At 38.0% G+C, this 72,089-nt stretch overlaps 1 protein-coding gene across 2 annotated transcripts; it reads left to right on the top strand.

The window, feature by feature from the left end:
- The first annotated feature begins 14,052 nt into the window (after positions 1-14,052).
- Positions 14,053-67,250, top strand: LOC129245613 (uncharacterized). Of its 2 annotated transcripts, none has more exons than XM_054883886.1 (5): positions 14,053-14,155; positions 65,330-65,537; positions 65,675-65,861; positions 65,949-66,065; positions 66,133-67,250. In XM_054883886.1, exons 2-5 carry the CDS (start codon positions 65,411-65,413, stop codon positions 67,070-67,072), a joined length of 1,371 nt encoding a protein of 456 aa, XP_054739861.1. In that variant the 5' UTR covers positions 14,053-14,155; positions 65,330-65,410; the 3' UTR covers positions 67,073-67,250. The 2 variants fall into 2 exon arrangements, with proteins under 2 accessions (XP_054739861.1, XP_054739860.1); XM_054883885.1 differs by lacking the exon at positions 14,053-14,155 and adding an exon at positions 60,540-60,708.
- Positions 67,251-72,089: the final 4,839 nt, after the last annotated feature.

Raw genomic sequence — 72,089 nt, 5'->3', positions numbered from 1 at the left:
CTTTTCTGCACTATAATTACCACCGACTGACTAATATTTAAAGCCTTTGCAATTTTTCGAGACGAAAAACTTTGTTTTGTTAGGCACTTGATATTATTCTCAACTTCAAAAGGAATTTTTTTCATTTTTGTTGAATTTTACGAACACTTCAAATATTAATGCAATTGATTGCACTGATCTCACCGAAAGACTAAAATAAAATAAATTACATATTTCTTTCTTTTTGGGATGATTTTGCTGCTTGATAACTGTAAATCAAGATGCATTCGGCGATAACATAGCTAAAAATAGAAATGTGCAAAACTGAGTACATGCGAGTTGTTTTTGTTTTTCATTTTCTTTTTCATCATTCTTTTGCTTTTTTATTTCTCTTTTACTTAGAGGTATGGTTCCTTCGGCAAAGTTTCTTATTTTGATCCCTAGAATATGATTTTCACAGAGCAATGAGCGATTTTTAAATCGACCCGCCCTAATATGCGTATATACTTTCACCTTACAGAATTTTTTCAAGGCTGTCGGCCGTCACTATACACTGCCACATCGGATTCATCCACATTTATGGGTCTATAAACTCTCATACGTTCACAAAATAGCATAGGATTATAAAAGTTTTCACCTTTAAAGAAAAAAAAAGAAAAAACGTTTTTTTTTTTAAAATCAGTGTTTGCGAAAATATATGACCATTTCGGGTTTCAGCTAACGCCGGTTCTTGCGGTTCTTTGAGCGGTTCTCCGAGCGGTTCTTCGAGCGTACAACAATTACTATATATGTATATATATATTATATATGTATGTATGTATATAGATATAATACTTAACAGTTCTTAACAGTTAACAGCCACAGTTAAAGAAAAAAGAGGTTGCCTGCAAAGTCGGTTTACTGACGATAGTTAAATAGATAGAAAAAAAAGATTTTTCTATAATAAATTTTTTTTAAATAATAAGAAAGCTAAAGCGAATTTATCACAATAAAGGAATAACCTAATGTATAGTAATTTAAAGCACAAAAATCTAGCAACAACCATATAGCGAGTAGGCCTTCTACGCGTCGTTGGACTGCTATATCGACACCAATATGTAAGTGCAATTGCTAATTCTTTATTTTATGTTAATATTCACTCTCCCTTTCATTTAAACTCATGTAGACATACCTATGTATGGAAGTATAGTATGTAGCAATTTGCAATGACAGTTTTTTTTTGTTTAAGAGAACCTATTTATGCAGAATAATGTACATCCATACGTACGTATGTTTATATTTTGAGCTTTTCGGTAATTCTATTTCTTTCCTTTTGTCTCCTTATGTACATACATTGAATATTATTTCATATATTTTTTTTCGGGTTAATGACCACATATATATTATAGAAAATATTGAGGTAGGGCAGTTTTAGTTAATTAATGTGTATCGTATGGACTACTACTTCCGTTTTGGTCAATTTTCACCGCTGAAGCAGCAGCAGCTCTCTACGCCATGCAGTATTCGTCTAAATCCAAGGGGAAATACATACATCATATGCACAGACAGCGTGTCCTGTTTTCAGGCCATAAAGAACTGTAATAACTCCAATCACATTATTGGAACCATAAGAAATATCCCGATTTCTCATCCTCATAAAATCAGAATCATGTGGGTACCAGGGCATTCTTGCATCAACGGCAATACAATCGCTGATAATACTGCCAAGGATATGAGCATTACTCCTACTATCACATCAAATCTTATATGTAAAAATGATGTTTATCGACTTATAAAGCAGCATAGGCAAACCAAACTAGTAGCTAACTGGTTTTACTATAGCCATTATTACTCTAGGATTAATCCTAATCGTACTAAACCAACTTATCTATCATCCCTCCCATCTAACTATACTACGCCATATACTCACCTACGCATTGGTCACAGTGTAATCACTAATGCATATCTACTGCAAGGGAGGCAACCAAACCTGTGCCCATTTTGTAATACTCCAGTCAGTATCCTGCACTTGTTAGCCTTTTGCCCTGGACTAGATAGACAAAGACAGCAGAATTTTGACGGTAATGATGCACTATCGCTACTAATTAACCCTTCTGATTAAAACATTTCCAAAATCTATAAATTTCTGAAGGACTCTGATCTTCTACGACGTACATATATAAACCAGCAATTCTTCACCAGCCAACTGAAAGCTTCCGTTGCTAGCGCTGTGTTATCTTTTCGTTTATTTATTTATTTTATTTATTAACAATAGAATGTTATTTAAGCTTTTAAAAATAAATAAAAAATTAAATAAAAATATTTTCTCATTTTACAATGGGCACAATACAAGTACTAGTCGCTCTCGAAGTAGTGTGACTTTTTCCATCAGATACCTGTTTACCAACCAGAATGTCTACTGAGTAGCTCAGGGTTACTAAATATAATGTATGAATATGTGTATGTGTGTGTGTATAAATATTCACACAATTTGTATGCAACAACTGCAAGCGCATCTGCTTGGAAATAACTCATCCATGTGTGTAATCACTTTGAGCTGCTGACGCTGCTCCTCCTGCCTTTTCTGGCTTGCAAAACAAAAGGATTATATTATTTTACATTTCGTGCTCCAAGTTTTTTATTTTCCTCTTGTTTGTTTTTGCTGTCAGTTACGCGCTTTTGTTTGTTTACTGCAAAATGTGCACAAATTACATATCACAGCATGAGCATATGTTGTTGTTATCTGTTGTTACTCCTATTGTTACAGTTATTGTTTTTCAATTTAATCAAAATGTTGTGAGGCGATTGAACAACAAGCGGGCAAAGCGAAAATAACTCAAATACATAACAAAATAATAACAATTCAATTGGCAGTTGGTGCATAAAGCAGCTTGGCTAAGTTGCATCCCGGTCAAACCTACTAGTTTTGAACTACCTTGAATCTTTGCATTGAAGGAGTTCATCTGCTAAATTTTTCAATCCTAGTATCGGTTATTTTTAACAGGGCGGCGCCCTACGAGGTGCCAATTATCAATCGATACATCAGTATGACACCAGTTAAAGAACTACTCAGCTTGTAGTCCATAACAGAGAAAAAGAGCAGCTGGTAGAGCTCATCAACATATATAGTACATGCATATGTATGTATAATTCCCTAGTCTTCATTGTGTGGATCCCTAACGTTTGATCCATTCTTATTCATAGTAGTAAAAGAGTTTTGTATTTGCACTTTTTACTGGTACAACTCTAGTCACTTTCAAACTACATAGTATGGTTTCCTCATATACTAGCTTAAGAGCAGTGTTGTCATTTTTGTGATTTTGGAGCTAGATTTAGCTCTTTTTTTTAAATTGTTCCAAAAATTTGAATTTAGCTCTAGCTCTTTTTTTAGCTCTTTTCAAGAAGAAGTTCTCTTTAGCTATAAATATTTATGTACAAATATTTTAAATATTCAAGCAAATTAATTTACTACTCTTTGTACTTCCATTAATTCGACGTGTTTCGAACTTTTTTTTGTTGTCGTGTGGTAACTCATGTAGCCATGAACGAGTTCTATGTTCTATATCCGATTAGTTTCAAAAATTTCATACCTAATTTTATTGGCGCATTTTCATTTTAAAAACGCACAATGGAGAGGTAACCCGTTTTATTTTTCTTATTAAAAATACTTTAAGAGCACTTTTTATTTATGTGGATTTCTAAAAAAAGATTGCCGACTGCCGCAAATCCGGATGAAAAACGGATTAACGAATTAAAATTATTGTAAGGAATTTTTTATATATGAATACTTAACAAAGCAAATAAAGTAAAACTTTTGATATTTTGTTTAATATAAAAATAACCTCTTGAATGCTTATAGGAAGTACGAGCAAAAACCGCGATCTACATGGCTTCAAGGCAAAAGATTCGGCAAGTGGCTGATCGAGAACGGAAAAGGTTTGCAATGTACATACATAAGTACTGCCACTGCAGCTTGAAATCCAAATTACACGGTCTTATTCGTCATGCTGCCACAAGCAAGCACATAAATGCAGCTTCGCCATTTACATACATATGCACTCAGCCGACAGTTTCATTTGTAAAGAAGCAACAAATGGAAGTGCACAGAGCGGAATTGGTCAATGCGTTATTTATTGCAGCACACACTTCAGTTAGAGTGGTTGAACATCTAACAATTTTGCAAAGCGTGATAGTTTCGGATAGCAAAACTGCACCCAATTTGAAGCTACGACGATCAAAGTGTAGCACTGTATTCATACGCCACGCGCAGCTGAACCGCATATTTCCGATATTGGTGTTATGTTCGGCATTAGTAACAGTTACCCACAGTTTCGCCATTGAAAGCACGTATTTATTTCTTGTTTTTCGTTATTTGTGTATTTATTTTGTTGATTTCATTATTCAAACTCCTTGCATTTGCTGGCGGGCAGCGCTTTACATTGGCGCTAATGAGCTTATGCTGTGTTTTTAATTAGTTAAATTGTATGAATTAGTTGAATATTGAGCGGTAATTAAAAACAAACATTTAATTATTTTTCTTTACTGATTCTATTGTGCTTTTCCATGCTCCCTTTAGGGTCTTTAAAAGGATGCGTCTAGAAGTTGTTTTAAAATAAAGCATGTACAAATTTAGATTCTTTCTGTTGTATGTGAAAAATGTTGTAATTTAAATGCCCAACATGAGCACATCTACAGTCGATTCATGAATATCTAAGTTGAGAACGTCGAAGGTTGCTCTCCACTTTGGGCTACAGCAGCAATATTTTCAAAATGACGTCCAGTTTTTGGCCAGACAGTCTTTTTTCTTTCCTTGATAGAACCAGTTTTCACCAACCTTTGAATTGCCGACTCATTAGGATATTATTTCAACCAAAAAAATTATGAATTTTACGATATTTTGTTCTTAAATATCGGCCGTTTTAATAACAAGTTTCAATAGTTTTAAAGCGTTGTCTATCGCGTAAAATTGTACATCGTTTACTTAACAAATGCCAAAGATGACATTCAAAATTTACCACCTAAGAATTATTCTCTACTGATATCTAAGCGTCACTTTTGAAATACCCCTTATTTATGCTAAAAGTTTTGAAAATTGGTCTCTTTCGGTGTGATAAATTAAACAACAACCTATTTGTTTATTTATTCAAATATTTATACCTTATATATATGTATATGTATTTATTAATTGGAAAATATTTAATTCATAGGTCATACTTATTTGAATTATATTTGAAAAACAAGTTTTTCAGCTTCGTTGAGAAAGAACTTTTGCGGTGTTTTGCTTTTTAGATATGTACATCTTATATATATGAGGTGTGTTCAAAAAGTATCGCGATTTTTGAATTTTCGCAGGTTAAGTATATTCGAATTTCGATTTTTTTGTGGCGATATGTTGGTACTCATGTTTCTCACTCATGCCGACGAGTTCAGGCATTTTGAGTGTTCAGTTATTGTTGTTGACACGTGTTTCGGCTCGTCTTCGATTTTTACCTATTCAAAAAGATGGATAAGAGAACCTGTATCAAATTTTGTGTGAAAAACGAAAATAAGAGCGCGGATGCATTCCAAATGTTGACTGTGTCATACGGAGAAGCTACTTTGGACCAAAGCAACATTTATCGGTGGTACAAAATGTTCTCAGAAGGCCGAGAAGATTTGAACGACGAAAAGCGTGCCGGATGCCCGAGCATTTCAACAACAGACGAAAAATTGATGAAGTGAAGAAAATGGTATTGGCCAATCGTCGAATCACCGTTAGAGAAGTTGCTGAGGACCTAGACATATCGATCGGTTCGTGCTATTCGATTTTTTTCAATGATTTGGGCATGAGACGGGTTGCCGCCAAAATAGTACCAAAACTGCTCAATTTCGACTAAAAGCAGCATCGCATGAACATTGCTAATGAGATGTTGGACTCTGTCTGCGACGATCCAAATTTGCTCCAGAGGGTCATAACTGATGATGAATCGTGGGTTTATGCTTATGACGTGGAAACCAAAGCTCAATCATTGGCTCTTGCATCACGATAACGCCCCTGCTCACACATCGTTGCTTGTTCGCGACTTTTCGCCCAAAAATAACACACTAATGCTACCACAGCCGCCGTATTCCCCAGATCTGGCCCCCTGTGACTTTTTCCTGTTCCCGAAACTGAAGAAGCCCATGAAAGGACGACGCTACGCTACGATTGACGAGATAAAGATGGCATCGAAGGAGGAGCTGAACAAGATAAAAAAAAATATTTTTTGAAGCACCTCGAAGATTGGAAAAAACGTTGGCACAAGTGCATAATATCTCATGGGGATTACTTTGAAGGGGACAAAATATATATTAGTGAGTAAATAAATAATTTTTGAAAAAACACAAAATTTGCAATACTTTTTGAACACACGTCGTATATATAGTTGGCAAGTACACCCTTTTTGAGTGTTTAGCCGAGCTCCTCTTCCTATTTGTGGACTTACAGTTTTAAGCCGTCTCCGAACGGCAAATTGTCTTTTATGAGGAGCTTTCTTTTGGCAGAAATACACTCGGAGATTTGCCATTGCCTGCCGATGGGCGACCGCTATTACATAGAAAAAACTTTTTCCTCATTTTGGTCTTTTCCCATTCGGCTACGGCGGCCGAATTACTTATATAAATTAAATGAAAGGATATTTTATCTTCTATTTAATCAATTTTTTTTTTGTATGGGGTTCATTGCTCTTTTTTTGTTTAGAAAATCTGTTTTTATATAATAAAACAAATTTTAGCTTTTAGTTATTTTTTTTATCTGTGGATATATGTAAATTAAAAAAATGTTCATATGTATATATTTTTAACTGATAAAAATTTCATAAAAGTCGATCCAATAATTTACGAAATTTAGTTTTTTATTTGGCATAAGATAAAGATATTTAGATACCTTTAAAATCTCGAAGGAGGGGTGGCCTACTTTATACTTTTCCATAACTTATCTATATGACAGGTGGCGCTAAAGTAATCCTCCTATCAGAAAATGCTATAAATTTTGCGATTGGCCCCTAATGTCAGTTCTGTTTTGACATTTGTGTAGTAAACACATGCAAAATACACGTTAATAAACAATGTTACGCTACACTGCTCCAGAACGCGGAATATTGCTGACTATTTATTTGACCCATAATCGGTCGGTGACTTTGGCACAACGTGAATTTCGTCGCAGATTTCCTCGCCGTCCAACGCCTACTGGTGAAACACTGCGACGTTTAGCCGCTCGCCTCGAAGAGACTGGCACAACACGAGATGCTGCCAGACGTGGCAGACCCCGGAGTAGCCGTTCTGCAGAGAATATTGCTGCTGTAGCCGAGGATGTCATGGAAGTGCCGTCGACATCGACCAGACGACGTGCCACGCAAATGGGTATCAGTGGACGGTCTTTACAGCGAATTTTGGTACAAGATTTGAAGATGTTTCCGTACTCCAGGCGGTGCATCAGCTGTTAGCTGCTGACCGCCAATCGCGTCTAACATACGCTCAAGCCATCCTTAATCACCACCAAGAGGAAGATGATTTTTCATCAAAAATAATCATGAGTGATGAGTCCCATTTCCATCTTAGCGGGTACGTAAATAAGCAAAATTTACACTTCTGGGGCACTGAAAATCCGCGTGTAACCCACGAAGAGCCATTACACCCACTCAAAGTTACTGTATGGTGTGCTGTTTTCGCTGGAGGAGTCATCGGACCTTTTTTATTGAAGACGTCGCGGGCCAAACGGTTACTGTGAATAGTGAGCGCTACAGGAAAACATGTGGTTCCAACAGGACGGTGCAACGGCACACACTGCACGTGCCACAACCGATATGCTGAAGGATGCATTTCCCGGGCGCCTAATCTCCCGTTTTGGCGATTTGCACTGGTCAGCAAGATCGCCTGATTTGACCACTCCAGACTTATTTTTGAGGGGCTTTTTGAAGTCGCGGGTTTATGTCAACAAGTCTCAGACTCTTGCAGCTCTTAAAGACAATATCCGTCAAGGACCTATCGCCGGAAGTTTTGGCTAAAGTGATGGGAAATGCCATAAAAAGAGCTCAAATGGCAATCAACTGTGGCGGCGGTAAAAAAATTAAAAGACCAAATAAAAATAATCCACAAGAAGAATCAAAGTTTTTCATTTTTTTTTTAAATTACAGCCAAAAAACATCGCAAGGTTACTTTTGCGCCTCCTGTTATATATCTATATATACATGTAGCTTTAAATAGGTGGCAACTTTATTCAAAAAGGTTTCTCTACTTAAGCTTTCTTCAACATAGTTCTTGTAATATATAAATTAAATATGATTAATTAATTTTAATTTTAAGTGCCATTCTAATTTAATTAATTTTAATTCAAAATTTTAGATTAAATAACATTTATTTGATGGACATTGTGCTATTTTATATAATTTACAGAAAATGAATTCATTTCGGTATTTAAAGGACAGGGTTTCCCATATTCGACGGGCCCATCTGGCAACCCTGTATCTTTTGACAGAGACGTCAGATCGCTTAATGACATACCGCGTTGGAAGCGTCAGTCCAAGCAGATTTTTACCATGGAAGAGTACACGCCACACGAGCGCTCCCAAATCATTGAATTTTACATTCAACAAAAGAAGTCAAAAAAGGAGAGCAAAATCATCATGCCCGATGAGGCTCATTTCTTATTGAATGGGACGGTAAACAAGCAAAATTGCCGTACTTAAGCCACTGAAAATCCTCCCGAAATTCAAGAGGTATCTCTTTACGACGAAAAAGTCACTGTTTGGTGCGGCGTTAGTGCGAAAACGATTATTGGGCCGTTTTTCTTCGAAAATGAAGATGGTCAAGCTGTTACCGTCAATCAGGAGCGTTATCGCGATATGATAACCACTTTTGTGATGCCAATTATTCGTCCAAAGCGTATGAGGCAGTTCTGGTTTCAACAAGACGGCGCTCCACCACATACAGCTTGCACCACAATCGATTTTTTTAAGAAATTGTTTCCTTGTCGTTTGATGTCGAAAAATGGCGATTTTGACTGGCCACCGCGTTCGCCCGATTTAACGCCAACTGACTTCTTCTTGAGGGGATATTTAAAATCAAAGGTTTATATTAATAAGCCAAAGACCATAGAAGAGCTCAAGAGCAACATCCGGGAGGAAATAGCCGCTATTCCAGCCGAAATGTTAGCTAATACTAAGGAAAATGCTGCAAAACGGGCACAATACGCCGCACACTGAGGATTTTTGTACAGAGATGCCGAAAAAAGTATACATCCCAAAAAATATTTACATTTTTACTACTAACGAAGTTGTATATAATAGGACTATGAATAAGTTCGTGCGGTTTTACAACAGATGGCGTAACTTGATTATTATTCCATCGATCCACATTTCCAAACATTCATTGGAGAGCTACTGTCGTAAGGCACAAACGTCAGTATAAGTTTTTTATTTGAAGCGTAAACAACAATATTTTTACCACACTTGAAAATGTCGAATTTCGTGCCAAATAATGTGTTTTTGCGGGGAATTCTTCTTCATTATTTTAATATAAAGAAAAAAGCAGCCGAAAGTCATCGTATCTTGGTGGAAGTTTATGGTGAGCATGCTCTAGCTGAGCGAACGTGCCAGAAGTGGTTTGCACGCTTTAAAAGTGGTGATTTTGGCTTGGAAGACGAAGAACGCGAGGGTGCGCCGCCAAAGTTCATGGATACCGAATTGGAGGAATTGCTCGATCAAGATCCGGCTCAAACGCAAGAAGAGGTTGCAAAAACTTTGGGAGTTGATCAATCAACCATTTCCAAACGTTTAAAAGCCATGGGAATGATCCGAAAGGTAGGCCATTGGGTGCCGTATGAATTGAAGCCAAGAGACGTTGAACGCCGTTTTATGGCATGCGAACAACTGCTTCAACGGCACAAAAGAAAGGGTTTTTTGCATCGAATTGTGACTGGCGATGAAAAGTGGGTCCATTACGACAATCCAAAACGTCGGGCAACGTATGGATACCCTGGCCATGCTTCAACATCGACGTCGGCGCAGAATATTCATGGCCTGAAGGTTATGCTGTGTATCTGGTGGGACCAGCTGGGTGTTGTGTATTATGAGCTACTGAAACGATTACTGGGGATGTCTACCGACGACAATTGATGCGTTTGAGCCGAGCACTGCGAGAAAAACGGCCGCAATACGCCGATAGACACGACAAAGTTATTTTGCAACATGACAATGCTCGGCCACATGTTGCACAAGTGGTCAAAACATACTTAGAAACGCTCAAATGGGATGTCCTACCCCGCCCGCCGTATAGTCCAGACCTTGCGCCATCCGATTACTATCTCTTCCGATCGATGCAACATGGCCTGGCTGACCAGCACTTCCGTAATTACGATGAAGTCAAAAAATGGATCGATTCGTGGATTGCGGCAAAACCGACCGAATTTTTCACAAAGGGAATCCGTGAATTGCCAGAAAGATGGGAAAAAGTAGTAGCAAGCGATGGACAATACTTTGAATATTAAATTTGTAACCATTTTACGTCAATAAAGTTTCAAATTTCGAAAAAAACCGCACGAACTTATTCATAGTCCTATTATTTGTGTATGAAAAGAACATGTTTAAAAACTATTTTTTAAAAAAATTTTAAAAAACAATTTTTTTTAAAGTTCATAAATTTTATTTTTAAAAATATATGGAAAGAAGATGATTTAAAACAATATTTAAAAACTGTTTTAAAAAAAATGTTGAAAATCAATTTTTTTCCATATAGAAATATATACTACTGCGTTACTTGTAAAAATATGAAAATTTTTATATGGAAAGCGTTTAGTTATTATCATTGCCAAAAAATAATCAGTGGCGCCTGGTGGCACCTGGTGGCACCTGCAATTGATTAAAACTGAAAGAGACGCTATTAAGCAACACGTTGATACTAGTTTCTGACCGTAGGTAAATGTAGCTCAACTTGCAGATCCAAGAATATGAAGGAATATTGTTTTTTTTTTTTTTCGTAAAATTAATTAGAAATAGATAATCAAATGCTTCACAGCCTTTGTTCTTCCGGCTAAAATATATAAAAATATCGTACCCTAAATGAAAAATAAAAAATTGGAAGTCGGCTCAAGCAAAAGGAAAAAAAACCATATTGGGCTTTGAAGTTTTTTCTTAGTTAGTTCAATACTATAAAAAAATTATACTTTTGACATATCTATAAAAAAAACTGTAAGTCGGAGTTTAGTAATTCTTTTTGATTTTGTTGTTGGTTCTATTCTGGAATTTAGAAATACCATTAAACATTGCGTAGGTGGTATGTTGCAAATTTGACTTTCTTCCGCTAAATCCCCAGTGTGCGCCGTACAGGCTCAAGGCGGCCATTTGAGAGTTATCATATTCAAAAAGTAATGTCAACAAATCTACTTGATAAAAAAATTACTTCTATGATTTATTTAAGCATACTTTTGAAATTGCATAGATATTATATTTCCGGACCTAGGGTAAGAAAATAATAGGTACAGTTTCATAGTCACTGTTTTTTGGCGGAAACACGTTAAAACTGCATTGCAATATATTCTAAATTCCCACATGTTAGTTTTCTGTCAACAGCATGAAACATCATGCGAGTTATAAAGGGTGTTTTTTTAACAGCTTGAGAACTTAAAATGATTACACAAAACAGCAATATTGTTGGAAGGAATATTTTTTATTATAATTTAGTATGGTATCCGTCATAAGTCCGCCGCATCTACGAGCTACATGTTCCATTTGATCATTCCAATTTTCGGCTACTTTTCCTAATAAATCGCAATAATAAATCTTATGAGCCCAATCAGCAAAAATGCGACTCAAACGATGGTCATTTGGCTTCAACTTTTGTATGAGCAGTATGCCACATCCGCGTTATCAGTCACAATTTTTTATTGTTTAATAAACCAAAGCCAAAAACCAACAAATACAAATAGTTCATTTATCTATAATTAACATTATTCAACAGTGTTTTTAAGTTATTTTAATAAAAATTATAATTTTTCTAAGTTTATTTTGTGAATGATTTCGAAATGTACTGCTTGACAACACTGTGTGGTGAGAGAGCAATAAGCTGAAAGGGGATTACGGGATTTTTAAAAATCGTGAAATAAAATCTACGGTACTACGATACGGAAGAAAGGAATTTTTCATTTACATGGGGTTCTCATTAGTTTGATCCGAACAGCTGACAGGGGATTGCGTTTACGGTCTTCATTGTTTTCAGCATTAGAAAGGACGTACGGTAGGGTTCCTTGTCAATACAGTTTGCCATTCTCAGCTCCCAAACCATAGTTATAGATATCGATAACTTTCATGCAGCTAAAAAGCACCCGATACGAAATTTCACGCAGGAGTATACAATAGCAATACACGCAGCTCGATTGCATTTGTATGAATTTTACACTTGTCAACGCTTGTTACCAACAATCAATGCAAATATGTGTATGGAATTTGCAGCAAACAAACAATTAGCGCTCCTAGGCTGTCCGTTTACAATCGTCAGCAGAGATTGGAGAGTTTGCAAAATGGCAATTTTATAGTATTTGCGACTGCAAAGTATACTAAAATATATGTATGTAATTTATATAAACTAAGTATTTGCACACCAGAGTTTATTATTATGTACCACTTCACTGAATGGCACCAATTTAGAAAAATAAATACAGTTGGGAAATATACAAATATATTTATAAATCTTTAATTTATTTAAAATAAAGAATTTACTAGAGGTTTAACTGTCAGAAATTTGTGAAAGTTTTTATTTATTTATTTATTTATTTTAAAAATTGACTTAAAGAGTAAATCTTATAAGCTAATTGTAAATAAAGTGATAGCGTCGAGGCTTTACGCGTAAACTGTGTATATGGAGATCTTTTGTATTGTGTCTTAAATTCTATGGTATAGGTTGGTTATTTTAAGAAATTTGGTTATTAAAGATATTGAATCGGAGGTTGGGGAAGATAGATGCGTCATTGGGTTTGAGTTACTGAAGATTTGTCTTCTGCGGGCGGTGTATAGTGGGCAATGAAGGAGGATATGGGTACATATTACGTCCGGGTTGTACGTGCACGTAGTTGGGTTGGTGTTAGTCATGAAGTGTCCATGTGTAGTCTTTGTATGCCCTAGCCGAAGACGCCCGAACTTTATGACGTCTAGTCGGGCCACCCCCTATTTTTATTATATTTGATAAAGTCCGTTATGTGGGTTTTTGTAAGGTTTTCCTGTTGTCACCAGTCATTGGTTGAGGTCCATGTATGGTGCTATTTGTTATCAAAATGTTTTTTTATATGTTTTTTAATGTCGGTTAAGTTGAAGTTATCTGTCATTAGTGTTGGTGTTTGATGTGTTTGTTTGGCGGTGTAGACAGCGATTTCATTTCCGGTTATGTTGGCGTGTCCCAGCTGTGAAATTTGTTAATCTCACTAAACCGTTTTTGTTTGTTATCCAAAATACTTAAAGCAATCGCTAAATTAAGTGCAATTTCAGCATTTAAAACAGAACGCCTGTTCTGTGCGACTATAAAATAAATACCTCGCAAATAAACTATGACATGGCGTAGAGCTGCAAATATAATTTTAAGTTTAGAGCACCTATAACATTTTTTAAATGACAACACCTTGCATTCTGTTGACGCTTAGACGATAAAGTTACGCAGCTTTTAATGAATCCGTAAACGATTAACAGGCTGTGGAGTACCTGACACAATGCCACTCACTGAAGCTACCAACATAACAAACGAAACGGCACATATTGTATATGTATATGCACTATATATGCATACACATGCAAATTGCTTGAGGCACACATATAAATGTGTCTGTGTGTGTGTATGCGTTTAAGCAATCTCAACTTAGAGTTGAGAATGTCGAGTACGCTTCATTAAATTAACACACAAGCAAATAAAAAGTAACGACGATCGTTGAAATGGCCTGACAGTCTGCTACATCAACTTGCTGACATTCAGTCGGATGCGGAGCGGGAAGGCAGTGGCTGCTCAACATTTCTCAGGTGGCAAGCATTGACAATGGCATTGCTGTCAGTTGCTTGTTGGCAGCTAACAGCGGTGGGCATATGCCTGCTGCAAGCTGTGCTGAAGTTTACATTTCAAATGGGTTTAAGGGAAAGCAGTGAGAAAATACAATAATCAGCGTAAATACTTATGTGTGCGCGTGAGTGTATGAAGTATGTAGGTAAAGTTTGTGTCATAAAAGTAGTGTAAAAAACAAACACGAAGGTGCACACACGCACATTCAAGTATGAAATATGCAATACAGAGCAAGGAACCCTACCGTACGTCCTTTCTAAGTTAGAATTCATACATACTTATACATATGTACAATTAACATGTACATATGTATATACGCACAAATATGCCTGCAGAAATACACAAACACTTAGCGTTGAAACGCAAAATGGCAAACGCTGAATAAAATGTTGAATAAACAAAATTACCAACAGATGGAGTAAGAAAAGTAGCTGGTGTTGGATAATGCAACGCTGATTGCAAGTGAATGAATGGCTGCGTAAATGTATGAAAATAAATGAAAAGGGTGTTCAAGTGTTGGTTGTTGGTTCGACATTAGAAGGTCATGCATAGAAATAATTGAAAGCAGTAGTGAAATGTTACCTAGATTGAGTTGTGCAAATATTGCATATCGGCTTTACACCGTATGTAGAAATAAATTGTGCCACCAGAACGAAATGTGTGAGACCCGCTCACCTTATATTTATGTATGTGCATTGGAATGCAATACTCTCCACACAAAAAAATCGGAACTGTTTTTCCATCGAAATTATAAAAGGACTTCCTGGATATAAGACTTCTTGGAAAATATTTCAGGAAATATTTGAACTTGATCGATTTGAATATGCATGCAAAAATGAAGATTTGTATAAATAGAACTATTTTTTTTAAATATTAAAAAAAAAAAATCACCTCAGATGGTAGAAGAGTTTAAGATTAAAAGGGCTGAATACAAATATTTAAAAATTGTATCAACGACATTTTTGACTTTGTTTGAAAGAGGTTGAAGGTTTGGAAAACTTCAATAACTTAGTCAAATCTCGACCCAGGCATTATCATCTTAACATCATCATCATCTACATACAACACTGTCTTGATCTTGTGTCCCCAATGCAGCCAACCTACAGGACGTCTGACCTTAAAATAACGTTAGTTTTTACTCATATTGCGGTTACTAAAAATGGCGGTTGCCCGGGTTCGAAAACTCGCGTATAAAACACCAAATGATAGGAAGAGTTTTTTCTAATAGGTAGTGATAATTTGTGATCTCATTACCAGGAAAACTTGCGTCGACCTGTCTTTAGACCACACACCAGTCATAATCGTATTGAATGCGCAGCCATGGTTGGTTGGTTAGAGTGGTGATTCAACCAGAATCCAACTAGCGCTTCCGCACCATTTTGTTGCCACATCCTCGTTACCAAATTGTTTAACAGTTATTTGCAGCAGGACTATATCCAGTCTGTGCGGTTTAGGAACCTTATTAGGTTGTTGACGTCTAAGCCAGACAGTTGCTCGAGACTCTCGAACAGCGGTTTGCCCAGGGTTAACATTCTGTCCCTCCATAGGGCAGGGCATTCACAGAGGAAATGGAAGATTGTTTCTTTTTTCTCCGGTTGTTTACAACTGTGACAGTATGTGTTGTGAGGGATGCCCATTTTGGCGGCTTGTTCTCCGATAGACCAGAAGCCAGTTATGACTGCCGTAAGTCTACAGGTGTCCCGTCGTTTCATGTTTATTAATGTCGACGATTGCTTGAGGTTGTAGGAGGGCCATAACGTTCTGCTGATTTTGCATTTCGTCTGGTCTCTCCATCTACAATCTGCAATTCGAAGGTATTTTAGGGAAATTGCGTTCTTGACCGCACCTAGTGGAGTGAATACTGGCACTGCAAGAGTGCTATTCATGGCAGGTCCCCCTCTTGCCAGTTCATCAGCTTTTTCGTTACCTTCTATGTTCCGGTGTCCCGGGACCCAAATTAAGGTTACTCTATGGTTTTCATTCAAGTTGGTGAGGTTATTCCTACTTTGCTCCACCACTTTAGAGGTTGTTATAGTCGCGTCCAGCGCCTGGATTGCAGCTTGGCTATCCGAAAGAATAGCGATATTGCCCTTAAAAGAGAAATCTGCGATTAGTAACCTACAGGCTACCCCAATTGCTAGTACTTCCGCTTGGAAGACGCTGCTGGTATTAGGGAGACGCACAGATTTTTCAATTCCAAGTCTATGAGAATATATACCAGCTCCAACACCAAAATCCATTTTACTACCATCTGTATAGACTGTGGTATCGAAGTTGTTTAGAGAGAATCCCGTATTCCATTCTTTTTTAGATGGAAAGAGTGTGGCAAAATTCCTTTTGAACGTTACCATCGGGACGATGTAGTCAGTCCTCACCGAGGTTAACTGAGTTTGTCGCGATAATAGACTAGCGTGACCATGAGTTTTTCCTTTCCAGCGACCCGCTTCATTTAACCTAAATGCACTCATGGTTGCCGTCTTCTTTATATGTAGGTCTATTGGAATAACGTGTGTCAGTGCATTTAGAGCCTCTCTAGGACATGATCTGATTGCACCGACCGTTATTGCACAGGCTGATCTTTGTATTCTGCCGAGTAATTTGGTATTGTACTCTCTCCCTAGAGCTTTCCACCAAACTACCAAGCATACGCTTGCAGGCATATAAAGCAATTTCTGCTTTCCTTACCCGTTCTTCGACGTTTAACTTCCAGCTAAGTTTGGAGTCCAAAATTACCCCTAAGTACTTTGCGCTGGTTGATAAAGGCAGAGTTTGTCCGTTGATATTTGGTAGGGTAAAAGTTGGTACCTTATATCTGGTGGTAAAAAGCATAAGTTCTGCTTTACGCGGGTTTAAACTTAGCCCACATCCTTTGGCCCAAGAGTTAAGCTCGCCTAACGCCCTTTGGATGATCCCACTGATCGTATTTGGACACAGTCCTGACACCATTAACACCACATCATCAGCGTACGCCACCACTTTTACCCCACCTCCGTCAAGTTTTATTAAGATTTTGCTAATCACACATAGCCAAAGAAGTGGAGATAATACTCCCCCTTGTAGAGTGCCCCCGTGGACCTTCTTGGTTATGTTGATATTACCCATATTAGCTTTGATGACCCTGGTTTCTAGCATGGAGATGATCCAGTTACTGAAGCAACTGTCCACCTCCAGGTCTATCAACGCCCGTTGGATGGCATCTGTGCTAACATTGTTAAAGGCGCCTTCGATATCCAAGAATGCCGCCATGGTATAATGTTTACTTTCTAGAGAGCCCTCTATTGTTCCGATTACCTCGTGAAGCGCTGTCTCCGTAGATTTGCCTTTAAGGTCTCCAAAGAGCTTCTGAGGTGCGTATCCAAAAGTCTTTCAAAAGTTTTTAACAGGAAAGACGAAAGACTGATTGGCCTGAAGTCCTTCGCTGATTCATGTCCTCTTCTACCTACTTTTGGTATGAAGACGACCTTGACTAGTTTCTAGCTATCTGGAATATGGCCTAAGTTTAAACACGCTTTAAAAATTTTCTCTAGCCATGGTAGGATACAGTCCAAGGTTTCCTGTAACATCTTTGGAATGATCCCATCTGGCCCCGGAGATTTAAAGGGTGAGAAAGATTTGATTGCCCATGCAACTTTTTCTTTGGTAATAATTTCATTTGCAAGATGCTGTGGATTATATTGGCTCCGCCTAATGTTTCCCCTCTCACTTTCGTAAGCGCTGCATCCCGGAAAATGCGTGTTTAGCAGAAGCTCTAGCGATTCTTCTGCTGTAGCAGTCCAAGTTCCATCAGGTTTCTTGACCCAAGAAGCCATTGAGTGGTCTTTGGAAAGAACACGGCTGAGCCTAGCAGAATCCCTGGTGGATTCGATTGACGAACAAAATTCCCTCCAGCTCTCTTTTTTGCGCAGCCATAATTAATTAATAAATTTGCTTCCTTATCATAAAATAAAACAAATTGGTTGAAGTACAAGGGTCTTTTAAAAGTGCCGCCTTATGAAGTAGACAAACAATCGTCTGAATGAGACGACATTTAAATTATGCAATTTTTCACATATAATTGTTAAGAGCCGTGGCTTGAATAAAAATGGTGAAATCTAAAAGATTGTATTTTTTTATGTATTTTATTTTAAAACAACTTCCAGAAGCGTCTTTTGAATTAACCTTCATTAATATTCTAAATAGTCTGCTCATATCAATTGCCGTAAAAGCAACACCAAAAAAAAAACCTAGTGAGACTTTAACAAATTTTTCACTTCCTATTAAAACAAACATTACAATAGCTTGTGCTGATGAACTACCATATATCCCTACAAGGCAGCTAACTATAATATAAGTGCTCTTATTATCATTATCACTCATATTACAAAAGTGCTCCGTAAACTACTAATTTTTGTTATAGCCGTGGGAATCAACTGATCAATTTCCCCTTGTCGAGATATTCTATCTCTCTTTTACGTATAGCAATTTCATATAAGTGAAAAATATATCTACTGTACTCTGAAAGGCAAGGCAGCTTTTCATTTTTATGCTTATAATGTAATTACCGCTGATAGCTAAACTGCAATCAAACTACTCATAGTTGTCATCACAAACTGCTCAGTACTAAAAATCAAACTACTCATAGTTGTCATTACAAATTGCTCAGTACTAATAATCAAACTACTCGTTGTTGTCAGCCCAAACTCCTCAACACTCCTCAAAACTACTTTATTTTGTTCTCATAAAGTTCTGAGCACTAATAAACAAACTACTCATTTAGTAAAACAACTGTTAGCTCCAAAAAAATCACTGATCGCATAACTCCAAAGATATTATATTAATTGAATTACCGAGAACTGCAACCTTTCTAACCGCAATTATTTTCATAGCTATACCTAAATTTGGATATTTTCCTACAGTATAGGAAAGATCGGGGATCATTAAGATAGTCAAAGAGGAAAAGATGCAATGCTTTCATCATCGTATAGACCAATCAGCTTACTGCCTTCATAAAAAAAGTGATCTTGCGATCTGATAATCACGGATATAGGTCAATAAACTGATGAAACTTTGCAGTGGCAATCAAACGGTCGACCAGATATTCACAAGGCAGTACGCTTTAAACCGGACGAACTATTGTCTATATGCCGATATGTCTGAATTAGCCATCCATAGCTGTGCCAGATAATATTGAGGAGTACCAGTAGCTGTCGCAGAATTGGGAAGAGTCACTCTGAGCCGTTTGATATCAAAAAAAGTTTCAGACGGGGTAATTCCGTTTTAACCTTCTACTGCATGGAAATGTTTAAAATAATTAAAATAAATAAAACACCGCAAATTTATGTTGATTGAGGGTAATTTATTGCGTATTTAACAAAAATTAAACAATTCACTTGGCGGTTTGGAAGAAAAAAAATGAAGCCATATATGGCCTTATGTGCGCTTAGGGTTATTTTTGGGGAAAAAATTTATTGGGTGTGGAAACTTGTAAAACAATTCCTTTCATTGTTGTAGCACAAGAACACGTTGCACTTTTCGCAAAAGGTGTATGAGCGAAAAGAGTAATCATTTTGACAAAGATGTTGGTTTTTCATCCATTTCGGGAAATGGCCTATTCCGTCCGTCCGCACATAACTCAAGGGGAAATCCTGTCGCTTTCTTCTTTTACTGCTGGTAGGTATATTTTCTCTACTTGCCGATGGAGAGTTTGAGGGTGTGGATATAGGTCGTCCTCGTTTTTTCAATTTACCAACTTTGCAAAGATGTTGAGCTATTGCAAGCTTGAAGTCAAACAATGGCATATATTCCATCGACTTTCGACGCCACAAAATCCAAGCATTGACAACGCACATATCAATCATATGAAAAAAATCTTTTTATACCTCTTTTTTGTCCTCAGTTGTATTCTATAAAGGCCTAGTAAAGAATCCAGTAAATCAACGCCACCCATATAATAATTATATACATCAACTGCCCTAGGAGAATTGATTCCAATATACTTCTCTCTTTTACAGCACCGTTTTTTCGTTGACATAGGGTGACATCCGACATAGGTTGAAAGAATATTTATCACTTTGTTGTCAAACCAAGTGACGAGACCAAGTTCAACTCCATCAATATCTGCTACTTTTTCAACCATACTTCCACGGCCTAACTTTTTCATTTCTTTTTCGGTTGGAATCTTACAATTTGTTACACGATTTAACTTTACTGTGCCTAAAGGTAATATATTGTACCATTTTTCATTAGATACACCTGAAGCTTCGGACTGTTAAACCAATTATCAAAAAATAGTTGATAGTTTTTTCTTTTTGGTATTGTAGCTGCTAGTCTCGTTACAACATTTCCACTTACTTCTATATTTGGTGCTCCTTCCGGGAATCTATCGCTTTGAGCTCCGGCAAATATATCAAAATCGTAACTAAAACCTGAAACTCCGCTCAAGACAAAATTTTTGAATCCCCATCTGTGGGGTTTAGCTGGACTGTACTGTTTGAGGTGATGGCGGCACTTTGTGGGAATTATTTGTTCATTAACCACTAAATGTTCTTCTTTGGGTACAAGCAACAATCGAGCACGAATTTTGTCTAACAATGGTCGACAAAGAGCTTATCAAACCCGAGTTCACCTGGTGATCTTATATTTTCATTATTATTGAAGTGTAAAAATCGTTTGATGTTTTCCCATCTGTTACATGTCATTTTGTTACGTACAAATTCTTGGCCAATGAATGTGTTCCAATAATGTCTGGATGATGGTAGTTTTATCAAAGACATGTATATTGTTATGCCTGAAATAATTTTTATAAGCAATTTTTTTAACTTTTTTACTTGAACTCACCTATAAACTGATCAATCTCGTTCCGAGTAATAATGCATTTGTAATGCAATTAAATTCGATTGTTCTACAATAAAGTTCATCAAATCGTCATTGAAAATAAAATTAAACATATCTGCTGGTGTCTCCAGTTCCTCAATAAAGTCAGGAAGGTTTGAATCTCCAAGGCAAACAAATTTCTTTCCAAATTGGAGGTCTAGGCTTTTTAGCAGATTTTTCATTTGATGTAGAAGGCTTGTTATAGTCAACTGAGTCATCGGTATCATCAGTCTCTGGTACATAAACATGCTCCTGTTCTGGCGGTTTACTTATAAAGTCTTCTTCGTCGGTATCAGATATGTATCTAGTCATCATCACTTTGTTCACCTCTATTAACTTCATAAACATACTTAGTGCACATAAATCACTTCAAAATTTGCTTTTGTTCTCACACTTGAAGCGCTCAAAAAGAGATAACGGAAAAGGTAGCTAAAACACTTGTTGACAATATTTAGTTTTGCGTATGAGAAGAAAACAAAGCATAGAATGTGATAATTATTATTTTCTTTTGATTAAGTCCCGTTTTTATAAAAATACAACACAATCAAAGGTAAAAGCCATATTTGGCGTTATATGCGGAGGTGATCTGGAGGTGATCGAAAACAAAACGAAGTGTCTTCCGTTATCAAACAAATAATCAGCACAGTCGGATATCGACACTGCTCACGGTCATAATAATCTCCCTTGCCAACAAGTGTTATTTAGAACTAAGTTGGCAGCCTTAAAAGTGAAGCTTCCTTCCTCTTAGACAAATGGAAACCACTCTCCATAAGTAACTTGCAAATATCGTAACTCGCTCAAAAAATCTCGTTCAAAAACTAATTTGAAACAATAGATTGAATGAAGATTTTATATACACTCTTATATGAAACATTTTTAGTCAAATATGGGCACATTAAAGCTATTTTACAATCAAAACATATGTAAGGAAATGGAGGTAAAGAAGAAAGGTCACAGAAGATCGATAGGTGGAAAAGTCAAGAAATTTCATATCTTGAATTATCTTAATTTACAGAATACGCTCTTTGCCTATAGACTCTTCAATTTCAGTTGAGCATGCATTTTCTTAAGTAAATAAAATAGGGGCAGTTGAGAAAACTCATTTGCATTTAATAACTCTGCTTTTTGCGTAAAATTAGTTCGCAGGAAATATGTGATTTTAAGAATGCACACCAAACTCGAATGGCTTTTGAAATTTTCTTATCACTTTCTTTTACATCTGGTTCTCAAGTTCATTACATTGAAGTTGGTCACATTAGGCAAGAGTGATTATTCGATAAGTATATCAATTTGTATTCCAGTGTTGAAAACAAGAGTAGCAATACGGTAGAATGTTTGATAAATGCATTAAGGCATACCCCATTATAATTGGGATCACTTTAGTGTATGAACGTTCTTAATAGGATAACTATTTGGAATATTTGTAAGAGCTATGCTTACATGTAAAAGGACAAAAACCTACTTTTTTATAATTATAAAATAAGTTGCATTTCCTAACTTTTCTTTTATAAACATTTAAAAACAGCATAGAAAATATTATAAAAACCACATTGTAACTTATAAACTACTTATATGAGATCTAAGTACATCCTTTGTGCTTCTTCTTTACTCATACAAGGTAGGTACATATGTATGCAAGTATGTCAAATGCGGAAGCCACTAGGTGAATACAAATAGAATTTTAGATGTTAAATAAGCAACATAAAAGCGTAAATTAACATGAATTTTTTTAAACATAAAAGTATATACCGTTTTATGTACATAAATACTTGCACAAACTCTGAAATATAAAGGCTTGTTAATGAGATATGCAACTGTGCATTCAAATGTACGCACAAGTGGTTGCCGTAATAAGAGCGGTAATGGATAACAAACGAAATCAGGAAGGAGTGAATGTACACAAGATATATGTAATGCAGCACACATTTATACCCAGCAGGAACAATGATGACTAAGAATTGGAATGAAGAAGATCAAACTTTAACAAACATGCCAGTTATTTGAACTATGCCTTACGCTCGCTGTATGCTAATTTGACTTTAGGTCATAGATTAGAAATTAGAAAAATCATTTAGAAAGAGCTTGAGAACTTAAAATTTGAATATATTATGTCTTCTTCTTTTTAATTTTTTTTACTGTCGAATACAGCTTTGAAATCGACGAAAAGATGGTGTGTGGCGATTCTCCTTTTATGGGTCTTTTCCAAGATTTGGCGTATTGTGAATATTTGGTCGAGGGTAGACTTTCCAGGTCTAAAGCAACACTGATAAGGTCCAATCAGTTGGTTGACGGTGGGCTTCAGCCTTTCACACAATACGCTCGCTAGAACCCTATAGGCGATATTTAGAAGACTAATCCCGCGATAATTGCCACAGATTACAGGATCTCTTTTCTTATGGATTGCGCACAGCACATTTAAATTCCTATCGGCAGGCAAGCTTTTATCCGACCATATTTTGCATAGAAGCTGATGCATGCACCTTACCAGTTCCTCACCGCCATGTTTAAATAGCTCACCCTGCAGTGCGTCGGCGCCCGCGGTTTTGTTGTGCTTTAGCCGCGTTATCGCTATTCTCACCTCGTCATGGTCGGGTAGCGGAACGACAATTCCGTCGTCAACGATTGGGGTATCGGGATCTTCACATTCTCTGTGAAATGCTCAGCTATCACTTTTTAACAGGTTCGAGAAGTGTTCCCTCCATAATATAATGAACTTAATGATCTGGATGTCGGTCCCCAGATCTCCATCTTTGTTCTTACAGGAAAACGCCCCGGTCTTGAAACCTTCTGTAAGCCGCCGAACTTTCTGGTAGAATTTTCGGGCGTTGTTCCTATTGGCCAGCATCTCAAGCTCCTCGCACTCACATATTTCGGCTTCTCGTTTTTTCCATCGGATGATACGTCTCTCTTCCTTTCTTAGCTCTTGGTAGCGATCCCACATGGCTCGCGTTGCGCCCGATCGCAGCGTGGCTCTATAGGAAGCATCTTTCCTTTCTGCGGCAGCATGAAATTCCTCGTCGTACCAATTGTTTTTTCGGGCTCGCCGAAATCCGATTTCTTCTTTGGCGGCGGTACGTAGAGAACGAGAAATGTTACTCCATTGCTCGTGTACGCCGGTTTGTTGGGCAGTGCTCTCTGAGAGCAGGAGTGAGAGTCGAGTGGCGAGGGCAGCGCTCATAGGAACGTTCCAAGCGCTCATAAAAGAAATCTTTGGTCGCATCGTCTTTCTCTTTCGTCGGGACGTGGACGCAAATGAGCGAGATGTTAAAAATTCGGGTTTTGATGCGGATTATTGCGAGACGCTCGTCCACCGGTGTTAACGATAGTACTTGGCGACGAAGTCTCTTTCCCACAACAAATACGACACCGAATTTGCGCTCCTTTACATGGCAGCTGTAGTAGACGTCACAAAGTCCGATGGTTTTCTTGCCTTGCCCCGTCCATCACATCTCTTGGATGGCAGTGATGTCACCCTTTACTCTCATGAGGACATCAACCAGCCGGGTAGAGGCACCTTCCCCATTAAGAGACCGGACATTCCAGGTGCATATATGCTTTAAGTGGCGGGTCCCAAATCCAGCGCACAACCAGCTATCCTGGAATGTTTCGCCTTCTCACGTTAGCTTACTCCCGAACGGGTGTTCGGAAGCTACCCAGAGGATATTTGAATCGTCCTGGCCACTCCCAAGTGAATGGCGATCAGTAACTTTCCCCACTTGCGTGGACTTCTACATATGGAACCATCCTCAAATTATATATTATGTATATGCCATATAATTGGCGCTTACATTTTTTTTGGGTGTTCGTCTGAGCTACACAAATCTGATGTTGTTCCACAAATCGAGGGACCTAGAGTTTTAAGTCGTTTTGACAAGTAAAGTTTTCCACGACGTACAAATGCCAACAATTTGAGGACGACGATGGAACGACTCCGAAAGTCCTCTTCAACACTTCGCTCTATAAACTTCGAATCGAATCGCATTAAGTTTTCCTCTAACAGAGTGTCAAATTGTGAATTTTGTTAACATAACCGAATCGTTTAAATTTATAACTCTTGTAAATGACGTCTTACCTAAGTCATATTTGACTTAACACTTGTGAACTAAATAACTGCAGTATGCAAACCGAGAAACAATGGAGCGCGTAAAGGTCAAAATAAAGATTTTCATCACTCCGAATTATTTGTTTTATTTATTACAAATTATGTTCAAAGACAAAATTGGATGAAAATGCGCCGCGAAATATGCAAATGTACATTCTTCAAATCGACAACTTCCGCATAGAGGTTATTCACCTATAGCTGCAGTGCCAAATCAGATGATGGAACATCAACTTTTTTTTGTGGTAAGATACCGAATTTTCAAACGAAAGCTGATCTCAACGATCTGGTAATCGACTTAAAGCATTATAAGCTATTAGAAACTATTTGCAAGAATGGACTTGGGCTTATCTTAAAAATACTTCTCATTACAAGAAAATTTAGTGTATCGCAATAATATTACTTCGGTCATGAACATGCCAGATATAAATATATTAACTTTTATTCCGTACCAATTTCAGGTTTTATGTAATTTAAAGAAAAGTCTCTTAAAGTTAGTGCTGCTAAATTAAAAAAAGGAATTCTGGTCGGACTTCCTATCACGAAATAGTGCAAAGATAAAATTATTCGATTGAGATCCCATAAACGTTAGCAACGAAAATCATAACTTTTAGTTTTAAAAAGCATATTTTCAAGGTGAAGTTAAAACAAAGTTACAGATTTGCCAAATTTTGTCTAGCTGTGTTTTCCACCTTAGAGTGCCAAACTAAAGTAAAAAATACCAAAAAAGTGCATTTGATGAATTAAACGTTCAGTTTTGCCGATCAGGATAGTTGATTTAAAACAGTAATATGTTTATTCCTGAACTTATTCCGCACATCGTAGTCGCGCCTTGGTAACCCGAAATTGTTTTCTGATTTTGATTTATATATGCTGCTATTGCTATACTCCTGGTATTCCTTCATGAATTTCCTAGAGAAAACCTAGATGAACAGCACAAGCCGAAGAAAAAGCGCGTCTGATTATCTTCTCAATATTTTTAAAATATTTTCCCACTCCGCCTCAAGCAGTTACTATTGCTATTATGTTTATTTAAAAAGACACAAGGACAATTCTGCATTAATTCCCTGTGTCACATTCGTTCCGGGCCATAGGCACAGTGGGCTGAGAGATGTGGTAAAGTGTGAGCTTTGCATACCTTTTTGTTACGCTCGTGTACATAAAATAAAAAAGTCATAATTACAACGATGCATTCACACACCCACATATTTGCAGCACATAATAAAAATTACATGTAGGTATGTGAGTTATGTATGTATATTTAATATGTGTATAAGAACAGGGTGGCCCAAAAACTGGTGTTTTTTTTAGTATTTAATCACCCAAAATCTCGACTGTCAGTATATGAAGTGTGGCTATTAAATAACGAGTCTGACGATTTTAGTAAAGTTGTTGAGAACTTTCACATCAAATTTTTGAAATTTATTCTTTAGTGAAAGAAGTGTGTGACAATGGATGTTTATCATGTGAAAACGTATTTGAGTTAATATATTTAAAGATTTTCAGGATGCTCGACAAGATGTTGAATGTTATTCCCGACCAGATTGCTCTTACATATCGAAAATATATTCCTATTCCATATATCAGGGTGTTGAAGATTAAATTGCGGATAGCAAACTTTCTATTTGAATTAAAGGAATGAACTAAAAATTATTTTGGCTTTATACAAAGAGTTTTGCAAACAAATAAAAATTAGACTTTTAACTTAAAAAATAAGTTTTATGAAAACGAAATTTTTAATTAAAAATATGGCTTTGTTGCAAAGTATTACCAACCGATAACCAAATTGTATTTCTCAAGCAGACTTGCAGGACATGAAAGATTCTGAGAGTTAGGCTTTTTTTTGATATGTTACAAAGCATTTTTCTTGAGAACAAAACTACCTGATGTACCATGAAATTATAATGTGTAATGAATTGTTCCTTTTCCACCATGCCTATACTGGCCTTACCATTATATATATATACAGGGTTGCCCATATTCGACGGACCCATCTGGCAACCCTGTATCTTTTGACAGCGACGTCAGATCGCTTAATGACATACCGCGTTGGAAGCGTCAGTCCAAGCAGATTTTTACCATGGAACAGTACACGCCACGCGAGCGCTCCCAAATTGTTCAAATTTACATTCAACCAAAGAAGTTAAAAGAAGAAGAAGAAGAACAAAATCATCATGTCCGATGAGGCTCATTTCTTATTGAATGGGACGGGAAACAAGCAAAATTGCCGTATTTACGCCACTGAAAATCCTCACGAAATTCAAGAGGTACCTCTTTACGACGAAAAAGTTACTGTCAAAAAGTCAATACGCCGTACAGGCTCAAGGCGGCCATTTGAGAGATATCATATTCAAAAAGTGATGTCAAAAAATCTACTTGATCCAAATAAAATAATTATTATTGTCAACATCAAAAAAATTGTGTTTTTCTTTGATTTAAAAATAAAACACATGGATCCATCGAATATGGGCAGCCCCGTATATATAATTGGCACGCACACCCTTTTTGGGTGTTTGGCCGAGCTCCTCCTCCTATTTGCGGTGTGAGTCTTGATGTTGTTCCACAAATGGAGGGACCTACAGTTTCAAGCCGACTCCGAACGGCAGACTCCATCTCGGTTAGGTGGAACAAGTGCAACGGGTGGAGCCACCTTAACACCTGTTCAGGCATTAAGTCTCATAGGGAGTGGTCCATACGGTATGTGGCCACGTCCTCCAGCAGGCGTCTGTTGCCTCAACGGCTGATGATAGGCCGGCACATTTAATCGCCACTACAACCCATTCCTCCACGGAATGGAGCCTATCGGAGCTACACAACTCCCCCAACAAAACCGATCCTCTTCCCTCCAGCTCCAACTCCAGTGCGGGGCAAACCAGCAGCTCTTGGGCCCCCGTACAGTCTGCTTCGTGTATCAGACCAAAATACCTCGGAACCTGGCATCAGTCAAATGCAATTTTTGCAATGGCTGGTGTCACTTTCGGAGATGTTCTGGCCTGCACACCACCCGTGAGTGGACAACTGACTACGTTGCCCCCCTGCTGCAGAGCTCTGCACCCGCTACCGCCCCCCGTGACCTACCACCATCAGGCCGCAACAACAACAGCGGAATGCAAAGCAGGCCCAGCCTAGGCAACTACACGCGTCCCTCACACCCCGTGTTACAACAGCCTTACCTAGAAGCTTTAAGCTTCTACAATACAACTGCAACGGACTCACGAGTAAGGTCGACGAGATAGTTGACGTTATGAGCCGACCCAGTATCCCAATAGCCGTGGTCCAAGAAACCAAGCTGCACGCTAGGTCCTCCCTGAACACCAGGAATGGCTATAACGTGCACAGATATGATTGCGAGCGAGACAATGGTGATGGCCTCGCGTTCATAGTCCACCACACGGTGCAGTATCGTCTTATTGTCAAAGGAATCGACCGCAGGGGCAGCACCTTAGAATGTCAAGGTATAGCTGTCCGGTCAGGCTATACCGAGCTCGAAACATATAATATTTACATACCCCCTGTCACCTGCTGCCCGGCAGGATATCACCCTGACATAGGTGTGCATTCAAGCCTGTCACACGATGGTAGGGGACAACTACTGGCAAAGCACATAGACAATTCGACATTCAGCACCAGGGTAGTGGGCAATTGCAGAAGCTCGCGTGACACAGGTCCTCAAATCGCTTGCCGGCAGCTCTTGGGGCAAAGACAAAGAATTGTTGCTATCGACATTTAAGCAATTGGCCGACCGGTTCTAAACTATGCTGCACGTGTCTGGTCGCCTGGAACCAGTGGCACGCCGTGGATAAAACTCCAGATATGCCAAAACACTGCCATTCGGACAGCGATGGCTGCCTCCTGATGTTCCTGATGACCTTCGTAACGAGGCCAATATGCTACCTGTTAAGGAGCATAACAAACTGCTCAGCAAACAGTTTCTGTTAGGGTGCTACCGTAGGTTTCATCCTTGCAGATACCTGCTTGAGCCAGAGCCGCCTCCCAGGAACGCCAGGAGATACCTACTACACTACGCCAACGAGATCCAGGACAAAACAAACAGACACCTACTGGACTAGACAGTGTTTAGACAGACATTAAACGACATTCACCAGGAGACTGTTACCACCTTCATAAGATCCCGTCCAGTGAATGCCGTAATCAGAGTCCAAACACCACCCATTGCAGATGAAGAGCTCCAGCTTCCTCGTTAGATCCGCGTAACACTGGCATAATTACGTTCTGGATCTTCTAGCAGGTTAAACTCCTACCAATCCAGAATTGACCCCGAAATACCAAACATATGTCCGGTATATGAAGGCACCCCGCACGACATAACCACCTTTCCACATGCCCTTTAAAACCCACTCATCTAACACCCCTCTATCTCTGGACCAAAGGTTGGGTTTCCTGGGCCTACCCTTAAATGAGCCTGACGAAGATGACCGGTGATATACTCTACACTGACGGGCTTCTATTACTGCTACAACAACAACAATAACAACATTAAAGCTATTACATTTACTCATTTCTTAATTTCAAAATCCTTCGTATGTACAAAGTAATTTTGCAGATTTTGAGTAATAGAAGTCTTAAGTAAAAACCGTGGAACTATGTTAAAATGTTTTTGAAATGTTTCCGAATTTTTTCTAATTTTAAAATAGGAATTATATGGGTTTGCTAGATAATGAATTATAATGTTATTCACAAATAATGAACATTCCTTCTTCTTCCTCATTAGTGTGATAACCGCTTAAGCGATTTTGGCCGTGTTGCACAAAGGGTGCCAGTCGTTTCTTTCTCGTGGTAATCAATTCCAGTTGGGCACACCAAGTGAAGCCAAATCCTTCTCCACCTGATCTTTCCAATGCAGAGAAGGTCTTCCTGTTTCTCTGCTACCACCAGCTGGTACCGCATCGAATACTTTCAAAGCCGGAGCGTTTGTATCCATTCGGACGACATGACCCAGCCAACGAAGCCGCTGGATCTTTATTCGCTGCGCTATGTCTATGTCGTCGTAAAGCTCATACAGCTCTTCGTTCCATCGTCTACGATATTCGCCGTTGCCAACGTGCAAAGGTCCAAAAATCTTACGCAGAATCTTTCTCTCGAACACTCCAAGCGTCGCTTCATCGGATGTTGTCATCGTCCAAGCTTCTGCGCCATATGTTAGGACGGGCATGATGAGAATCTTGTAGAGTGTTAGTTTTGTTCGTCGAGAGAGGACTTTACTGCTCAATTGCCTACTTAGTCCAAAGTAGCACTTGTTGGCAAGAGAGATTCTACGTTAGATTTCAAGGTTGACTTTGTTATCGGTGTTAATCCTAGGTCCTAGATAAACGAAATCTCTTACAACCTCGAGATCATAACTGTCAACAGTGACGTCGGTGCTGATACGCGAGTGCGCCGACTGTTTATTTGATGATAGGAGGCACTTCGTTTTTTCCTCGTTCACCACTACTACTTTTTTTTTTTTTGTAGCAGCTTACTAAACCCTGTCAGTGCGATGTAGTGCCAGTCGTCTTCGTCTAACTCATTTAACGGTAGGCCCAGGAAACGTGCTGTTGCGACAAGTTGGGAGGGGGGTGTTAGGTTTGATGGGCATGTGAAAAGGTGGTTGATGATAAGTGGTTCACTAGACAGGGCTGGTTTACTGGGGCGGCAGCCCTTGGTCGGGAAAAACCTGAGTCATTCCGGTAACGTAGAACCGGCTGCCATGGGAATGTTCACCACCACTATTATTCGCTTTGCTTCTTTATCCCACAAGATCTATGAATATTGAGTTGCACTCAGTTTTGTTCACCTTATTTCTTTTAGCATGGAAAATTGTTTTTGAACCACCTGGTATATGTGTGAGTGTGCAGTTAAACACTCATTTGCCGATTGCAGGAGAACTACATACACATATATATTACATAAGTGCATACGACTATATAACGAAATTTCTATATCCGCTCTGTTGTTTGCTTACTACCAGTTGTGCTCTTGACAGACGCATAATCTGCACGCCCGAATGCATCAAGGATACAGTTTTAAATGCCCACCAACGCAAATACTTAGATACGGGCGGGGGAGTGAAAGCAGTTAGTTGCAGTTTCAATTAAATTTACTGGCAATGGAATTATTATTTTCATGTGGCATTACACAAAAAAAAAGGCAAACTGAACTAAAGTTGAAAGGGCAAAGTTACGTATGAGCATATGTGTGTGTAACGTGAGGGAATCGAAAGGGAGGCCAAGACAGCAGTTGAACATGGAGTTTGCTAAACAGGGTAGGGTTATTGGAGGCCTACACAAAGTTAAGTAAGTGTAAATAAAGCACCTGCATTTCAAGTGGTTTGCTGCAAAACAACTTTGGCGGATTTCATATGCATACAAATACAAACGTATTATGTTTTAACATACCTACTAATCTAGTTTTAATAAATTTGTATTTGTGTGCCTCTGTGCATGACAGGAAACTTGTGGAAATGCATTGACATGCTCGGAAATAATTTTCTCATTTTAATTTTTTTGCTGGAACAAAAAAAAAACGTAATAAGGGATCTCTTCTTCTAACTTTTGAAAGAGTGTGGACATTTCAATTGAAAGGGTAGGCATTTTAATTAATTTCCAATGAAATATTTTATTTCCTACGTCACATGTCGCCTTCAGGACTTTCTGTATATTGAAATGATTTCCAGGTTTATCTCGTTAAATATATAATATTTAAACTTACTTTAGAATCGAAAATAATTTTACACATACATACATACACTTTCATTTTACACATCTTTTACGTTCAGGCGCATTCATTTTTCTTCCAAAGTAAAATTCCTGTTATTTTCAGCATTTATTAACATTCATTGCATGCAACATAGTAATAGTTTCTGCTGGTGATAATGGATGTTTACCATTAGGGGATAAGCGTCACTGTTATGGCCTAAGCTACTTACAGACTCGTTGATACATATTTTTCGTTTTATTTCTCTCTGGCTCATTGTTCTTTTCCTCATATAGGTGTGATGCTGTTGGCATAACTAATTTGAGAAGATTTTAGCTATGTAATACAAATAAAAACGAGCGCAAAAAGTAAGACACAAATATTCGAAGACTATATAGTAGATACATATATTGTTCATCCAGTAAGCAGAAAAAAAGTTCTTATCGTAATTCAAATTTGGCAAAACCCTATACTACGTAAAAGGTGATTTTTGTTGAAAACCAGTAACACAGATCTACATGGCTTGTTTTTATGAGACTGATTTTCCATTTATTTGTAATGCGTAAAAGTATTCGTCGTTTTGTGGGTTTGAGGAAATTTCTCTTTGTTTTTGAGTGGGAGATATTTCTACATACTCAGAAAATAATTAAGCCCACGGTACTAAACTTGGATCTTCGAAGAAATCTGAGTAGATCTTGTGGTGCCAAGGAGCCAAGATGGCCGCTTCTTAACATATCAGTGCCAAAGACCTCTAACCTGATTCGAGCGAAGGTGGGGCACACGCACAGGAAGTGGTCACAAGCTGGGCAGAGTACACTGTCTGAGATGCCCAACCTTTCCATGTGCTTCGTCCATAGAAAGTGGCCCGTCATCAGTCCAACCAGCTGTCTGCACTCCCTTCTGCTTAATGACAAAAAGGTTTGCGACAGTCGATCGGACATAACAGGTAACATCAGTTTAGTCCAACTGCAGCCTCTCTCAGCCTGCCAAGCTCGCTTGTGGGTTGTAGTTACCCATTTGCTAACCGTGGCTTTGATGGCCGCTGAAGGGAGTGGAAAAATGGGCTCTGGGCCAAAGAAGTTGGGAGTAAGTTGAAGGGGTCAGAGGTTTCTTTACCCACGATACCTACGTGTCCCGGGACCCACGTTAGCATCAGGCTGTTATGTCTGCCGACATAGTTCAGCCTGGATTTACAGGACTCGACCACCCCTGATGTGGTTGGGGGGCTGTCTAGGGCCATAAGCGCAGTTTGGCTGTCGCTACAGACACATATAGATTTGCCTCTCCATTGGTTTCCCACAACAAAGTTCTTCGCTTCTTGAACCGCATACACCTCCGCTTGAAACACAGATGCATGCATTCCAAGAGCAAAGTGCAGTGTTGTCCTGCTGGATTCCACGTAGACCCCAGAGCCGGAGCCATGCTCGGTCCTGGAGCCATCCGTGAAAATGCGAAAACAGTGTTTGCTGGGCTCATTTTCTGAGTTTGACCCCAACTGAGCCTCTGGCAGCTCATTGTATCTCTCTTCAAGTACGACTCTTGATGTCATTGAATCAAGGGGCATGGAGAGAATCGCTGGATCGAAGTCCATGACTTCTCTGTTTTCCAATGCCGCACAGATGCGCCCCCTATATGTCTAAAAATATGCCCATAACGTAATTCCTCCTGTCGATGGCCCGCTCTACCCTAGCAACAAGGTTTTGCAGTGCCGACTCGCACGATTTTCCACTTTGATAGGCTTGCTGAAATGGAGACAGAGGGTAAGCGTTCAGCAACTTCTGACGTATGCGCAATTCCACCAGTCGTTCGAGACTTTTCAGCATGAAAGAAGTCAGAAGCTTTTGGGGCTGGTGCAGTCGTCTCTTCCAACCTTTTGGAATGAAGGCGATTCTCACCATCCTCCTCCCACGACAGTCGGTTCTACATAACCGGAACGACTCGGATTTATATCTAGCCAAGGACTGTCACTTCAGCAGCATTCCTCGTATATGCACGGATAATGTTTATGTGAACAATTGCCAGGCATGCAGAGAAGATTTTCTTCAAGGCTGCTGTCACGGACTCTGCGCCTTCCTTCAGCATGGCAGGATATATGCCACCTGTCCGGGCGACTTGTAGCCGCCAAAAGATTTGATAGCAAATCGAATGGCGGCCTCATTCAACACAGATCTGGCAACGTACCAGTCATACCGAGAAGGTGATGCAGCTCTGACAACCGTCTCTATCAATAAGGCCTGTTGCCGGCTGATGCTTATCTGATTACCAGGAAAGTGAGATTCCATCAGCAAGCTGAATGTCTCGCCTTGCTTCTCCATGAAGGAGCCATCCGATTTTCTAAGTGACCTCAGCTTTGCAGTTTTGTCCCTTTTCAGGATCCTAACCAATTTCGCCGTGTCACTCAGAGATTCAATATCGCCTCAGAATTCCCTATATGAGGCTCTTTTCGATTCCCGAATAAGCCTCTTATAGTTCTTCTGAACATCACGGTATCGCTCCCAATCCTCAGCAAGGTTAGTCTTGAGGGCCCGGTTTACAAGCTTTCTCGACTCACGCCTCAACATCTGGAGCTCTCGATTCCACCAAGGAACGTGAGTCCGGTTAGGGAGAGGTCGAATTGGACAGGCTGACTCAAAACATCTCAACAGCCGCCTCAATGGCCTGTCCTTTTCGAAGTCTTGGTGGCGTCACGTCAAGGTCCCGCAACGCCCCCCTAAACTTCTGCCAGTCTGTTTTTCTGGGGTTTCTAGAGGGCAATGGCATTTGTGCCTCCTCGCCACTCGTCTGAGCACGAAACTTCGGCAAGGACTCTCCAGTTCTTGATTGACCACCCAAGTTTTGAGTTTGTTAGGGTGAGATCAATCACCTCCTGCCTTCTAGCTGTTACAAACCTAGGCTGTGTGCCCTTGTTATGTATGTCTAGGCAAGAGGACGCGATAAATTCGAATAGTCAAGAGCCACGCCCATTGCACTTGCTGATGGGGCAGCATTAGCAACATAGGAAAAGGCCCAGACTGCGCCGCTCACAGAACCTCACGAGACTAGTGGCCTTCACAGGTGGTGGTCTTTCCAAAGCATCATAAGGAAAATAAGCAGATCCAATCACAAACTTCGACCTTCCGCGTCTACCTCTGTAACACACCTTTCTACGTATACTCAACTTAAAGTACGACTCTGTCGTATATGTAAGTCCAAAAGCAAAAAAATAAAACGGGAAATCGAGATAACCTTTAACCTCCAGTGATTACGACCGAATTGTAAGTTGTCGATTTACATTGAGCTAATCTCATAAAAATGACTTCTCGTGAGTTTATGGGCATTTCATTACAAATCAGCTTGTCAAAATTTAAAGTGACTGTGTAGACCTGTGTAATTTAAAATAGCATAAGTTGATAACAAGTAATTGACTTTCAGAACTAGGAATCGACTCAGCAAGTGTGAAAATGCGATTTTCGGCTATATTATAAGTTATGTAACACCATGAGATATTTTTTGAAGGTTGTAGCTATTTTTACATCTAAACTAATCTTTGAATTTACAGTGTTTAGTTGAGTTTTTCCGTGGTTTTTTTATACGAATTTCACACTGTAAATTGAAAGCCGCCGTAGCCGAATGGGTTGGTGCGTGATTACCATTCGGAATTCACAGAGAGATCGTTGGTTCGAATCTCGGTGAAAGCAAAATTAATAAAAACATTTTTCTAATAGCGGTCGCCCCTCGGCAGGCAATGGCAAACCTCCGAGTGTATTTCTGCCATGAAAAAGCTCCTCATAAAAAATAGCTGCCGTTCGGAGTCGGAGTCGGTGAAACTGTAGGTCCCTCCATTTGTGGAACAACATCAAGACGTACACCACAAATAGGAGGAGGAGCTCGGCCAACCACCTAACAGAAGTGTACGCGCCAATTATTTATTATTTATTTTATAAATACTTAGTTGGGTGACTCAGATAAGTTTAGAATGTAGCAATTAATTGCAATTATTGTGAACTCAATTGCACTAAAACTTACCTTCACCAGCTAAGTTTTTATAGATGATTTGACAGTTCTGTATTGTATTGGATCAAAAAGTTTACAGAGAGGTGGACAAAATCGCACTATTGCCATTCTTGCAGACATAACCTCTGAAGTTGGAATTGTGGACGGCCGGCAATATTGCCTAGCCTATTCTCTTAAAAATGTACCATCTACCGGACATTTTCTCTGTTATTTATTATCCCCATTCCTTAAATAAGATGTACACAGTGGATCGTCAATGATTCTTAGATCCGTAATTAATTCAAGCACTGTTTTTCCGGCCGCGGCATCACCTCTGATACGAGTATAACGTGAGATTTACCACCAGCGCAAATGTGAGGAGAGTCTTGTTTTTTATGGATAATTAATATATAAATATTATCCGTTATAGCTTATTTCAGGATTGAGGATTAGGTAATAAGATTACTTCGATAAGAAAAACTGTCCAGTTCATAATAGATGGATGCCTATGATGTCACTTATAAATAATTGTTGGTAATGCAACCACTTACGTATCACTTAGGTCTCATATCTACTTATTGGTATTTGGTAGTACAATGATTACAATAGGGACAAAACCAATGAGTAGCTTAGAGAGTTTTTATATGAGTTATATTACATAAAGTGTACCATCTGAGTCAATTTCTTTTATGCCACGTGTACTATTACTTTTTGTGAGATAATGTGACGCTTCCTCCGTATAATAAAAAAGAAGGGTAGAAAAGAATTTCCAATTTAAAAAAATATTAAAATTAAGTAAATATGTTTTTTTCCACATATTGTATATATTTTTGGTTTACTTGGCGTTCCCTAAGAATAATAAACAATTTTATGGGTCATATAAGCAACATATGGCCTATGAAGCGGTCATAATTCATTGACATTAACAAGGATAACTGTTGACATACGTAACATACACAATACATCCACACATTGTACATAAGAGTATAAGTATAAATAACGCGGTGAGCTCAAACCCAAGTGCTAATACCGTTAAGACAGCTAATACGGTTAAGACGCAGCTGCGTTGATAAGTTGGGTAATAATGGCAGCTTCTCGTCATTTGCTGAGCGAATACAAAATAATGAATGAATGTTAGAAGCCTGCATATAAATATATATGTATATACATATATGTATTGGAACGTACACATACACACACAAACAAGCACACCTACATATTCTTTACTACTATGCATGTACTTATGTAAGCAAGTTTTTCCTCTCTGAATGTGTGCATGATGTGGTAATCATAGTGGATTTGCTGATAATCTCTGATTTATCTTTACGCTGGCTTCCGATGTAATGTAATACATACACGTAACGGTGAAGAAATAACGAAATGGCAGCAAAAAAGACTTAAGAAAGAGTGAGTCAACGGCGAACAAGGGAAAAAATGTTGTGCAAATATGTGAACAAATCAATTTGTTTTTCCGCAGAGCTTGCAGCGGGGAATGGTGTGTGGTAATATTGGCATTTATGTAGTTGTATACGGATATAAATGGATATGCAAAAGGCAGCATGTACACAAAATTATTGGCGGCTTCGAAATGCTCAGCACTTTCCCAAACTTACAAATTTTGTATTGATTATTTGTTTGTGTATTTTTTTTGATTTTTTTCTTTTTTATATATAATATTTATGTTTGGTGTATTCATTTTGCTAGCAATAGCCGGTAATAAAATAGTTAATGAGGGATGAAATAAATAGCAAAGCGTCATATTAATGTTAACAAATTATTGGCAATAAATTTGTAAGTATGTGTTGATAATTGACTGCGTTATCGCGAAAGCCGTATTTGATGAAATAACTCAGGCTTGAGGGATATTGTGTTGTTCTATGCGTAACAAAAGCTTGGCGCAAAATACATGGGGGGATACTTCTCCCCTCCTCCTTCTTTTCCTTTATGGAGTATTTCACTTTCTGATCGATACAGTTTTCATTTGGCCGACGCTTTTAAAGAGCTTCTGTTTTATTTTTTGGAAAATATAGACGCTCTATAGTTAAATTCGTGATTTTTGGGTGGATACTTATTTAAAAAAATCATAATTCCGGTTCTATTGTACGGGGAAATTTTGTTTTAATTTAATTTAAAATCTAATAGAAAATAAACATAAAAAATTATTAACATATAATTGTCATATACAATAAATCGATTTTGAATAATTGCTTCCATCTCTAATCGAGCTTTTGGCATAACGATCGTATTCATCTGTAGATTTTGTATTAATAACATATTTTCGATTAATAGAGAAATTGTTATTATCTCTGTGGGCAAAAAGTAAGGTGAATTTGGTTGTAAAAAGAAAAATCTTTATTTATTCTTGTAAATCAATTTCATCCCCTTCAAAATAATCCTCTCTCTATGAAATACACTTATGCAAACGATTTTTCCAATCCCCGAAACATGCCAAATAGTCCATTTCCGGTATAGCCATCAGCACCTTCTTCGATTCAGCTTTTATCTCCTCAATCGACTCGAAACGCGTTCCCCGGAGTGGTCTCTTGAGTTTTGGGAATAGCCAGAAGTCACACGGAGCCAAATCAGGCGAATACGGTGGTTGCGGAACGATATGCGTGGATTTTTTGGCGAAATGGTCACGAAGAACGAGTGCAGTGTGAGACGGTGCATTATCGTGATGCAAAAACCAAGAGTTGTTGGCCCATAATTCTGGTATTTTTAGATGAATTTCTTCACGTAAACGATGCATAACGCTCAAATAATATTCCTTATTAACAGTTTGGCCAGGTGGAAGGAATTCATAGTGCACCACACCACGAAAATCGAAAAAAACTGTTATCATGACCTTTATTTTTGAACGACTTTGACGTGCTCTTTTCGGACTGGCCTCGCCTTTAGCACGATATTCGCTTGATTGGTCGGTTGTTTCAGGGTCGTAAGCATAAATCCAAGTCTCATCTCCCGTAACGATACATTTGAGATGGTCCTGATAGTCTGAAAGCATTGTTTCACACACATCAACGCGACGACTTTTTTCCAAGAGATTGAGAGTTTTCGGTACCAAACGAGATTTGACTTTTCGTAGGCCCAAATGGTCTTTCAAAATGGTTTTCACAGATCCTTCTGATATTCCGATCATATCAGTAAGGTCTTTAACAGTCAACCGACGATTTTTGAGCACTAACTCCTTCACTTTATTGACGTGTTGGTTATCTGTTGACGTCGATGGTCGTCCGGAGCGCTCCAAGTCATCAACACGTTCTCGACCCTCTTTGAAGTCTTTGTACCACTTATAAACATTTTTCTGCGGCATGGTCGAATCACCAAATGTCTTCTGCAACATGCTAAACGTTTCCGCAGCCGAAATTTCATTCCGCAAACAAAATTTGATGGCACTTCTCTGCTCAATCAAATCAGACATTCTAAAAATCGAAAAATGCACTCTTGGTCGTTTGGTAAACACAAGCGTAAATATATTACTGATAATGACATTCACATGAAAGTTGGCCCAGATGTTATTAACAGTGCTGCCAACTCATGAAAAAAATAACTAGAGAGAAATTTTAATCCCGCGAAGTTTGACAAATAAATTCCCCCTACATTTTGCCCACAGTAATACCATGTGGAAAAATTCAGAAAGTAGTTTTTATTACTACTCGAAGAAATAAATTTCTAGAAAGTAGTTTTTATTACTACTCGAAGAAATAAACTTCTAGAAAGTAGCTCGTACTATCTAAAATAACTCTTTATTGTAAATTAGTGGTTATCCGAATATTTAGTGCTAAATAACTCAAATACTTCACTCGGACACAACGCAATCCAAATGAAAGACTCCATGCTTTAATTTAAAAGGGATTTCCTCTAAATACCTTAGATTTACCAATTCCAAAACTTACATTAAGAACCTTCAAAGTGAAAAATTTTAAATCAACATCTTCGAATTGCTCTCAGTAGTGTTGATTCGATAAAACCTTGGTATCAGTACCTTTACTTGTTTCTGGTATCGGAACAAAGTTTTCGAGTATTCCATAAGTATCGAGTAAAAAATTGGAGTTATGAAAATCAGAATCTTTTTTTATTATAAATATTATTATACATATTATATTATACTATCATATTTATAATTTATATAACAAATAATACGAAATACTGGGCTAAGAATGATGCAGCTCTAGCTTAAGGCATGATGACTTACTGCTCGGAGATTATGCATTCGAGAGTGTAGAAGAATTTACCTATCTGGGTATCAAAATATCAGACGATGAGGATACATCACTGACAATAAATGAGAGAGTTTTAGCAGAAAATAAGTCTGTTTTTTCTAATTTGAAGCTGCTAAAGTTCAAATTATTACCTCGGGAGGAAAAGTTAAGGATATAAAAAACCTTGATCCGCCCCGGTGCCAATGGTTGAGAACTATGGACGCTAAAGCTTACTGACATTAATCAGCTAATGGTATTGGAAAGAAAAATATATGGATCTGTAAAACTGCAAGACGGTATCTATTGAATTAGATATAATCATGAGCTGGAACTATTAGCAAAAAATGAAACTGTGATAAAATTTATAAAATCTCAGAGGGTAAGATGGCTCGGACACCTGTTTAGAAGTCGAAGAAGAGGACGTCCCAGAAAGAGATGGCTCGAAGGAAGGAGGTAGCCTGAGATAGAGACAGATGGCAAGGATGTGAATGAAGCAATGGTTCACCAATGACTGTGATGCTAAAAAGAAGTAGAAAAAACATTACACGGAAATTCATTTTTCCATGCTTTGTTTGAGTTTTACAAAGAAAAAAATGTAAAAATTAAAACTTTTACATTTAGCAAAACAAATTGAGCAAAAAGTGAGCACGACTAACTGAGGTTCAAAAAAGCAATATTTGCTTGAGAGGCCATATCTTTTCCTTTTAATTATATATCCGGCTTTTGAAAGAAGTCAAGAAATAAAATTCTTCACCAGCGGTGGAAAAAAGGCCAGTTTAACAGCGACAGCACTAAAAGAACCTCTATTGCTGTGCTTGGAAAGCAATCCTTTTTATTTCATTTTGTGGCTTTGCTTTGCTGCGAATATGTCTATAGTTTACTGGTAGCACACCTGAAATTTTGGTTGTTGTCTTGTTGCGTTGACTGCGTAATTTCAAACAGTTCAGCCACAGCACAGTTCCAAATAATATATAATATTTGCTGCACTTCGTATGTGCTAACTGCCGAAGCTATGTAAGCATAGCACAGTACAGTTTTATATCGTTACTGCTGTTGCTTTGATCGTGTTCGTATCCTTTGGAAAGTACATATTTTGCACGCGGCTATTTTATTGGAGTTAACTTTTTCGAAGTTTTTCCGAGCAGAAGATAGTAAAAAAAGTCAGCTTTACATTGCCTACTTTGACGTGTTGGAGTGAATTTATGCTAAATCATAGTTACAGTATTACCATATAGCAAACACTGCAAAAAAGTATCGATGCCAAGGGGTTCCTAAAAAACGAATCGAGTTCGACCCAAATTGGGGGACATCAGAATTTGTTTTAGAGATATGGTTCCTTCGGCAAAGTTTCTTATTTTGATCCCTAGAATACGATTTTCACAGAGCAATGAGCGATTTTTAAATCGAACCGCCCTAGTATGTATATATGTATATTTGAGTGCAATTGGTTAAGAGTATATGGTGTGCATATCGCTCATTTACTTCAATAGTGTTATAATCAAAAGTTTCATTTGCCTTGCTATGCCCCGCTAATTAAAAGTAAGAACATATTTCCATGTAATTAGATATTGTTAATACCGTCGGCATAAAATGAGAGCAAGGGCGCCAGCGTAGTCGAATGAGTTGGTGAGTGGGTACCATTCGGAAGCCCGTAGGTTTGAATGATAAAACAAGTATTTTCTAAAAGCGGTCGCCCCTACGCAGGCTATGGCAAACCTCCGAGTGTTTCTGCCATGGGTGTTTGGCAGAGGAGGAGGAGCGTTGCCAAACACCCAAATAAGGTATTAGCGCCAATTCCAATTATGTCTATATAAATTAATTATATTTATGTTGAGAGGCAAACTGTGCCTCTTATTGCTGGCCTCTGACTCAGACAAAAGAAACAAATTATTTTACGGCTAAGTGCCGGAGTGGATATTTATTTCAGCGACTTGTCTGAAGAGCGCTGTATACCAAACTGATTTCTTAATACCTAGAATATTTTACTTAAGCTAAGCCAAAACTCGCATCACGCCACAATGTCATGGTCGGCAAGCCGACTCAGCAGAATCTTTGGCGATAACGAAAACTCTTGCAGCAAAACAAAAGTGTCCGGTTACCGTCGCTGACCATTGCAGCTATAGCGCGCTGATACAACTTATGTTATGTCGCAATTGCGAGGGCTGTTTCTTAACTTATGAAACTTATAAATGTCTCTTACAAGTAAAATATCCTATACTAAGTGTTATTTGTTAACTACTCCCCCTTCAAGTATAAGGCCGTCCTCGGCCGACCCAATCCCGGCGACGACTTCTCGTAACTGCTTTGCAGACTTTTTTGCACCGATGATTCGACAAAGAGTGAGGCCAATGCAGATTAAAGCACAGCATATGGCTCCAATGATGAATGCCACACGATAAGCTTGATCAGTTCCGGCGTTTTTCTTGAATTGCTGTATCACCTCCAGATTACGTTCATTCAAACGATGAAGGTAAGGGAGGCTGAGGACATCTTGGGTGGCAGTGATGTTCAGCAAGGGAGAATTGGCAACACCCGGGACTCTATTGCGTACGTTGTTGTGATTGTAAAAAAGAGTCCCGTTAATTGCGACTCGGTCTCCGAACGTGATGAGATGCGTGCCTTGTACCTGGATCTCAGTGCCGTTGTCCACCTGAATCCTTGCGGACCCTTCGTTGAGGATGATGATTCCGCCATCTACATGGGTGATTATTTCCAGGTTGCTCGGCTGGACCTCGCAGTGTGCCGTGCCACCTGCATGGAGCTCTTTGGCACATGAACTTTCCAAAGCCAGACAAAATGTGGCTCCAGGTGAAGCGGCGCAACTCTGCAGTGTGTGGGTTTCTCCATCGCATTTGGCTATGACGTTGTCAAGCAATCGCACTATAAAGTTCTTGGGGACGACAGGATAAATCGTGATCTTTCTGCAAGCTCTTTTAATCTTGGGGAATTTAATTATAAAGTGTATGGTGTTAATGGATTGAAGAACTTTTACGGACGCAACGGTCAGCGTCAATTCTAATTCTTCCATTACTAAGTTTTTGTTTTTTCCCCTTTTTTTTTTCTTGCATGCGCTCAGTGTTTCAAATTGTTGGCTTATCACCTACGTTTTTACAAAATCGATTAATCAATAGCAAATAGTTATAATAGCAAGTTTAGTAATATAGATTCTAATTAAAATTAATGAACATAAGATCTCCTATGGGAGTGTTGGTGGGTTCCTCTAGCCAAATTGATTTCAAATCTGAGTGGTCCAAAATGTTTGGGCTAACAATGTTAGCCTTTGCAAGAGTAATAGCAAGCATTATATTTTGCAACTCCATCATTAGCATTCTGTTTCTAGACAGTAGTGTTTCAAATAAATGGCTAGTGTCAGCTTGTGAGTTTTTGGCTATCTTGAGAATTTTGTTGACAGTGATTGTTAACTGGTTAAGCTGGTCCTGAACTCTAGTGTTTATTTCTATTTGTCTATTATTGTCTTTTTTAGCAATTTTTTTGTTTTTCTTTTTAAGGCCCACCACCAAGAAAGTTTTATAAAAACTATGCCAAGTGGCTAAAAGTAAGTTGAACAACTATATCTAACTTATACGAATTTGCCTAGTGGCTTAATCAAATACGGTACTGCAAAAATAATAAGACTACTATCATTATTAATAATCTGTAAAAAAAACAAGGGAGTCACCTTAGGTTGTCCTTGTGGACCACCCTCCCTCTAATGAGGACCTCGGTCCCCAGGTCTGCTTCCACGGCCTTCTCATCACATAAGGTGTGAGTTTGTTTCCGAGTCGTCGGTTGGACTTGACCAAAACTTTGTTACCAACGTCGAAGACCCTATTCTGCCGATTTGCGTTCTCTCTAGCTCTGAGCATCGTCTGAGCGTTTCTGATCTTTTCTTGTATTTTTTCTTGTGGCTCATCTGGGTGCGCCTGAACCACATCAACTGGTCTCTGGTCGATGACCGAATGGATCGACTTATTGTACTCAGTTGTAGCCAGTAAAATGACTTCTACGGTGTCATTTATGCCGTGAGCCGAAGCATCGGTCGTTAGATCGAATGGCTTCTTAAAACCGGGGTACCTGAGCATTACATTCTCAGATGACAAAATGTCGTGAGCCGAAGCATCGGTCGTTAGATCGGATGGCTTCTTAAAATCGGGGTACCTGAGCATTACATTCTCAGATGACAAAATGTCGTGAGCCGAAGCATCGGTCGTTAGATCGAATGCTTACTGACTGTTCCATTTTCACCCTTGAAAATATTGGAGATGGGTCTTGCTATTCCGGCGAAGTCCCTAATGAAACATCTGTAGTAACTTGCGAGGCCTAGAAATGATCTGACCTCGAACAGTGTTTAAGGTTCTGGATACTCCTGTATTGCCTTAACCTTTTCAGGATCCGTCGTGGCGCCAGTGCTGGTGACTATGAAACCAAGAAAGTTCACGCTTTTCTTAAAAAATCGTGACTTTTCGACGGAGACCCTCATGTTTGCTTCGTGTAAGCTTTTTAGGACCCAATCCACGTGTTTAATGTGGGAGTCCTCATCTTCTGAAAAGATGATTATGTCATCGACTGGTGATAACCAGACTTGAGGTCTAATGTTGAGAAGAATTTGGCTCTCCTCAAATTCCCCAATATCATTGATATATTTGGCATAGGGTATTTGTCAGGCACGGTTCTTTCGTTAAGTTTACGAAAGTCCATTACCAACCTCATTTTCCTATTGCCCGCTTCATCAGTGCCCTTCTTGTCTACTACCCACATTGGGTTATTGTAGGGAGAGACTGGCTTTTGAATTATATCATTTTTTAGCAGATCTTTGATTTCTTTATTAACGAAATCAGCTGCTCCCATTAGATATGGGTAAAGCTTGGCATAGATCGGTTGTAAGTTTAGTATTATTTTATCTTCGATAGTTTCTTTATTAGTTAGATTAATATTTTTTTATTTTCTTACAAATAAAAAAATATATTATATTAGTTTAAATTTTCGGGCAGTTTTCGTTTGAATGTATTTATATTTAGAATATGTTTAATATTTGCTAGTTTCTTATTATATTTAAATCTGGTTTATATGGCTTTCCTCACTACCGTGAATTTTTTTTCGATTTTCGCTCATTAGTGAATAAACTCAAGGTATACATTTGACGGCATCTAGCGGCTCGTCACAGCGAATGTCGTTTCTAATTCCTATAGCAGCATATGCTACTACTTGTGGGGCGGCAACGTTTGCTGCTGCTATTTGTTGAGCCAACTCATTAATTCTTTGAGTCAATGCTCGCTCCCTCTGCTCGTTTGTAGCCGACCTTATTATTTCCCTAAGCTGATCTGGATCCATTTTACCTAATGGTGGGGGGCCTGCAGGGAGAAGTCTTGTAGCCGGGACTCAGTCGGAATCTGAGTCGCTAGACTGCTTGCGAGGTTTTCTATATTGGCTGAACTGTGACATGCGCAGGCCAGTGGCCGCGAAAAGTAAAACGGGCCATCAAAAGATGGATCGAATTACGTCATAGCTCTGAGCCGCGAGAACTGTATGTATTGTTATAGCACAATTTTAGACACACAGAAAGTAACACAAAGTAATTTTATTAACGATCTGGATGATAAATTGTTTCAACTAAAATTCTCAAAGCAGTCACTCTCACGTGTTTCAGAAACCTGGTTCTGATTATTGCTATTAATTATGATCTGTTGCAATATAAAATACTCACAAGTACTAACTAATTTTAATAAAAAATTAAAACTTTTGTATTTGAAGAAAAATTTTGGCTAGAGTATCCACTTACATGATTCAACTAACACAAAAAAAAAATCATCCGCAGCTCCCGCGCTGCTGTCTTAATTGCTGTTTGTTGTTGCAGCTCCTGTGCTGCTGTTTTAGTTGTTATTGGTTGTGGAGTTCGTCCACTAGTTGGGCGCCAATTAATTATATTAATGTTGAGAGGCAAACTGTGCCTCTTATTGCTGGCCTCTGGCTCAGACAAAAGAAACAAATTATTTTACGGCTAAGTGCCGGAGTGGATATTTATTTCAGCGACTTGTCTGAAGAGCGCTGTATACCAAACTGATTTCTTAATACCTAGAATATTTTACTTAAGCTAAGCCAAAACTCGCATCACGCCACAATGTCATGGTCGGCAAGCCGACTCAGCAGAATCTTTGGCGATAACGAAAACTCTTGCAGCAAAACAAAAGTGTCCGGTTACCGTCGCTGACCATTGCAGCTATAGCGCGCTGATACAACTTATGTTATGTCGCAATTGCGAGGGCTGTTTCTTAACTTATGAAACTTATAAATGTCTCTTACAAGTAAAATATCCTATACTAAGTGTTATTTGTTAACTTATACATATAACAGCTTGTGATTATTTCTTACCTATCTTAATATTTTGTTTTTGGAAGATGGTAGAGATGCATGATCGTGGTTGCGAAACACTGATGTAACCTTACTGACTAACTGATTATTGGACACGATTGGGGGAGAATGTAATTATTGATGTCATAGGATCCGGCGAAATCGATTACTGTGGCTGCAAATGGAGGGGTTAGAGTTGCTCTCTCAGCTGGAAGTGCCGCCATTATTTGCGTGTGTTGTGTCCGCTTATACAATAAATAAGTACAAGCTTTCCAACAGTGGAGCATTGATTTGATGAATATCTTTAATTTTGGTATCCAAAACTCTGTTCGCAAGAGTCGCAAAACTAATTAATTTTCGCTGTGTTATTGAGTGGCTAAATCAGGTCTGTATCTTTGCCATTTGGCTGCTATAGAATAATAAAATCAGATGTCGCTTGTTATATGATAGTGTGGCGGAATTGATCAATCGACCATCAAATCGCATTCTGTTTGTGTTCATTAATGGAAACTTTTCTTGGGTATCTGGGTATTTTGGGTCAAAGCAACATCTTTTAATCTAAAAATAATAGACATTATTTGTATAATTTGAAATTCGCTTCGAGTTATTTCTTGGCTTGAATATTCCATTTCACTTGAGGCACTTGAATTAAAAAAATTCAATTAATACACAATTCACGAATGACTTTGGGTAGTGAGGATAATTATCCTAGGATATCCTCTTGCTAGTGAAAGGCGTCACATAACTCTAATCTCTTCAACAATAGGCTTTTAATGGGAGTAATTTCCGTCTTTGAGGCTAAACGGGTGGTCCATAACTACAGTTTCTATAGTGACGTGATATAAAAAGTTGCGGCATCGAATCATCCATAGAGCTCGATGGTTGCTGGTGGTGAGTTATTTAATGTTTCATGTTTTTTTACGAAACTGAGCCATCGATGAAGGGTGAGTGGTTTAAGACTCTCCACTTTCATTGCAGTCAGATTTTTAAGGTTGTTCTGCTAATATTTCTCGCAGGTCCTGGGGACATACATTCCTTTGCTAATAATTTTTGATCCTGAAGAGTGCGAGTCTTTCACATCATCGGCTAGCTTCAACAGGGTTCGAATCGCTAAATATGGTGCGCAATTCATACTGAACGTAACTGTTTAGAGCTCAAAATCTTTTATTTGGCTCTTGGTAGATTTTCTGAAAAGTATTTTTTGGAACAAGGTATGTTTAGAATCGAAAAATATCTGTAGAATGACCATTCGTTTCTGAGGTATTGAGTAAGAACTATGTTTCCTGATTCTTCGATTTCGATATTTTCGGAGTTACTACTTCACATCTATTTCGGTTTCGAAAGTAGTTCTTTGACTCGAATCAGTACATTATTCGGAGTCATTTTATTGCAAAAGGAGGCTAAAAAAAATAAATAAAACAAAAAAAAAAACTCAAATCAAGTTACGAAAATGGTAATCTGGCCATACAGGTGCTAAAACCACGTAACTCATTGTCAAATTCGCTGAGAGCAAAACAACGGTAGCATGATAGGCGCCATCTCATTATTCTTTCCATCATGGGTTTAAGCCGTTGACGTGAATTGACTAAGTGACTATAAAAACTACTTAGTGTAACTTTATTAAACTTATTAAACTACCTAAAACTAAGCGATTTTATGTCTATATCTACACACTATTTTCTTAAATCCAAATCTGTTGAAGTGAATTATAAATAAATGACTTAAAATATAAAAAGAATGTTTAACCCTCCGTTGTACACCCGGTTCTGGCTAGACCTATTTTGACTTTGTACGTGAATTTCACATAATTCTTTTATAGCTTATGACTTGTGCCTCTTGTAACTTCCTAAAATTTAATTTTCTATCGATGTATGAGTACAACTATTATTTCAACAGGATCCTCGAACAGGACGAAAAAAAGGATATAAAAAGTTGCACCTTTGGTTGTACGCCTCGGGTCTGGCTGGACTCCTATACAAAATGTATGGAAACATGGATTTACCTGTTTTTTTTCTTCGTCATGGTAAATCTATATTAAGATTATCTTTTACGACCATTTAGCTCATATGTATAGATGTGTTCACACGCACACATGTGTGCGTTCATATATAAACCGGTTTTTGTCTCGTTTCTTTGTTCTTTCTACGCATATACTGAATAATGAACGTTGAACGCATAGCAAAATAGCGCGAAAATAATGAACAAAAACACAAATACAGTGAAACTGAACCCTATGTGATTGTGTGTATTGGTTATATATGTATTCTTCGTCGTTTCTTTTTATCATTCTGTTCATCAGTTGCCCAGTTATCATTTCGGAAACAGATCGATATGCTAGAGAGCCCATTCAAATATGGAATGAAGCACATCCTGATTCAAAACAAAGAGTTTGGATTGATTTGACTAGCACTGAGCTTGATGCATTTATTGGTATTCTTTTGACCATGGGTGTAACACACAATAATATATAGAAAGCGGTAGTTTTGTGGCGTTCGGATTCATTGCCCATTTTTCGTTCAGCTATGTCTTATCATCGATTCAGAATTTTTACACGATATATTCGTTTTGATAACAGTCGAACCCGTGAATTTCGCCAAAGAGCCGTTAAAGCTGCGCCCATTCGTGATATATGGAATATCTTGAGTGAAATCCTCAAAGATAATTATGACCCGCATGGAAATATTACTACCGAAGAGCAAATATTTCCATATCGAGGCCGAACAAAATTCACGCAACATATTCCATCAAAACCGGCGAAATTTCGCATAACAATCTGGTGGGCATGTGACTCCAAAACAAAATATCCGTTGCAAGGAAAGTTGTATTGTGGACAAACAGAAGGAGACGAGCGTGAAGTTGATCAAAGGGAAAATGTGATGCTACAATTATCCAACTGATATGTAAATAGCGGCCGTACAATAATAGCCGATAATTTTTTCGTCACATTGAATAGATCTAAGCGTCTCGCTGCTATAGGACTCGCATTAGTGGGCACCATACGATCCAACGAACGTTGTCTTCCACCAGATATGAAAAAGAACAATTCTCGACCAGTGCTTTCGTCATTATTTGGTTTTCATGAAAACCTTCTTTCAATCAGCAGCTATGTGCCAAAGAAGAATAAAGCGGTCAATTTACTTTCCACTGTTCCGTATATAAGAGGACAGTCCATAAGTTCGGTCGTATTTTATCCATAATTTCACTTTTGTACGATTTTTGCATACAAAAAATTATTCGCGGAATATAACGGAACTATTTATATTTTCTTTGATATATTGTGCATTCAAAAAGTGGTTTTAATCACAGATAGAAGCACGTGTTGTTAAAAAAAAAATGGAATCTTCGAACGCGTACAAGAGGCATATTATGTATTTCTTTTATAAAAGTGGTAAAAATGCAACAACTGCTGCTGCAGAAATAAACACTGTTCACGGAGAGGATACCGTGAGTGTAAGGACTGCGCAAAAGTGGTTTTAAAAATTCCGAAGTGGTAACTGCGACGTGGAGGATGCCCCGCGCGCTGGTCGTCCTGAAGTCTTTAACTCCGACGCCTTGCTCGAACTCGTGGAAGCTGAGCCAAATTTGACAGTCGATATGATAGCTCAGAGGTTAAATTCGTCGCATGGAACAGTTCACAGACACCTGGTTCAGTTGGGAAAGGTTTCAAAGCTGGGAAGATGGGTTCCGCATAGACTTTCCGTTGCCAACTTTCAGCAGAGAGTGAATGTGTGTTCTCAGCTGCTGAAATGGTTTGAAAATGAAAGTTTTTGAACCGTGTCGTTAATGAATGAAAAATGGGTCCTTTACAATAATCCTGTTCGCAAACGCCAATGGTTAGATAAAGATGAAACATCAGAACCAACTCCTAGAGATGGCCTTCCCCCCAAGAAGATTCCCTTGTCTATTTGGTGCGATATGGCCGGTATTGTTTATTATGAACTTCTGGAACCAAACCAGACGATAACTGCTGATTATTATTCCCATCAGCTATCAAACCTGAATGAGATACTTAAAAAAAATCGCCCGTCTTTAGAGAATAGACGCAAAGTTTTGTTTCACCACGACAACGCAAGAACTCATACCGCAAGGTAAACATGAGGCAAGCTGAACGAGCCCGGATGGGAGTTAATGCCACATCCACCATACTCTTCGGATATTGCACCTTGCGTTTATCACCTTTACTGTGGACTTCAATTCCATATGAGTAACAAGAACTACTCCTCAAAAGAAGCTATAAAAAGGGATATCGAAGCGTATTTTGGCTCCAAGGACAAAAAATTTTTTGAGCAGGGGACTAAAAACTTGCCTAAACGTTGGGAAGACATTGTAAATAATGCAGGAAAATAAGTATATTATTGATTAATAAATACTTTAAACATATTTTTTGTTAATTTTAAAACCATGGCGAGGCAAAAAAACCATCGGCCATTTTATATTATAATGCACATAAAGCTGGCGGCGATTGTATGGATCAAATGGTCACACATTTCACATCAAAACGGCCAACAAATCGATGGACCTTTGCTTTCTTTTGCAACTTGTTGGATGTCATGGCATTGGCAGCGTTTTGTATTTGCAAGGAAGTTGATAGGCTTAGAAAAAGTGATGCTAGGCGCAATTTTTTGACGACTTTATCGAATACATTGGCCGTTGCAAACATCGAAAATCGTATGAATAATCACTGCATTATTTCTCAATTTACTACTCGTTTGGCTATGGAATCATTTTTCAACAAAAAAAGAAATATCCCTGTGAATTTGTAGTTAATCAACCAACCGGTGCCGATACACTTGCAGCGAAAAGAGATTGTCGTCTTTGTTTATAATGGGGCGATAGAGTTCGTCGAAAAAAACTATTTTTTATTGTACTGCATGCATGAATCCAGTATGTCAGCAGCACTCAAAAGTCTCATATACATGTTTCGCTTGCCTTCCCCCGAACCTATAATAAAGATCATTTCATATTGCATTATAAATTTTATTGCTATCGCGTTTTGTTTCTTCAAACTTTTTCGAATTGAGTCAAAATAAAGAACAAAAACAAAAAGGAACAAAAAATGTTTTTCTTTACAAACTGAAATATTTTCAGTGAATATTTTTTTTCTGTCTTTCGCAATACATGCTTATAAATGATCGCGCATTTGCCGTATATTCCCATACAAATGCTTGTAAATGCATAGCTAGACCCGAGGTGTACAACCGAAGGTTTAAAAAGTGGTGTACAACGGAGGGTTAACTTATATCTACATATGTATGTGCAAATACATATGTATGTAATCTTTGCTTTAAAAGCATAGCTCATTCATTGAACTGAATTTGAGCTGTGGTCTCTTTATTTTGAGATCTTTTACAAACATACTTTTGTTAAGTATTTTCTAGCCATAAAGTTTAAATAATAAAGCAAATTTTATATGGCCCACCCTATACCACCAGCTGGTACCGCATCGAATACTTTCAGAGCCGGAGCGTTTGTATCCATTCGGACGACATGACCCAGCCAACGTAGCCGCTCGTTCTTATTCGCTGCGCTATGTCTATGTCGTCGTAAGGCTCATACAGCTCATCGGTCCATCGCCTGCGATATTCGCCGTTGCCAACGAGCAAAGGTTCAAAAATCTTACGCAGAATCTTTCTCTCAAACACTCCAAGCGTCGCTTCATCGGATGTTGTCATCGTCCAAGCTTCTGCGCCATATGTTAGGTCGGGCATAATGAGAGTCGAGTAGAGTGTTAGTTTTGTTCGTCGAGAGTGGACTTTACTACTCAATTGCCTACTTAGTCTCAAGTAGCACTTGTTGGCAAGAGAGATTCTACGTTCGAAATCATAACTGTCAACAGTGACGTGGGTGCCGATACGCGAGTGCGCCGACTGTTTGTGTGATGACAGGAGGTACTTCGTTTTGTTCTCGTTCACCACCAGACCCATTCGCTTTGCCTCTTTATTCAGTTTGGAGAAGGCAGAACTAACAGCGCGATTGTTAAGGTCGATGATGTCGATATCATCGACATACGCCAACAATTGTACGCTCTTATAAAAAATTGTGCCTGAGCGTTTAAGTTCTGCGGCTCGTACGATCCTCTCCAACATCAGGTTAAAGAAGTCAAACGACAGCGAGTCACCCTGTCTGAAACCTCATTTGGTAACAAACGGCTCGGAGAGGTCCTTCCCAATTCTGACGGCGCTGCTGGTGTTGAGCAACGTCGTCTTTGATAGCCGTATTAGTTTTGTGGGGATACCAAATTCAGACATCGTGGCATACATGAAACTCTTTTTCGTACTGTCGAATGCAGCTTTGAAATCGACGAAAAGATGGTGTGTGTCGATTCTCCTTTCGTAGGTTTTTTCCAGGATTTGGCGTATTGTGAATATTTGGTCGATGGTAGACTTTCCAGGTCTAAAGCCACACTGATAAGGTCCAATCAGTTGGTTGACGGTGGGCTTCAGCCTTTCACACAATACGCTCGCTAGAACCTTATAGGCGATATTTAGAAGACTAATCTCGCGGTAACAGGGCTCGCCGAATCCGATTTCTTCTTTGGTGGCGGTACGTAGAGAACGAGAAATGTTGCTCCATTGCTCGTGCATGCCGGTTTGTTGGGGAGTACCCTCTGAGAGCACGAGTGAGAGGCGAGTGGCGAATCTTCTGGCTGTTTGTTGTGATTGCAGCTTTTCGATGTCGAACATTCTTTGTGTAGTTAGATGTACGCTTTTCGCTGCACAGAGGCGTGTGCGTAATTTGGCTGCAACAAGGTAATGATCCGAGTCGATGTTGGATCCTCAGATCGTACGTACATCTAAAACACTAGAAGCGTGTCTTCCATCTATCACAACATGATCGATCTGGTTTCGCGTTTTCCGATCAGGAGATAGCCACGTTGCCTGGTGTATTTTTTTATGCTGGAATCTGGTGCTGCACAGTACCATGTTCCGGGCCCCGGCGAAGTCGATCAGCCTCTGTTCGTTAACGTATGTTTCGTTGTGCAGGCTGAATTTTCCGACTGTGGGACCAAAAATTCCCTCCTTGCCCAGCCTGGCGTTGAAGTCGCCAATCACGCGCTCATAGAAGGAATCTTTGGTCGCATCGTCCTTTTCTTCCGTCGGGGCATGGACGCAAATTAGCGAGATGTTAAAAAAACAGGATTTGATGCGGATTATTGCGAGACGCTCGTCCACCGGAGTGATAGACAGTACTTGGCGACGAAATCTCTCTCCTACAACAAATCCGACACCGAATTTGCGCTCCTTTACATGGCAGCTGTAGTAGACGTCGCCAGGTCCTATGGTTTTCTTGCCTTGCCAGGTCCATGGCATCTCTTGGATGGCAGTTATTTTACTGAACGTAAATTTTCACATAGCCAAAGTTAATGCCAAGGTGGTACAGAGTTTAAAAACATCAAATTTTGTATATCACTAAAATTTAAAAAGTTCGGGTTTGTTGCACCCGGCTGGGGTGCATTTTCCAACTTAAAGCCTCGAGTGTTGTATCTTGCAAGCCGGTCTAATAAACTTCTGTTTAACTCAGTTTTCGGGTGCCAAATGTTCGTTAGAGGACTGCTTCAAGTTTGTCACCAACAGCAAATATAATAATATTATCTTTGCCCACAAACAAAAGTATTCGAAACACCAAAATTAATAAAAACATTTTTCTAATAGCGGTCGCCGCTCGGCAGGCAATGGCAAACCTCCTGGCGTATTTCTGCTATGAAAAATATTATCATAAAAATAACTTCCGTTCGGAATCGGCTTGAAACTGTAGGTCCCTCCATTTGTGGAACAACATCAAGACGCACGCCACAAATATGTAGAAGGAGGAGCTCGGCTAAACACCCAAAAAGGGTGTACGGGCTAATTATATGGTATATATGTATATCTTTGCTAACTGATCGAGCCCGCCACAGTGTGCTCGGTGTACTCGTGCTAGTATGAAAATAAAAACAGTTGCTCACTGCTTATCAAAACTGATATCAAAGACTATAGAATAAAAGATTTTGAAGTGGAAAAATGAAAAAAAGACTATGAAGATAGTCAAGATATGGTAGTCAGTTTTTGTAAACAAAAATAAAAGGTTATCGTAAGTTAATGTAAAAAGTAAAATAATAGAACAGTAGTAGAACGAGTAGCGGTACGGCGATATGGGCAATCCCCTGCATTCTCTTAACCGTTAGTTGATATCTTTTGCTAATATTTATTCTGGTCCATAAAATTTTGCTTAAATATTCATATAACTGCAGAAAACCCTGAGAAAATAGGCTAACATATCAAAAACTTATCTTATGGATTCCTAACATTTATGGCACTTAGGTTAAAAATATTTTTTTTTACCGATTAACCACCTCACATAATTACAACGAACTTTGCAATACGAGTAACTGAGTAAAAATTACTTTATCTGCTCATGTCCACTCTTGGCACATTGCCAGTTATTTGCGGCGGTGCGTGTGACAGATTGCAACCACTTGCTGCTGCTGCCAATGGAGAACGTTTAATGTAACCATCACCATAGTAACGCACATTTTACGCCACCTGATGCTCACAGCGAACTGATACACGAGATGTTGCAACCCAACACACAACACACCATACATACATATATAGGCATTCTACAGCAACACTGGCGTGACAAATGTAGCCGGCAACAATTCTCGTAAAAAATGTTGTTCAAACAATGCATTTAAAATAATTAAGTGCTGTTGCTTTCGCCCAAAAAAGGATACCTAGAAAATAAAGCGTGTTGTTAAATCACGCTGCTGCTACTATTGGCAAACACCTGCTTCTGCCATCTCCTCGAGCGTTACGCTGCTGGATGACAATTGTCTGAAATAGCGTTGTTGCGTTAGCAACGCTGACACCATATTCAACCGATGCAAAAATTGTTGTTGCCTTTTTTATTCTTGTTGCTCTTGCTTTAGAAACATAACTATGTGTTCGTGCTTCTGGTAGTGCAGTCAATTTTGCTATTGGGTTTTTTCTGGCGTGCAAGGAAAGGGAGGAAAGGATGGAATTACTAGCAGTTTTTGCGCTTCAGTGCATGGAATTAATTAAATAATTTCTGATTTTCATACTTTTCTTTTCATTTCAATTTCTTTGGCGTCTGAAATTTCTGTATGCTTGTATGAGTATGAATACAAAAATATGGCAGTAATTAAGTCGGTTACAAGAAGAGCTTATCATATTTGAAAACACGGTATATGTATATTAGGGCGGGTCGATTTAAAAATCGCTCATTGCTCTGTGAAAATCGTATTCTAAGGATCAAAATAAGAAACTTTGCCGAAGGAAGCATACCTCTAAAACGAATTCTGATGTCCACCAATTTGGGTCGAACGAAAAATCTCACTTTGACCCATTTAGAGTGCTCCAATCGAGTCTAAATGTATGACCGACCCCCACTAATTTTGGACGGCCGATCCCCCCATGCCAGTTGCACACCTCCTGGAACTCCCCTGGGGGGTTCCCCATACAACCATTTCAAAATATCACCATTTTCTGCCTTTACATGAGAAAAGAAACTAAAAAGTTCGACCCAAATTGGGGGACATCAGAATTCGTTTTAGGGGTATGGTTCCTTCGGCAAAGTTTCTTATTTTGATCCCTAGAATATGATTTTCACAGAGCAATGGGCGATTTTTTTGTCTCCCCACAAATCAACCCGGCCTAATGTATATGTATGTATATATAATACATATAAATATATGTATACATATGCACATAAGGCTGCCAGAAAAAGTTCAATCTTTTCTCCGGGAATTACATACAAAATTTATTCCGATAAAATATTCTGAAAACAACTGATATTTACTTGAACTGGACTGATCTGGAAACCCCTTAAAAATCGAGTTTTTAATAAACAAAATTAGATTTTGAAAACCCTTTTCCAAGAAATTCACTCAGCTGACAGAAGAGTTTAAGATTAAAAGTTCTGCCAAAAATTTGTTTGATAATTTTATCAACGGAATCAAAATAATGAGCTTTCCGGAAGTACTTTCAGCGGAATCAAGTAAATGTCTTAATATTTTCCCGAAAAATTCTGACAGAAGTCTTAGAAATTAATGAATTTTATGTTCCGAAAGAAACACTGTACCGATTTGTTTTGTATGAAGAGTGATGCACCCTAATATGTGATTATACCTAAAATTGGAGAATGCATAAATATTTGCAATAATACATAAAAGTGTAAGTAGGCGGAGAGACTGAGAACTGAAATGAATTATTTCTCTAAAAACGCTTATATAAAGTAATCACTCACTATATATTCATTTACATCAGGGAGAAAATGCTTTTAAAAATATAAAAATTACATTGGCCCTTCTCATGGTGCATGCACTTGTAATATACATAAACCGATTAGTAGTCCGCTAATCTAAATAAATATTTACCAAAAATATTCGAATAGTGAAGTATTCGAATAGTGATGTATTCGAATAGTAAGGTATTCGAATAGTAAGGTATTCGAATAGTAAGGTATTCGAATAGTGAGGTATTCGAATAGTGAGGTATTTGAATAGTGAGGTATTCGAATAGCATTATTCGAATAAACGAATAAAAAATTCGAATAAATATTATTCGAATTACGAATACCTCTCGAATAAAAGATTTTATTATTCGAATAATTTTTATTCGAATAGTCCCACCCCTAGTATTAAATGTCTACAGATTAATCTCCACCATTCTAAATCGGGCTCTGTTGGTTTTCTCATCCGCTTAGCAAATCGCAGATTGTGGTGTCACAATGTAATAATGCATTCGTATTGTCGAGCTGCTAGGAAAAGATAATAAAAAGCTTTGCTAGATCACCACAACTTCAATTGTGTCTCTGCGCTGTGTAATGTAAAATTTGTCTACGCAGGTAGGAGCTGATTTATCACAACAAAATTAAAGGGGTTTTCAAAACTTTGCTTTATGGCTTAAAGTATATTGAAGTTGTCTTAAGTGATGAAAGAAATTTGAATACAGTAACAAAGTATCATAATTTAAACTAACTCTAAATGAGGCGAGACATTTCGAAATACATGACTACTTGTATAACTTATCATCAACAGAACCAAAGGATTATTCGCAATGCAAAGTTACAAAAAATATCCTATGAGGCGTGACTTAAATCATCTAGTGCACAGATGGTAAAAACCGACAAAGCAAATGCCTATAAATTGGTTAAATTTCTTTCAGATGTTTTTCACCCATTTCTTAACAAAACTTCAGAAGGTGATAAAAAATATACGAGTTTCTCTGAACTCCTTTCCAAATTGATTTTCCGATTCCCAAATTTTCTTAAAAATAATTAAAAGCACATTATGCAAAGCATTAATGCCTAACAGAGCACCTCTATTCGATCTCATAACGAGCAAAGTACTGAAGGAACTACGTACTTGCGGCTTTAAGTTCGTCACGTATATATTTAATACAATGAATCAAACAGAGTATTTTCCAGTGCGATGGAAAGCATCGGACATAATCCTAATAACTAAGACAGACGTATGGCGTCCTCTTATAGACCAATAAGTCTGCTTCCTATTTTACCGAAAGCCTTCGGAAAACTTTTACTAAAACGGCTCAGCCCTATAACTGCACAAAGAAATCTTATCCCTGCGCCTCAGTTTGGATTCAGAAAACATAACTCCACCATCGAGCAGGTCTGCATATACACATATAATTTCTATCTGTATATAATTTCGCCAGAGAAACATTGGAAAATAGAGAATACTGTGTTGCTGTCTCCCTAGACATAGCACAAGCATTGACAAGGTATGGCACGAGGGCCAAACTAAAAAATGAATTTTCCGCATAATTTCTTTATGCTGCTAAAATCACAATTACATGATGAAATGAAAATAAATACATGAAGTGAAATATAAAAACAATTAAGTAAAATTAGCGCAATTAACTTTCACGATCTGCAAGGATACTTGTCCCGCAGTGCATCTTAACAACTGCGAGATACCCCAAACGGACCACGTTAAATACTTAGGCATTCATTTTGATCGACGACGTCTTACGCGGCGATATCCTATATTTTCAAAGTGAAGGTAGCTACTTGGCCATAAATCAAAGCATTCGCTGGGCGATGAGCTTCGCGTATATAAGTATAAAAAATACCGAAGCCAATATGGACACTCATCGTGATCTTGGAATGCTATCGGTAGATGAAAAAATTGGCAACATCAGCATACTTGTAATAACGGGCATGCTAACCATCCAAATCCTCGGGTGTCAAACCTTTCATGCCAATCCAACATCCCACGCAAACTTACAATTTTATGCTACTGATCTGCCACAAAGATTTAAAATGTAGACTTAAGTAATGGACTCTATTGGGAGTTCTTACAAATGTCATTTTTTCAAGATTTCAATTCAATTAATACTGATTGTTATGTATTACAGATTGTATTTAATAAGAAGAAACGCTTCAAGAAAAATACATATATACTTTTTTAAAATAAAAAGCTGATAAAAAAGTATTCATTTCGAACTGATAGTGACTTTAGCGCATTTTTTAAAGCCTACTCGAGCGGGAAAATAACAAAAATATTTGCTTATAATACAATAAATTTTAAGCAAGTAAAAAACGCTTTGTCATAAAAGCCGATGTGCATTTTTTTATCTTAAAATAAATACTCGTATATTGAAGAGGAAACAGTTCACGCAAAGGCGTTTAGATTAGATTAAAAACAAATGCACATGGTAGATAGGGAAATCATCCATTCCCACTTTTATTAGGGTGGGCCCATAAGTTCGAAGTTTACTGATTATGAATAAAAATTAAAATTTTAATATTACGTAAATATTGACAACATACTTTCATACTCTAATATCGAAAATTACTCGAATTAGGCGTTGAAAATTTTAATTCAATTATTTGCATAACTCCAACACTCAGGTATGATTCAATTCAAGGACATTGCCAGGTGGGGAGTTTGACTGGGGTGGCACATCTCTCAAATAATAACGGAGATGTCCCAAGGCCAGTGCATTGCGCACAGAAAAAATTATTCGCAGAAGTTTCAAGAAAAGTAAATTCAATTAAGTAAGCTCAAAAAAGTAACGGCAAATTGAAATGACCTACTTTAACATGATGAAATGGATTTTGATGAATGATAATTGTATTAATACCAAATATCAAACTCGAAAGATAAAAAATATTTGATTCAGGGGAGAGTACTGAGTATTTATTTGAAGGTACAGGTATCGAGGAATCAATGCCTCAAATTATTATTATTAGAAAAGATTTGTTAATTTTTAGAAAAAACAAACTCATGCCAAAACTTCATAGAAATGTTTACTTATTTTTTTAAATTGTAAAACAAAGAGGTAATTTCCCAGCGAGTTAAGAAGACGCAATATTGTATTCTATCATTCTCGAATGCCAATGGGCTTTGTTGTCATATAGAGGGATTCAATAAGGCCACAGGTTTTAAATAAAACATAATAAATTTAAATAATACAAATAAAACATAAATAAAATACATCACCTGCTGTATTCTCTAATACACTCTCGATGGCATACGGGTATGCTCTGGCTGAGCAGCAGTTTCACATTTATAAAGATTTATGTATCGCCTCAAATAACGAGGAGTTCTTCCGTTGGGGAATTCGTGCTCTAACAGAAAGATATGGAAAAGTAGTGGAAACGACCGATAGCACTTTGAATCGGAAATATGGAATTACTTTTTTAAAATAATTCCTTACATTTGGAGAAAATAAAAACGGCGGAAATAAAAACACTCAACAGTAGCAAAATCAAAAAATTGACTCTGTATTGTACCGACATTGGTTCCAGCATCTCGATGGGTAATACGATTAAGAAAGCCCATTTAAACCAAGTTTTAGGCGTTGTCGTTACTTTATTTATTCGCTGTCGTTTTAACCTCCGAATGATCCATTATGTTACGTTAACGTGTGTTGTTGCAATCCCTCGACACAATTAGTTGGAGGCCTTAACAGTATATATTTTCGGTATAATTACAGAATTGCTAGTCATGCATCTTCTGACCAAACAAATAGCTGATTATTAGATTAGATTAAATAGAATACGGATTGACAGTTTCTAATCAGTATTAATATTATTTTGCAATCCCTTGACACAATTAGTTGGAGGCCTTAACAGTATATATTTTCGGTATAATTACAGAATTGCTAGTCATGCATCTTCTGACCAAACAAATAGCTGATTATATGTATATGTAGTATCAACACACTTATGGAATTAGTTTGGTATGATAATAATATTAAGTTGCATCACTTTTTCCGCCATGTGATACTAAAATACTTATCAGTAGGTTGTATATTTAATTTATGTACTAAATTGCTTGCATATTTAACGAGTTTGCAAGTTTGCGAACCTTTCAGTTCTTTAGAAATCATCAAGAATGATTAGTTGAAAAGTATAAAGTGAACTATGTGTAATTTTGAGTGTAACTATGATGAAAAGGAGCGGGTGTGGATGGGCGCAAAGCCACCAATAGTTTACGATTTTAACTGTTCTTTGGGAAAAATTATATTCAATAATTTGAAAAATTTTCCGAAAAATGTCTGTCAGGTGCGTTTAGTTTAGATACTTAAGAGCAAAACCCTTAACCTATAGAGTCGCGTATTCTAAATATTCAACTATTGTAAAAATAAAAAGAGGTTGTCTGTAAAGTCGGTTTATTGACGATAGTTTAACGTGACAACGTCATAAGAAAATACTGATTGAATGGTTGCATTTTTCAAAAGTATATTTTAATTTTATTTGTTTGATAGATATTTTGTATGGATATAGAGAATGAGTTAACATTAACATAACATAATATACTTTAACATAACATAACATAACATAACATAACATAACATAACATAACATAACATAACATAACATAACATAATATACTTTAACATAACATAACATAACATAACATAACATAACATAACATAACATAACATAACATAACATAACATAACATAACATAACATAACATAACATAGCATAACATAACATAACATAACATAACATAACATAACATAACATAACATAACATAACATAACATAACATAACATAACATAACATAACATAACATAACATAACATAACATAACATAACATAACATAACATAACATAACATAACATAACATAACATAACATAACATAACATAACATAACATAACATAACATAACATATTATAACTTAACATAACATGCTGTTCAAGCAAGGTAACGACGCATGAGCAAGATAACGACGCATTTTTTGGTGCGTGCAGCCGGCTACATAGAATTATAAGACGTTATCACGTCAAAAAATAATAATAACATTAAAACAACAGGTATTATTAGCAAACTTGGTTTTATTTTAAATTCTTCAAGTAAATCAAATTAATAATAATCAATAAGAAGGCATATGCAAATACAAATACGTGAATTTATATATGTACATATGCGCATATACATACACATATACGCTCACTTAAGTAGGAGAGAGCAAGATGTCGAACGTTGCCGTTCGTTTGCTTTGTTTGCTTTGTCGTTCGTTCCGCGCTTTCGCTTGCAGTTCATTCAAGGTAACGGCAATGAGCAAGGTAACGACAAATAAGCAAGGTAACGGCAATGAGCAAGGTAGCACTAATGAGCAAGGTAACGACACATTTTTTCGTGCGTGCAGCCTGTTAAATCGAATTATAAGACGTTATCACGTCAAAAATGTGAATAATATTCTTTTTTCTTGATAAAAAAAAGGTTTTAAGATTTAATTATATACATATTTTTATATTTATATACTCTAGGCATCGCATAATTTTGCCACTCACCTTTTTTGATTTATGCTGCCTTTAGTTTTGCTTGTAAAGAGTTTAAGCGATTTTGGCCGAGTCTTCTACACCTGATCTTTCCAACACAGAGGAGGCCTTCCTCTTCCTCTGCTACGACCAGCCGGTACCGCATCGAACAATTTCATAGCTGGACCGTTTGTTTCCATTCGGACGACATGACTTAGCCTGTGGAGCCGCTGTATCTATGTCTTTGCCGCCGTAAAGCTTATACAGATATTTATTTCATCGTTTGTGATACTTGCCATCGCTAAGGTCTAAAAACCTTCAGCATAAGCTTATTTCGAACAGGTTATAAAATATGCACGACACAGTCAGCCGTCTAAGCCTTCGTTTGATATCAAATTGCTTAGAAAGGTATTTCTGGTATTTTTAACGTCATTTTCCACAACCGTATTAGTTTCCAATTCCTTTTTGTGCTGCCAAAGTCGGCTTTAAAATCTATGGAAAGATGGCGTATGTCGATTCTCTTTTCATGGGTATTTCCAAAACACTTTATATACTCGTATTGTGAATATATGGTGTTTTGTGGATTTTCCACATCTAGTAAGGTCAACTCAGTTGGTCGATAGTGGGATGCGCTTGAGAAAACCTTGTGCGCGATATTTAGATTTTAATTCCGCGGTAGCTGGCATAGATTGCAGGATCACTCTTTTTATGGATTGGGCAGAGCACACTTAAATTCTCGCCGATAGGCATGCATTTATCATATTTTGCATAGGAGCTGATGCATGTACCTTACCTGCCCCTCACTGCCATGTTTAAATAGTACAACCCGCAGTCCGTCGACTCCCTTCGTTTTCTTGTTCTTTAGCCAACATATCGAAAAAAAATTTCGGACTCGTGAGGAACGCCAACAGAAGTGAATAGTTAGATGTTGATGCCATTAGCGATTATGAAAAACTGGACGACAATATCCTGAGAGCTATTTTTATGCAAAATAAACGCTAAATTTCATTTATGGGGTTGGATAAGTTCGTAGGGTTAGTACCAAAGACTTTTATTTAAACCATAAACAATAAGTTAATCAATTATACATTCACTGTTGCTGTTTACAATCTATTCCCACATCTCGACCAATTTGTTGATGCCGTTTCACCAAAAGTTGCCTGGTCTGGTGTCAAAGAAGTTGTTGAGCTTGTCACTTTTAAGGACCTCTTTGTTATCAAAGGTAACAACCTTCATATGGTCTGACAGGGAGCGAAAAAGAAGGCATTTGATCGGTGCAAGGTCCAGAGAATACGGCGTATGGTGAAAGCCCTCTCATTCGAGCTCTTTTCCGGTGACGATTCGCTGCAAAAAGCGCTGTTTATGACCGCGCGTTGGTCGTTGGGTACTCCATTTCTAAGCCTCAAACTAAAATATAATAGCTCAGAAATGTAATTAACATAGTTTTGTAGAGCAGAAAGAGTTCTACCGAATGAATACTTACCCTTTGCCAAACAGCAAACAAATCGTTGTAAAACAAGAGAAAATATAAAAATACCCAGCTCAGGAAAATTTCCACCAGAATCTCAATCTCATTTAATAATGAAGAGTGCAAGTGACGTTTATTTCCTATTAATCCATTTTGGCAGTTCTATGCTGTCATCAGGGCCGTGGAGAGAGTATTCGGGCCCCGGGAAAACTTGAGATGCGGGCCCCTTCAAATTTTTTTTATTTATCAAAATGCGTATTATGTTATAGTGATATAACATTTAAACATTGAAAAACTCATTGATACAATTTTTGATAGAATTAATTATGAAATATTGATTAAAATAAATTTTAGAAAACTCTTCAGCAGATCTGAAATAAAAAACGCAGCTGAAAAAAGTTAAAATTTTTTATTAATTTTGTGAGCCTTACAAATATTTGAAAATGACTGCCACGATGCTTAGAATTTTGCTTTTCTTGCTTTAGCTGAGGCAAAAGCTCTTATAATATCATCGAAGTCGAGTTTCCTTGCTAACTCAGATTCCAAATACAAAGTTGCCAATCCTGTTACTCGACTCTGAGTTGAACAAGAACGATGGTAGTCTTTGATCCTTGATAAAGCGCTGAACGATATTTCGGCGCCGGCAACCGATACTGGCAGGGTGCAGAATATTCGCAAAGCAATGCAAATGTTCGGGAACAGAGTATCAAAGTTTTTAGCTGTGATAGCATTCAACAAGTCGAACGGAGGCATACAATATTCCGAATTTCCAGTAAAATTCGCGTTATACACAATCTTCAAGTGACACATCTCAATTGAGATTTCTTCCGACACATCAGAAGGGTATTTTTTAGCAAAATTGAAACTAGTCATGTTGAATATTTATGTACACTGGATTGTCATAAATATTCAAAATAACTTGTTTTATGAAGTATCTAAAATGCGAAAAGTGTTCACTTTTTCAGAACGTGTATGTTTTAAACTCAAAATAATTGACAAGATTACCAGAATGTAACGTTATTTCACACAGCAAACTTTTCTTGAAAGGGGCCACGCATTAGTTGCCGAAACATAAAAAAATAAAATAAAAGTGTGAAATTGACTGGGGAAACGAATTTAAAAAATTATTTATATAATAACATACCCAGTGAAAAATCAAAAATTTCTAGTCTACAAAAAGTATTATTGCTATCTCTACATTTAATTCTTTATTCTTTAAAATCAAAAATTTCTAGTCTACAAAAATTATTATTGCTATCTCTACATTTAATTCTTCATCAACGTAAGGAAAAATTACTTTAAAGAATAACTACGCTTCAAAATTGGTCTTCATTTAAAATACAACTATCTAAATTTAATCTAATCATCTCTATAATTATTAATTACCTTATAAATCAGTAGCATAAAATGTTCCATTTTAATAAGAGCTCAATAATATACACTTTTGTATCACCATATTATATTTATTCTTCGTAATCGTGATCATAACATTCGATATGGTGACACCAAAAAAAGTCTGTGACGGAACTCTGGTAGAAGTATTATTTACTATATTTTTTCAAGCAGGAAATTTCTTGGAATTACCCTCGAGTCCGGGCCCCTCTGAAAACTCCGGGCCCGGATGAAAAAGTACCCCGCCTCTCATCGGGCTTGGCTGTCATAAATAATTTACAGTGTTGGATATGTTAATGTATTTGTAGGTTTGCGCAAGCAAGTGATGTGTACTTCAACTCTGCTAATAATACATTACACTTTGGTCACGAAAGGAACTTAAATCAATATCATTTACCTTTTTCGCGATAATATCTTTTCCATAAACATTCTTTTATGAGTATTTAAATACTCATTAGGCAGTAACGTAACATTTTCGGTTACCAAAAGTCTTTTAACAATATTTGAATTTTATATTTGGAAATGAAAATATATTTTTTAAATGATCTTCAGGTTTCCGATATTGATGGACGTGAAGTAACTAATGGGGAATTGCTCTCTTGGTCGATACGCTTGGCGCAGCATTTCAAGAAAATGGGATTACGACATGATGATGTCATTGGTATTGTAGCAAAGAACAGCACTTACTTGAGCTCCGTTGCCGTCGGTTGTTTTATGAATTGTACACCCTTTCATACGATAAACGGCGGTTTTGATCCTGGTGAGCAGTTTGATGCCTCTTTTGAAACATTGATAACCTACCTTAAAGCACAAGTAGTGTCATATGATACCACCTCTGCACATTTAGTAGCAAGGCTTTTATTTCAAGTTCACTACGTTTTTTATTGTACTTTTCAGTTACAATCCAAACACTTTTCAAAAATACAGCACCAAAAATTATATTTTGCGATGGCGACGTTTACGAGAAAGTCAATGCCGCCACACGTTCGTTGAGGCCATTGTTTTATACACTCACAAACCATATTGACGGTGTATCCACGATTGAAGACCTATTACAGCCAACCCCAAACGAATATTTATATCAGTAAGTAAATACGTATGTACATATATGCCCAATGATAACGGCAAATGTTGTCCTATATCACTAATATCGATTTGTGCTTTCCTGCAGGCCCGAACCATTGAAGCTTGGAGGTGCACAGACTGTAGCGATATTGTGCTCCTCAGGCACAACTGGTTTTCCCAAGTGCGTTTGTGTGTCGAATTATATTCTGCAGATGGATAATATGTGAGTGGATGCGGAAAGTGCAATGCAAGTTAAATTGAAAATTTTCTAATTCTTTCATTCGTTTAAGGTTTGTTACCAGTCATGACGTCATTTTCACAAATAGCAGTTTAGACTGGATGACTGGTATATTCCTTACCTTTCTCTCTAGTGCCACAAGTTGTAAGCGTGTCATTACTAATCGGCCCTACACACCCGAGTATTTGGTTGAGTTGGTGAAGAAATATAAAATCACTTATATTATAGCCGCACCACGTCACGTCGCCACCCTAGTCACCTGTCCTACAGCCACTACGGATAACTTTAGCTCGATTCGTACGTTCGTTGTTGCCGGTGGATGCGTAAGTCTGTCGACACTGAATCGTTTGCAAAACATTCTCCATAATGGTATTATTAATGTATTATATGGAATGACTGAGACCGGTTTTATTTCTGTGAACTCTGGTGATCAGAATCTTAGCTCTGTAGGGAAGTTATTCCACCACATTGAGATGCGTATTGTTGATGAACAAGGCAAGAATTTGCAACAAAATGAAGTTGGTGAGATTTATGTGAAGACTGGACATACTTGGAATGGTTATTATGGTAATACCATTGATACACAACGTATGCAGGACTCTTTTGGCTGGTTCCATACCGGTGATATGGGTTATTTTGATGATGAACGTTGTCTGTTTATTGTTGATCGTAAGAAGGAAATAGTTAAGTATCAGGGTATGCAATACTGGCCAAGTGAGATAGAGGAGGTGATTATGAAGATGCCTGAAGTGGAGGATGTTTGTGTGGTTGGCGTATATGACGAAGGTAATGGCGATGCGGCCGGAGCAGTGGTGGTGCGACGCAAGGGAGCTCAGCTAACGGAGCAACAGGTCAAGGAGTATGTCGCTAAACACTTGACAGTGACCTATAAACAATTGCATGCGGGTGTTGTTTTCGTAGAGCGTCTACCTGAGAATACAAATGGTAAGACTTTGAAGAAAGAAGTTAAGGCATTACTTGTGACTAACTAAGGAATGGCGGGGAAAAATTTGTAGATGAGTTAGGTATAAATGTATATATGTACTTATGTATGTGGATTAGACTTAAGTAATGGACTCTATTGGGAGTTCTTACAAATGTCATTTTTTCAAGATTTCAATTCAATTAATACTGATTGTTATGTATTACAGATTGTATTTAATAAGAAGAAACGCTTCAAGAAAAATACATATGTATATACTTTTTTAAAATAAAAAGCTGATAAAAAAAAGTATTCATTTCGAACTGATAGTGACTTTAGCGCATTTTTTAAAGCCTACTAGAGCGGGAAAATAACAAAAATATTTACTTATAATACAATAAATTTTAAACAAGTAAAAAACGCTTTGTCATAAAAGCCGATGTACATTTTTTTATCTTAAAATAAATACTCGTATATTGAAGAGGAAACAGTTGACGCAAAGGCGTTTAGATTAGATTAAAAACAAATGCACATGGTAGATAGGGAAAACATCCATTCCCACTTTTATTAGGGTGGACCCATAAGTTCGAAGTTTACTGATTATGAATAAAAATTAAAATTTTAATATTACGTAAATATTGACAACATACTTTCATACTCTAATATCGAAAATTACTCGAATTAGGCGTTGAAAATTTTAATTCAATTATTTGCATAACTCCAACACTCAGGTATGATTCAATTCAAGGACATTGCCAGGTGGGGAGTTTGACTGGGGCGGCACATCTCTCAAATAATAACGGAGATGTCCCAAGGCCAGTGCATTGCGCACAGAAAAAATTATTCGCAGAAGTTTCAAGAAAAGTAAATTCAATTAAGTAAGCTCAAAAAAGTAACGGCAAATTGAAATGACCTACTTTAACATGATGAAATGGATTTTGATGAATGATAATTGTATTAATACCAAATATCAAACTCGAAAGATAAAAAATATTTGATTCAGGGGAGAGTACTGAGTATTTATTTGAAGGTACAGGTATCGAGGAATCAATGCCTCAAATTATTATTATTAGAAAAGATTTGTTAATTTTTAGAAAAACCAAACTCATGCCAAAACTTCAGAGAAATGTTTACTTAATAGGACTATGGTTAAGTTCGTGCGGTTTTTTTTCGAAATTTGAAACTTTATTGACGTAAAATGGTTACAAATTTAATATTCAAAGTATTGTCCATCGCTTGCTACTAATATACTTTTTCCCATCTTTCTGGCAATTCACGGATTCCCTTTGTGAAAAATTCGGTCGGTTTTGCCGCAATCCACGAATCGATCCACTTTTCATCGCCAGTCACAATTCGATGCAAAAAACCCTTTCTTTTGTGCCGTTGAAGCAGTTGTTCGCATGCCATAAAACGGCGTTCAACGTCTCTTGGCTTCAATTCATACGGCACCCAATGGCCTACCTTTCGGATCATTCCCATGGCTTTTAAACGTTTGGAAATGGTTGATTGATCAACTCCCAAAGTTTTTGCAACCTCTTCTTGCGTTTGAGCCGGATCTTGATCGAGCAATTCCTCCAATTCGGTATCCATGAACTTTGGCGGCGCACCCTCGCGTTCTTCGTCTTCCAAGCCAAAATCACCACTTTTAAAGCGTGCAAACCACTTTTGGCACGTTCGCTCAGCTAGAGCATGCTCACCATAAACTTCCACCAAGATACGATGACTTTCGGCTGCTTTTTTCTTCATATTAAAATAATGAAGACGAATTCCCCGCAAAAACACATTATTTGGCACGAAATTCGACATTTTCAAGTGTGGTAAAAATATTGTTGTTTAGGCTTCAAATAAAAAACTTATACTGACGTTTGTGCCTTACGACAGTAGCTCTCCAATGAATGTTTGGAAATGTGGATCGATGGAATAATAATCAAGTTACGCCATCTGTTGTAAAACCGCAAGGAACTTATTCATAGTCCTATTATATTTTTAATAAGGTCCTGGCAGCCAGTGCTCCTATTCTCGTGTTAAAATAACGTTTGTAAATAAATAAATAAAAGTTAACGTGTCCCGCAGGACATCGTTTAAAAAATTAAAGTTGCGGGCCAACCACTTGGCCCGTTACGTTATACTTACTTTCTGCGTCGTATAATTAATTCTCCTTTTTTAGGTATTGAACAATATATTTTATTATATTTGCTGGTTGAAGAATGCCGATTGAATACTACTGGTTCAAGACTGCCCGCGCAGCGCCACACTTAGAACCTTTTATACTTAAGCTAGCCTTATTCCTACCCTAAGTCTGCTGACACAGCGGTTCCCACGGTGTTGTGCATTTCAGGTGAAGTTGCTGTCTGTTGGATGCGCGTGTGGATCACGTTGCATTAAGCAGACGCACTGTCAGCATATTTTAATAGACAGGTGTGCTTCTGCTGCAGGTGAGCGAGTTAACAGTGGTGTTAACTGCCCCCCCCCCTCTAAATATCTGCGTTCCGCAGATTGACATGCGTATTCCGGGAATCGTCGGGTGTCTCCTTCGCGTAGGTAGCAACAGGCATCGGAATGGTAGGTTGACGTATCGGAGGGAGATCAAGGCTTGCCGTTATCTTTCTCCAAATCCAGTAGGAGACCACGGCCAATATGCAAATAAAAAAGGCGTCAACAGCCAGGGAGACATGGAATCTCTGGCCCAGTTTGCCCAGATGGTTGATATTCGTCATGCTCAACTCGTGAACGTATTCTAGACTTGGTTTAAATCCTTGGCTTTTCACGTTGGTAACCGCTGCTGGCAATACCTGCGAGCTCTGCGATGCTCTGTTAGAAAAGGTTTCGTTCTTCACCCAAATTGTCTCATTGCTAAACTGGATGAGGAACGTGCCGTTAAGGACGCTCTTGCGATTATCATTACGAACAGTCCCCTGAAAGTTGGTTAGAAATAATGTACCTTCACTAATTAATTCGATAGTTTCTCCATTTTCGGGTTCGAAGTGGCATTCAGCATCACCCCCCTTAATTAGACGTGCCAGGCATCTATCCTCGGGTAATCTTTGCAGATGGCTCATCTCGCAGATCGTTGAATTTTTGATCGAAGGACATTCACTTATTATGCCGTACGTTTCTTCCTTGCTAACCAACATTTTCGTGTAGTTTGCAACTACCCTCATACCTGCATGAACTGCAGCTCTTGTCACTCGAAAGCGGAATTCATCTGTTCTGACCTTAGGGATTGCGAGTACATAAAGCAGCAGAGAGCCGTTTGGAAATAAGGAGGGCTTCGCATATTCAATTGCCTCAATGGCATTTTGATAGGGTAAAGCCTCTTCTTCAGAAATTAGCTGATGTAACTCAACCGGGTTTAAGAGGTTGGTGTTGTATATGCCCGACTTTGCCATTTGACACGCGCGTACTACCTCACTTATTTCTTCCTTGAGGATCTGTATACGGTTAAGCAGTATGGTTTCAGCAGCCGCAGTGCCAACCTCTTTCCCAATGGTATTCACGTAACGTGTCATCTGATTGATCTGGTTCATAGATTCCCGAGTGGCATTGAAGAGTTCCTCATTTATTTTAAATTGGTGGTTGTTGTTTGCGATTACATCATCCTGACTTCTGAGGATTGTGTCCCAGTATGTTGCGTCAGGCGAGCCGGCAACCCGAAGTTGGCCCGAAGTTCGGCGAGGCGTTGACTAATGTGGTTCAAGTTGTATGCCGCAAAGGATTTTGCGACATCATTCTTCATGCCTTCTGCAGCCGTTTCGAATTTCCTCAATGCTTCACTGAAGAGATTCAAATCAATCTTATGTATCAATTCAAAGTGGCCATTTACTATCCAGCCTTGACCTTGATTTATCGCTACCAATGGGGCATCGTAGCCGAAGATGTTGAATCCGCAAACGCAGGGGATTACGAGTAATCTAGCTTGATAAAATTTTCAATAAAAATTTACAAATTTTCTTAGTGTGGCAACAAAATAACATAACAAAAATCGGTAACTTCTTGTTTCAGCCTCAAGTTAATATTGCCAGTTGCGCGTGTTCTTTTCCTGAAAGCAACCTTTTCCTAATCAGAATATCCTTCGAAAGGAAAAGGGAGAAAAAGCATTTCATCGTTTGTATTAAAACAAGTGGCTTTAACATTATTTTAATATATTTGGCGTGTTCTTTTCTTTTTTCTGTCTTTCTTCCTTAACAGTTTTTTTCTCTTTTTTCTTAAATATAAAAAATTGTTTCTTATAAAAATATTTGTTTTTCTTCTTTTTTTTTCCTAAAGGGTTTTAATTATCACCCCATTTTTTGTATGAGCCAGCGAAGGAAAAAATCCGTCAAAAAAGGAAAGGAAAGATCGGTTTCATATATTTTTTACCTGAGCCTTATGGATCCTTTTCCCATTATTTGTTGTTACCGTGACCCTATTATCTTTTCCTACGACTTCCTTTTGTACAGTGGCCGTTGCTTTGCTTTTATTTGTCTATTGCTTACGTACACCACGTCGCCCTGCGAATATTCCTTAGGGTTGTCCCGTTTTCTATTAATTCGAGAATTTCTTGATTCCTGATTTTTTTTATTTGACCCCTTACCTCATTGAAAACCTTTTCCTGAAAATTTCTTATCCCCTGGTAGTTTATTCTTTGCACCCTTTTAAAAAATATGTCGTTCGGTTTTTGCTTCGTAATGGAATGAATTGAATTGTTGTACCGATCCGCGGCTATGTATAGTAACTCCTTTGGGCTGGTGTTGGGTAGTTCCTTTTGCAGACAGCGGTATATTTCAATAATAGTGGAATGAAGCCTCTCGACCTGCCCATTTACTTCACTTTTTTGAATGGGGGTCTGGTAAAGCCTGATTCCCAAACTTCTTACATAATTGGATACTAGAGGGGTGACGAATCCTCGTTGTTATCTGTAACTATCATCCGCGGGACCGTAAAATAGTGAATCCCTTTTGGAAATTTTTTCGCAAAAGTACGGCCGACCTGTCCTTAATGTGAAAAAACTTCGCAAATTTGGAGAATTTATCTAGACAACTTAAAAATTTTTCCCCTAATGCTTTTAAGGATGGCCCTATATAGGGGTCTTGCCTTGATGATTTTAT

Source organism: Anastrepha obliqua, chromosome 4 (genome assembly GCF_027943255.1).
Source record: "Anastrepha obliqua isolate idAnaObli1 chromosome 4, idAnaObli1_1.0, whole genome shotgun sequence".
Taxonomy (NCBI): Eukaryota; Metazoa; Arthropoda; class Insecta; order Diptera; family Tephritidae; genus Anastrepha; species Anastrepha obliqua.
The sequence above is the reverse complement of the archived record's forward strand: the minus strand, read 5'-3'. Positions and strand labels throughout refer to the sequence as shown.

Bases quoted from the DNA above. Each gene is read 5' to 3' on its own strand.
- LOC129245613 (XM_054883885.1), top strand. From the start codon at position 60,568: ATGTGTAATTTTGAGTGTAACTATGATGAAAAGGAGCGGGTGTGGATG. The intron at 65,538-65,674 runs GTGAGCAGTTTG...TGTACTTTTCAG, and splicing joins AAACGGCGGTTTTGATCCTG to TTACAATCCAAACACTTTTC. The intron at 66,066-66,132 runs GTGAGTGGATGC...CATTCGTTTAAG, and splicing joins ATTCTGCAGATGGATAATAT to GTTTGTTACCAGTCATGACG.